This window comes from Zea mays, chromosome 1 (assembly GCF_902167145.1).
Source record: "Zea mays cultivar B73 chromosome 1, Zm-B73-REFERENCE-NAM-5.0, whole genome shotgun sequence".
NCBI classification, from domain to species: Eukaryota; Viridiplantae; Streptophyta; class Magnoliopsida; order Poales; family Poaceae; genus Zea; species Zea mays.
The window spans coordinates 71,647,349-71,717,755 of NC_050096.1; the positions used below are offsets into that span (position 1 = coordinate 71,647,349).

At 50.1% G+C, this 70,407-nt stretch overlaps 3 protein-coding genes and 1 long non-coding RNA gene across 16 annotated transcripts; 1 reads left to right on the forward strand and 3 right to left on the reverse strand.

Annotated features, from left to right (window-relative positions):
* Positions 1-24,280: 24,280 nt before the first annotated feature.
* LOC109943643 (uncharacterized) lies at positions 24,281-25,758 on the reverse strand. The gene is made up of 3 exons (XR_002266690.3): positions 25,627-25,758; positions 25,465-25,519; positions 24,281-24,662 (listed from the first exon to the last, which is right to left on the reverse strand). It is a non-coding gene; the product is annotated as an uncharacterized lncRNA (long non-coding RNA).
* Positions 25,759-26,222: 464 nt separating this feature from the next.
* On the reverse strand, positions 26,223-30,586 carry LOC103636186 (uncharacterized). Of its 12 annotated transcripts, XR_002266127.2 has the most exons (5): positions 30,442-30,528; positions 28,751-28,806; positions 27,664-27,747; positions 27,041-27,248; positions 26,223-26,769 (listed from the first exon to the last, which is right to left on the reverse strand). XR_002266127.2 is itself a non-coding variant. In XM_020546404.1 (2 exons), the coding sequence occupies exons 1-2, from the start codon at positions 30,486-30,488 to the stop codon at positions 28,780-28,782; spliced, it is 441 nt and encodes a 146-aa protein (XP_020401993.1). In that variant the 5' UTR covers positions 30,489-30,586; the 3' UTR covers positions 27,942-28,779. The 12 variants fall into 12 exon arrangements, 1 of the variants encoding a protein (XP_020401993.1); XR_002266128.3 differs by lacking the exon at positions 28,751-28,806 and having other exon boundaries at positions 30,442-30,460; XR_002266129.2 differs by lacking the exons at positions 28,751-28,806; positions 30,442-30,528 and adding an exon at positions 30,075-30,101.
* A 4,142-nt stretch (positions 30,587-34,728) lies between these two features.
* LOC100276223 (uncharacterized) lies at positions 34,729-39,671 on the forward strand. Its single transcript, NM_001150063.2, is given in 6 exon segments — positions 34,729-34,832; positions 35,923-36,001; positions 37,424-37,519; positions 37,614-37,924; positions 38,264-38,862; positions 39,265-39,671. Coding segments are annotated over 3 exon segments (999 nt in total). The 5' UTR covers positions 34,729-34,832; positions 35,923-36,001; positions 37,424-37,428; the 3' UTR covers positions 38,861-38,862; positions 39,265-39,671.
* A 553-nt stretch (positions 39,672-40,224) lies between these two features.
* On the reverse strand, positions 40,225-43,747 carry LOC100384341 (MOB kinase activator-like 2A). 2 transcript variants are annotated; one of them, NM_001176892.2, is made up of 7 exons: positions 43,171-43,495; positions 42,987-43,035; positions 42,316-42,424; positions 42,103-42,196; positions 41,829-41,962; positions 41,530-41,693; positions 40,225-40,808 (listed from the first exon to the last, which is right to left on the reverse strand). In NM_001176892.2, exons 1-7 carry the CDS (start codon positions 43,194-43,196, stop codon positions 40,734-40,736), a joined length of 651 nt encoding a protein of 216 aa, NP_001170363.1. In that variant the 5' UTR covers positions 43,197-43,495; the 3' UTR covers positions 40,225-40,733. The 2 variants fall into 2 exon arrangements, with proteins under 2 accessions (NP_001170363.1, XP_020394483.1); XM_020538894.3 differs by having other exon boundaries at positions 40,230-40,808; positions 41,599-41,693; positions 43,171-43,747.
* Between the last annotated feature and the right edge of the window lie 26,660 nt (positions 43,748-70,407).

Genomic DNA, 70,407 nt, shown 5'->3' on the forward strand with positions numbered 1-70,407 from the left:
ACGTCAACAGGAGGCGCCATCATCACCCTACCCCAAGCTGACTCGGGCCACGGGGAACAAGACCGGCGTCCCATCTGGCTCGCTCCGCCAGATAGGCAATGATGGCGCCCCGCATACTCTGTGACGACGGCGGCTCTCAGCCCCCTTACGGAAGCAAGAGGACGTCAGCAAGGACTCAACAGCTCCGACAGTTGTCCCTCCGCCAGGCTCCAGCGCTCCTCCGATGGCCACGACATCACACAAACCGGGCGCCAAAACCTCTCCGGCCGCCACGATGGCGTGTACTTAGGGCGCTAGCTCTCCCCCGCTAGACACGTAGCACTCTGCTACATCCCCCATTGTACACCTGGATCCTCTCCTTACGCCTATAAAAGGAAGGACCAGGGCCCTCTTAGAGAGGGTTGGCCGCGCGGGGACGAGGACGAGACAGGCGCTCGCTTGAAGCCACTCGCTCCCTCTCCCGCGTGGACGCTTGTAACCCCCTACTGCAAGCGCACCCGACCTGGGCGCGAGACGAACACGAAGGCCACGGGATTTCCACCTCTCTCACGCCTGTCTCCGGCCACCTCACTTCCCCCCTTCGCGCTCGGCCTCGCGTCGACCCATCTGGGCTGGGGCACGCGGCGACATTCACTCGTCGGCTTAGGGACCCCCCGGTCTCGAAACGCCGACAGTTGGCGCGCCAGGTAGGGGCATGCTGCGTGTTGACGAACAGCTTCCCGTCAAGCTCCAGATGGGCAGTCTCCAGCAACCTCTCCAACCCGGGACGGTGCTTCGTTTCGGGAGTCTTGAGTTCCTGTCCCTCGACGGCAGCTACGACATGATACTCATTCCACCGCCGGGCGACAGCGATAATGGCGGCTGACAGCCCGCCCGCCGGCGGCGGAATCGACGACGTCTTCCCCGCATGGTGGAAGAACAACCTTCGAGCTCACCCCGCCCTCTTCCCCGCCGACGGAGGGGGAGGCGGGGCAACCAAGGCCAAGCAGGAGGCAGCGCCTCGTCGGCTGTCGAGCGAGTCGATAGCACCAGCACCCCAACGGGGGGCGCACCGGGCATCGACCTCGCGCTTGAGACGAAGACGAGCGCTGTCTCCCCGCAACGCGCCGATTCCGGGCAAACGGACGACGCCAGCGCGCTCGCGAAAGGCTTGCTGGACGTCACCCTCGTACCTGAGACGACGGTGCAGTCAGTCCCCGACGTGACTTCATCACCGCCCGTCGACCAAGAGGTACCGACCGATTCCCAACCCACGTCTTTCGGATTCAGCCTCGACCCGCCTAGCGGCTTCGCTTTGGCGGGCGCTCTCGTAGAGGCAAGTCCAAACCCTCTGGGGTTTTTGAGAGCACCTAGAGGGGGGGGTGAATAGGTGATCCTGTAAAACTTCAAAACTTAAGCCACAAAAACTTGTTAAGTGTTAGCACAATTATGGCCAAGTGGCTAGAGAGGAGTCAAAACACAATAACCACAAGAAATCAATCACAGAGATGACACGGTGGTTATCCCGTGGTTCGGCCAAGTACAAAACTTGCCTACTCCACGTTGTGGCGTCCCAACGGACGAGAGTTGCACTCAACTCCTCTCAAGTGATCCAATGATCAACTTGAATACCACGGTGTTCTTGCTTTTCTTTTCTCAATCCCGTTTGCGAGGAATCTCCACAACTTGGAGCCTCTCGCCCTTACAAAAGATGTTCACAGAGAATCACGGAGCAAGGGAGGGATTAGCAACTCACACACAACACAAAGATCACAGCGAATACGCACACACAAGACCCAGACTTGAGCTCAAGAGACTAGCACACTAGAACGGAGCTCAAATCACTAGAGTGTCGAACAAGTGCGCAAGATTGATGTGTGAGTGATCAAGAGTGCTCAAGGAATGCTTGGTGTACTCCTCCATGCGCCAAGGGGTCCCTTTTATAGCTCCAAGGCAGCTAGGAGCCGTTGGGAACAAATCTGGAAGGCCATCTTTGCCTTCTGTCTCGTGGCGCACCGGACAGTCCGGTGCACACCGGACAATGTCCGGTGCCCGATTTGTTTCCATAAAAAGCTCATCCGACCGTTGCTTTCTGATGCAGATCTGCGCACAGTTGGCGCACCGGACATGTCCGGTGCACACCGGACAGTCCGGTGCTTCCTTCCGACCGTTGGCTTGGCCACGTGTCGCGCGCCGATCGCGCGGCCGACCGTTGGCCCGGCCGACCGTTGGCTCACCGGACAGTCCGGTGCACACCGGACAGTCCGGTGAATTTTAGCCGAAGTCGCCGGAGAAAAACCCGAGAGCGGCTGGTTTGCGCTGCGCTGGTCTGGCGCACCGGACACTGTCCGGTGCACACCGGACAGTCCGGTGCCCCAGCCCGAAGCAGCCTTTGGCTGCACACAGCCACTCTCCACTTCTTTTCTTCTTCCTGTTTCTAACACTTAGACAAGAATATTAGTACACAAACCAATGTACTAAGGCTTAGAAACATACCTTAACTTGTGATTTGCACTTTGTTCATCCTTGGGCATATTTTCACATTTAAGCACTTGTGTTTGCACTCAATCACCAAAATACTTAGAAATGGCCCAAAGGCACATTTCCCTTTCAATCTCCCCCTTTTTGGTGATTTATGCCAACACAACATAAAGCAAGTGGAACAAGTGCAAAACTACTTCAAATAAAAACTAACTTTGAGTTTTATTCAATTTTGGCATATATGGATCATCCTTTGCCACCACTTGGTTTGTTTTTGCAAATCAAACTCAAATCTCTATCTCTAAGTCAAACACACATGTTGAAGCATAAAGAGAGTCTTTCCAAAAAGAGATTGATCAAAGATTTCAAAAACTCCCCCTATTTCCCATAATCAACATTTCTCCCCACAAGAAGCCAACTTTTGACAAAAAGAGACAATACAAGAGTTTTGACAAAACCAAAAGCTCTATTATACTTTTTCAAAATTTCTCAAGTGGTAGCTGATCCATTTATTGCTTTGGCCTTTATTTTCTCCCCCTTTGGCATCAAGCACCAAAACGGGATCAATCTTGGCCCATGAACCCCATTGCCTCACCAAAGTCTTCAATTAAGAGCAAATGGCAATAAGATTTCATGAGATGAACTTGGAATTAGTTGCCCTCTCATCGGAGTGCAGTGGAAGTCTTTCATGGTCCAAGTCCACCTTTTCCCTTTCAATCCTCCTTCGAGACTAAATTATCAAACTCAAGCACATGGTTAGTCTCAAAGGGTCAAGTTGTAACACATCTCCCCCTAAACATGTGCATCACTTTGCAACGGACTTGTGAGGTCCAGGGAGTGTTTGTACAACTTGAGCACCATAATAAGCAACAAAATGCAAAAAGGAACATGATCAAAAGCATAAATACATGTATGCTACAGTTCAATCCAGGTTCCACGAATCTAAGACATTTAGTTCACTACGCAGCCTGCAAAAGGTCTTCTCATCTAGAGGCTTGGTAAAGATATCGGCTAGCTGGTTCTCGGTGCTAACATGAAACACTTCGATATCCCCCTTTTGCTGGTGGTCTCTCAGAAAGTGATGCCGGATGTCTATGTGCTTTGTGCGGCTGTGTTCAACAGGATTTTCCGCCATGCGGATAGCACTCTCATTATCACATAGGAGTGGGACTTTGCTCAGATTGTAGCCAAAGTCCCTGAGGGTTTGCCTCATCCAAAGTAGTTGCGCGCAACACTGTCCTGCGGCAACGTACTCGGCCTCAGCGGTGGATAGGGCAACGGAAGTTTGTTTCTTAGAGTTCCATGACACCAGGGACCTTCCTAAGAATTGGCACGTCCCTGATGTACTCTTCCTATCGACCTTACATCCAGCATAGTCGGAGTCTGAGTATCCAACTAAGTCAAAGGTAGACCCCTTTGGATACCAGAGCCCGAAGCAAGGCGTAGCAACTAAATATCTAAGAATTCGCTTCACCGCCACTAAGTGACACTCCTTAGGATCGGATTGAAATCTAGCACACATGCATACGCTAAGCATAATATCCGGTCTACTAGCACATAAGTAAAGCAAAGAACCTATCATTGACCGGTATGCTTTTTGATCAACGGACTTACCTCCTTTGTTGAGGTCGGTGTGTCCGTCTGTCCCCATCGGAGTCTTTGCGGGCTTGGCGTCCTTCATCCCAAACCGCTTTAGCAGATCTTGCGTGTACTTCGTTTGGGAGATGAAGGTGCCGTCCTTGAGTTGCTTCACTTGGAACCCAAGGAAGTAGTTCAACTCGCCCATCATCGACATCTCGAATTTCTGCGTCATCACCCTGCTAAACTCTTCACAAGACTTTTGATTAGTAGAACCAAATATTATGTCATCGACATAAATTTGGCACACAAATAAATCACCATCACATGTCTTAGTGAAAAGAGTTGGATCGGCTTTCCCAACCTTGAAAGCATTAGCAATTAAAAAGTCTCTAAGGCATTCATACCATGCTCTTGGGGCTTGCTTAAGTCCATAGAGCGCCTTAGAGAGCTTACACACGTGGTCGGGGTACCGTTCATCCTCGAAGCCAGGGGGTTGCTCCACGTACACTTCCTCCTTGATTGGCCCGTTGAGGAAAGCGCTCTTCACATCCATTTGGTACAACCTGAAAGAATGGTGAGTGGCATATGCTAGCAAGATACGAATGGACTCTAGCCTAGCCACAGGAGCGAAAGTCTCCTCAAAGTCCAAACCTGCGACTTGGGCATAACCTTTTGCCACAAGTCGAGCCTTGTTCCTCGTCACCACCCCGTGCTCGTCCTGTTTGTTGCGGAACACCCACTTGGTTCCCACAACATTTTGCTTTGGACGAGGCACCAGTGTCCAAACTTCATTGCGCTTGAAGTTGTTGAGCTCCTCCTGCATGGCCAATACCCAATCCGGATCTAGCAAGGCCTCCTCTACCCTGAAAGGCTCAATAGAAGAGACAAAGGAGTAATGCTCACAAAAATTAACTAATCGAGATCGAGTAGTTACTCCCTTGCTAATGTCACCCAGAATTTGATCAACGGGATGATCCCTTTGAATCATCGCTCGAACTTGGGTTGGAGGTGCCGGTTGCGCTTCTTCCTCCAACACTTGCTCATCTTGTGCTCCCCCTTGATCACATGCCTCCTGTTGATGAACCTGTTCATCGTCTTGAGTTGGGGGTTGCACCTTAGTTGAGGAAGATGGTTGATCTCGTTCATCTTGTTCCTGTGGCCGCACTTCTCCAATCGCCATAGTTCGTATAGCGGCCGTCGGAACATCTTCTTCATCTACATCATCACAATCAATAACTTGCTCTCTTGGAGAGCCATTAGTCTCATCAAATACAACGTCGCTAGAGACTTCAACCAAACCCGATGATTTGTTGAAGACTCTATACGCCTTTGTATTTGAGTCATAACCTAACAAAAACCCTTCTACAGCTTTGGGAGCAAACTTAGAATTTCTACCCTTTTTCACTAGAATGTAGCACTTGCTCCCAAATACACGAAAGTACGGTACATTGGGTTTGTTACCGGTTAGAAGCTCATACGACGTCTTCTTGAGGAGGCGATGAAGGTAGACCCTGTTGATGGCGTGGCAAGCTGTGTTCACGGCTTCCGACCAAAAACGCTCGGGGGTCTTGAACTCTCCAAGCATAGTCCTTGCCATGTCGATTAGCGTCCTGTTCTTCCTCTCTACCACACCATTTTGCTGTGGTGTGTAGGGAGCGGAGAACTCATGCTTGATCCCTTCCTCCTCAAGGAACTCCTCCACTTGAAGGTTCTTGAACTCGGACCCGTTGTCGCTCCTTATCTTCTTCACTTTGAGCTCAAACTCATTTTGAGCCCTCCTAAGGAAGCGCTTGAGGGTCCCTTGGGTTTCAGACTTATCCTGCAAAAAGAACACCCAAGTGAAGCGGGAAAAGTCATCAACAATAACTAGACCATACTTACTTCCCCCTATGCTTAGATAGGCGACGGGTCCGAAGAGGTCCATATGCAGCAACTCCAGGGGTCTTGAAGTGGTCATCACATTCTTGCTGTGATGCGCTCCTCCCACCGGTTTCCCTGCTTGACAAGCTGCACAAGGTCTATCTTTTTCGAATTGAACATTAGTTAGACCTATCACGTGTTCTCCCTTTAGAAGCTTGTGAAGGTTCTTCATCCCCACATGTGCTAAGCGGCGATGCCACAGCCAGCCCATGCTAGTCTTAGCTATTAAGCATGCATCTAGACCGGCCTCTTCTTTTGCAAAATCTACTAAATAAAGTTTGCCGTCTAATACACCCTTAAAAGCTAGTGAACCATCACTTCTTCTAAAGACAGACACATCTACATTTGTAAACAGACAGTTATATCCCATATTGCACAATTGACTAACCGATAGTAAATTATATCCTAGTGACTCTACTAAAAATACATTAGAGATAGAGTGCTCATTAGAAATTGCAATTTTACCTAACCCTTTTACCTTGCCTTGATTCCCATCACCGAATATGATTGAATCTTGGGAATCCTTATTCTTGACGTAGGAGGTGAACATTTTCTTCTCCCCCGTCATATGGTTTGTGCATCCGCTATCAATAATCCAGCTTGAACCCCCGGATGCATAAACCTGCAAGGCAAATTTAGGCTTGGGTCTTAGGTACCCAACTCATGTTGGGTCCTACAAGGTTAGTGCAAATATCCTTAGGGACCCAAATGCAAGTTTTGTCTCCCTTGCATTTTGCCCCTAGCTTCCTAGCAACAATTTTCTTATCCTTTCTACAAATTTCAAAGGAAGCATTCAAAGCACAATAAATTGTAGAAGGTTCATTCACTACTCTCCTAACAACATTTCTCCTGGGCATTTGATGAACAACATTTCTTCTAAGCCCATTTCTACCATGCATAACATGAGAACTAGAAGCAGTCATAGCATAAGAGTCATAAGCATGTGAATCAAAAACATCATGACCTCTAAAGGCATTTCTAGAATATCTCCTATCATAGTACATGAAAGCATGATTCTTCTTAACACTATTAGCCATAGGAGCCTTCCCTTTCTCCTTGGTGGAGATGGGAGTCTTATGGCTTGTTAAGTTCTTGGCTTCCCTCTTGAAGCCAAGCCCATCCTTAATTGAGGGATGTCTTCCTATTGTATAAGCATCCCTTGCAAATTTTAACTTATCAAATTCACTTTTGCTAGTCTTAAGTTGGGCATTAAGACTAGCCACTTCATTATTTAACTTTGCAATAGAAGCTATGTGTTCACTACAAGCATCAATATCAAAGTCTTTACATCTATTGCAAATAACAACATTTTCTACACAAGAATTGGATTTATTTGCTACTTCTAATTTAGCATTTAAATCATTGTTGACACCTTTCAAAGTAGAAATGGTTTCATGACAAGTAGATAGTTCAAAAGAAAGCATTTCATTTCTTTTAACTTCTAAAGCATAGGATTTTTGTGCCTCAACAAATTTATCATGCTCTTCATACAACAAATCCTCTTGCTTTTCTAAAAGTATATTCTTTTCATTCAAGGCATCAATTAATTCATTAATTTTGTCTATCTTAGATCTATCTAAGCCCTTGAACAAACATGAATAATCTACTTCATCCTCATCACTAGATTCGTCCTCACTTGAAGAAGTACATACCTTCTTCTCCCTTGCCATAAGGCATGTGTGACGCTCGTTGGGGAAGAGGGTTGATTTGTTGAAGGCGGTGGCGGCGAGTCCTTCATTGTCGGAGTCGGACGAGGAGCAATCCGAGTCCCACTCCTTGCCTAGATGCGCCTCGCCCTTTGCCTTCTTGTAATGCTTCTTCTTTTCCCTCTTGTTTCCCTTTTCCTGGTCACTATCATTATCGAAACAGTTAGCAATAAAATGACCAAGCTTACCGCATTTGAAGCATGATCGCTTCCCCTTGGTCTTAGTCTTGCTCGGCTGTCCATTGCGACCCTTTAGCACCGTCTTGAATCTCTTGATAATGAGGGCCATTTCTTCTTCATTAAGATCGGCCGCCTCAATTTGCGCCACCTTGATGGGTAGCGCCTCCTTGTTCCCTGTGGCTTTGAGAGCAAAAGGTTGCGGCTCGTTGATCGGTCCATTCAAGGCGTCGTCCACATACCTTGCCTCCTTGATCATCATTCGCCCGCTGACGAATTTTCCTAGGACTTCTTCGGGCGACATTTTGGTGTACCTGGGATTCTCACGAATATTATTCACCAAATGAGGATCAAGAACGGTAAAGGACCTGAGCATTAGTCGGACGACGTCGTGGTCCGTCCATCGCGTGCTTCCGTAGCTCCTTATTTTGTTGATAAGGGTCTTGAGCCGGTTGTATGTCTGAGTTGGCTCCTCGCCCCTTATCATCGCGAACCGTCCAAGCTCGCCCTCCACCAACTCCATTTTGGTGAGCAAGGTAGCGTCATTTCCCTCATGAGAGATCTTGAGGGTATCCCAGATTTGCTTGGCGTTATCCAAGCCACTCACTTTATTATATTCATCCCTGCACAATGAGGCTAGTAGAACAGTAGTAGCTTGTGCATTCTTATGGATTTGCTCATTAATGAATATAGGACTATCCGAACTATTAAAGTGCATTCCACTATCTACAATCTCCCATATGCTAGGATGGAGAGAGAATAGGTGACTACGCATTTTGTGGCTCCAAAATCCGTAGTCCTCCCCATCAAAGTGTGGGGGCTTGCCGAGTGGAATGGAAATCAAATGTGAATTTGAACTTTGCGGAATACGAGAGTAGTCAAAAGAAAAGTTAGAATTAACCGGTTTCCTTTGTTTGTCGTGGTCGTCGTCCTTTTGGGAAGAAGAGGACTCATCGCTGTCGTAGTAGACGATCTCCTTGATGCGTCTTGTCTTCTTCTTCTTCCCATCTCTTCGCTTGTGGCCCGAGCCCGAGTCATTGGACTTGTCATCCCTTGGCTCGTTGACGAAGGACTCCTTCTCCTTGTCGTTGATCACAATTCCCTTCCCCTTAGGATCCATCTCTTCGGGCGGTTAGTCCCTTTCTTGAAGAGAACAACTCTGATACCAATTGAGAGCACCTAGAGGGGGGGGGTGAATAGGTGATCCTGTAAAACTTCAAAACTTAAGCCACAAAAACTTGTTAAGTGTTAGCACAATTATGGCCAAGTGGCTAGAGAGGAGTCAAAACACAATAACCACAAGAAATCAATCACAGAGATGACACGGTGGTTATCCCGTGGTTCGGCCAAGTACAAAACTTGCCTACTCCACGTTGTGGCGTCCCAACGGACGAGAGTTGCACTCAACTCCTCTCAAGTGATCCAATGATCAACTTGAATACCACGGTGTTCTTGCTTTTCTTTTCTCAATCCCGTTTGCGAGGAATCTCCACAACTTGGAGCCTCTCGCCCTTACAAAAGATGTTCACAGAGAATCACGGAGCAAGGGAGGGATTAGCAACTCACACACAACACAAAGATCACAGCGAATACGCACACACAAGACCCAGACTTGAGCTCAAGAGACTAGCACACTAGAACAGAGCTCAAATCACTAGAGTGTCGAACAAGTGCGCAAGATTGATGTGTGAGTGATCAAGAGTGCTCAAGGAATGCTTGGTGTACTCCTCCATGCGCCAAGGGGTCCCTTTTATAGCTCCAAGGCAGCTAGGAGCCGTTGGGAACAAATCTGGAAGGCCATCTTTGCCTTCTGTCTCGTGGCGCACCGGACAGTCCGGTGCACACCGGACACTGTCCGGTGCCCGATTTGTTTCCATAAAAAGCTCATCCGACCGTTGCTTTCTGATGCAGATCTGCGCACAGTTGGCGCACCGGACATGTCCGGTGCACACCGGACAGTCCGGTGCTTCCTTCCGACCGTTGGCTTGGCCACGTGTCGCGCGCCGATCGCGCGGCCGACCGTTGGCCCGGCCGACCGTTGGCTCACCGGACAGTCCGGTGCACACCGGACAGTCCGGTGAATTTTAGCCGAAGTCGCCGGAGAAAAACCCGAGAGCGGCTGGTTTGCGCTGCGCTGGTCTGGCGCACCGGACACTGTCCGGTGCACACCGGACAGTCCGGTGCCCCAGCCCGAAGCAGCCTTTGGCTGCACACAGCCACTCTCCACTTCTTTTCTTCTTCCTGTTTCTAACACTTAGACAAGAATATTAGTACACAAACCAATGTACTAAGGCTTAGAAACATACCTTAACTTGTGATTTGCACTTTGTTCATCCTTGGGCATATTTTCACATTTAAGCACTTGTGTTTGCACTCAATCACCAAAATACTTAGAAATGGCCCAAAGGCACATTTCCCTTTCAGTTTTGTATGCGGTCACCTTGGGACCGGCTGACAGACGTCTCGACCTACGGGCCCTCTGGGTCCGAGGGAGACGACGAGCCCAGTTTCTGTTGGGATTTCTCCGGACTTGGCAACCCCAGTGCCATGCGGGACTTCATGACCGCATGCGACTACTGCCTTTCTGACTATTCCGACGGTAGCCGTAGCCTCGGCGACAAGGACTGCGGCCCAAGCCGCGAATATTTCCACGTCGATCTAGGGGGTCCCTCCGAAGGCAACCATCTCGGCATGCCGGAGGACGGTGATCTCCCTAGGTCGGTGCCTCACGTTGACATCCCACGAGAGCTAGCTGTGGTCCCCGTTCTAGCGGGGGGGTCACGACCCACAGCTCGAGCAAATCCGCGGGGTGCAGGCCAGGCTTGACGAGGGAGCAGGAGCGCTTGAGCCAATCCGCCGGGACGTCGGGAAGGCATGGGCGGGCCAACCTCCGGCCGGAGAAATACGTCATCTACCCCAGGGCTTCCAGCACCGCATCACCGACGATGTCAGGGTCAGGCCACCACTCGCATCCAGTGGGGTCGGCCAGAACCTGGCTGCAGCAGCAATGCTCCTCCGCGCGATGCCGGAGCCATCAACCACCGAGGGGCGGCGAATCCAGGGAGAGCTCAAGAATCTCCTGGAAGGCGCCGCGGTCCAGCGGGCCGAGAGCTCCGCCTCCCGAAGGCAGGGGTACCCCTCGGAACATCATGCCGCGACTTCCCGATTCATGCGGGAAGCCTCGGTCTACACCGGGCGCACGCGCAACACAGCGCCTGCGGCCCCGGGTCGCCTCAGCAACGAGCACCATCACCGCGACCGTCGAGCCCACCTTGACGAGAGGGTGCGCCGAGGCTACCACCCCAGGCGTGGGGGACGCTACGACAGCGGGGAGGATCGGAGTCCCTCGCCCGAACCACCCGGTCCGCAGGCCTTCAGCCGGGCCATACGACGGGCGCCGTTCCCGACCCGGTTCCGACCCCCGACTACTATCACGAAGTACTCGGGGGAGACGAGACCGGAACTGTGGCTCGCGGACTACCGTCTGGCCCGCCAACTGGGTGGAACGGACGATGACAACCTCATCATCTGCAACCTCCCCCTGTTTCTCTCCGACACTGCTCGCGCCTGGTTGGAGCACCTGCCTCCGGGGCAGATCTCCAACTGGGACGACCTGGTCCAAGCTTTCGCCGGAAATTTCCAGGGCACGTACGTGCGCCCTGGGAATTCTTGGGACCTTCGAAGCTGCCGACAGCAGCCGGGAGAGTCTCTCCGAGACTACATCCGGCGATTCTCGAAGCAGCGCACCGAGCTGCCCAACATCACCGACTCGGATGTCATCGGCGCGTTCCTCGCCGGCACCACTTGTCGCGACCTGGTGAGCAAGCTGGGTCGCAAGACCCCCACCTGGGCGAGCGAGCTGATGGACATTGCCACCAAGTTCGCCTCCGGCCAGGAGGCGGTCGAGGCTATCTTCCGGAAGGACAAGCAGCCCTAGGGCCGCCCTTCGGAAGATGCCCCCGAGGCATCAACTCAGCGCGGCGCCAAGAAGAAGGGCAAGAAGAAGTCGCAAGCGAAACGCGACGCCGTCGACGCGGACCTTGTCGCCGCCGCCGAGTACAAGAACCCTCGAAAACCCCCAGGAGGTGCCAACCTCTTCGACAAGATTCTCAAGGAGCCGTGCCCCTATCACCAGGGGCCCGTCAAGCACACCCTTGAGGAGTGCGTCATGCTTCGGCGCCACTTCCACAGGGCCGGGCCACCCGCGGAGGGTGGCAGGGCCCAGGACGACGACAAGAAGGAAGATCACCAGGCAGGAGAGTTCCCCGAGGTCCGCGACTGCTTCATGATCTACGGTGGGCAAGCGGCGAATGCCTCGGCTCGGCACCGCAAGCAAGAGCGCTGGGAGGTCTGTTCGGTGAAGGTGGCGGCGCCAGTCTACCTAGACTGGTCCGACAAGCCCATCACCTTCGACCAAACCGACCACCCCGACCATGTGCCGGGCCCGGGGAAATACCCGCTCGTCGTCGACCCCATCATCGGCGACGTCAGGCTCACCAAGGTCCTCATGGATGGAGGCAGCAACCTCAACATCATCTACGCCGAGACCCTCGGGCTCCTGCGCGTCGATCTGTCCTCGGTCCGGGCAGGCGCTGCGCCTTTCCATGGGATCATCCCCGGGAAGCGCGTCCAGCCCCTCGGACAACTCGACCTTCCCGTCTGCTTCGGAACACCCTCCAACTTTTGAAGGGAGACCCTGACGTTCGAGGTGGTCGGGTTCCGAGGAACCTACCACGCGGTACTGGGGAGGCCATGCTACGCGAAGTTCATGGCTGTCCCCAACTACACCTACCTGAAGCTCAAGATGCCGGGCCCCAGCGGGGTCATCACCGTCGGCCCCACGTACAAACACGCGTTCGAATGCGACGTGGAGTGCGTGGAGTACGCCGAGGCCCTCGCCGAGTCTGAGGCCCTCATCGCCGACCTGGAGAGCCTCTCTAAGGAGGTGCCAGACGTGAAGCGTCATGCCAGCAACTTTGAGCCAGCCGAGACGGTTAAGTCCGCCCCCCTCGACCTCAGCGGCGACGCCTCCAAGCAGATTCGGATCGGCTCCGAGCTTGGTCCCAAATAGGAAGCAGTGCTCGTCGACTTTCTCCGCGTGAACGTCGACGTCTTCGCGAGGAGTCCCTCGGACATGCCCGGCATACCGAGGGATGTCGCCGAGCACTCGCTGGACATCCGAGCCGGAGCCCGACCCATCAAGCAGCCTCTGCGCCGATTCGACGAAGAGAAGCGCAGAGCCATAGGCGAGGAGATCCACAAGCTAATGGCGGCAGGGTTCATCAAAGAGGTATTCCATCCCGAATGGCTTGCCAACCCTGTGCTTGTGAGAAAGAAAGGGGGGAAATGGCGGATGTGTTTAGACTACACTGGTCTCAACAAAGCATGTCCGAAGGTTCCCTACCCTCTGCCTCGCATCGATCAAATCGTGGATTCCACTGCTGGGTGCGAAACCCTGTCTTTCCTCAATGCCTACTCAGGGTATCACCAAATCAGGATGAAAGAGTCCGACCAGCTCGCGACTTCTTTCATCACACCCTTCGACATGTACTGCTATGTCACCATGCCGTTCGGCTTGAGGAATGCGAGCGCGACGTACCAGCGGTGCATGAATCATGTGTTCGGCGAACACATTGGCCGGACGGTCGAGGCATACGTCGATGACATCGTAGTCAAGACGAGGAAAGCCTCCGACCTCCTTTCCGACCTTGAAGTGACATTCCGATGTCTCAAGGCGAAAGGCGTCAAGCTCAATCCCGAAAAGTGTGTCTTCGGGGTGCCCCGAGGCATGCTCTTGGGTTTCATCGTCTCCGAGCGGGGCATCGAAGCCAACCCGGAGAAGATCGCAGCCATCACTAGCATGGGGCCCATCAAGGACTTGAAAGGCGTATAGAGGGTCATGGGATGTCTCGCGGCTCTGAGCCGCTTCATCTCACGCCTCGGCGAAAGAGGTCTACCTCTGTACCGCCTCCTAAGGAAGGCCGAGTGCTTCACTTGGACCCCTGAGGCCGAGGAAGCCCTCGGGAACCTGAAGGCGCTCCTCACGAAGGCGCCTATCTTGGTGCCCCCAGCTGCCGGAGAAGCCCTCTTGATCTACGTCGCCGCGACCACTCAGGTGGTTAGCGCCGCGATTGTGGTAGAGAGGCAAGAAGAGGGGCATGCATTGCCCGTTTAGAGGCCAGTCTACTTCGTCAGCGAGGTACTGTCCGAAACCAAGATCCGCTACCCGCAAGTTTAGAAGCTGCTATACGCGGTGATCCTGACCCGACGGAAGTTGCGACACTACTTCGAGTCTCATCCGGTAACTATGGTGTCATCCTTCACCCTGGGGGAGATCATCCAGTGCCGGGAGGCCTCGGGTAGGATTGCAAAGTGGGCGGTGGAAATCATGGGCGAAACAATCTCGTTCGCCCCTCGGAAGGCCATCAAGTCCCAGGTCCTGGCGGACTTCGTGGCCGAATGGGTCGACACCCAGCTCCTAACAGCTCCGATCCAACCGGAGCTCTGAACCATGTTCTTCGACGGGTCGCTGATGAAGACAGGAGCCGGCGCAGGCCTACTCTTCGTCTCACCCTCGGGAAGCACCTACGCTACGTGCTACACCTCCATTTCCCGGCATCCAACAATGTGGCTGAGTACGAGGCTCTGGTCAACGGATTGCGGATCGCCATCGAGCTAGGGGTCCGACGCCTCGACGCTCGCTGTGACTCGCAGCTTGTCATCGACCAAGTCATGAAGAACTCCCACTGCCGTGACCCGAAGATGGAGGCCTACTGCGATGAGGTTCGGCGCCTGGAAGACAGGTTCTACGGGCTCGAGCTCAACCACACCGCTCGGCGCTACAACGAGACTGCGGACGAGCTGGATAAAATAGCCTGGGGGTGAACAACGGTTCCCCCGGACGTCTTCTCCCGAGATCTGCATCAGCCCTCCGTCAAGATCGACGGCTCGCCCGAGCCTGAGGCACCCTCGGCCCAGCCCGAGGTACCCTCGGCACAGTCCGAGGCACCCTCGGACCAGCCCGAAGTACCCTCGGCACAGTCCGAGGCACCCTCGGCTCGGCCCGAGGCACCCTCGGTTCGGCCCGAGGTACCCTCGGCCCCCGAGGGCGAGACGCTGCACGTCGGGGGGGGAGCGAAGTGGGGTCACGCCTGATCAAAACTGGCAGACCCCGTACCTGCAATATCTCCACCGAGGAGTGCTACCCTCCGACCGAGCCGAAGCTCGGTGGGTGGCGCGGCGCGCCAAGTCGTTCGACTTGCTGGGAGATGAGAAGGAGCTCTACCACCACAGCCCCTCAGGCATCCTCCAGCGATGCATCTCCATCGCCGAAGGTCAGGAACTCCTGCGAGAGATACACTCGGGGGCTTGCGGCCATCACGCAGCGCCTCGAGCCCTTGTCGGGAATGCTTTCCGACAAGGTTTCTACTGGCCGACGGCGGTGGCCGACGCCACTAGAATTGTCCGCACCTGCGAAGGGTGTCAGTTCTATGCAAGGCAGACCCACCTGCCCGCTCAGGCTCTACAGACGATACCCATCACCTGGCCTTTTGCTGTGTGGGGTCTGGACCTCGTCGGCCCCTTGCAGAAGGCACCCGGGGGCTACACGCACCTGTTGGTCGCCATCGACAAATTCTCCAAGTGGATCGAGGTCCGACCCCTAAACAACATCAGGTCCGAGCAGGCGTTGGCGTTCTTCACCAACATCATCCATCGCTTCGGGGTCCCGAACTCCATCATCACCGACAACGGCACCCAGTTACCGGCAGGAAGTTCCTGGACTTCTGCGAGGATCACCACATCCGAGTGGACTGGGCCGCCGTGGCTCACCCCATGTCAAATGGGCAAGTAGAGCGTGCCAATGGCATGATTCTGCAAGGACTCAAGCCTCGTATCTACAACGACCTCAACAAGTTCGGCAAGCGATGGATGAAGGAACTCCCCTCTTTGGTCTGGAGCCTGAGGACAACACCGAGCCGAGCCACGGGCTTCACGCCGTTCTTTCTGGTCTATGGGGCCGAGGCCATCTTGCCCACAGACTTAGAATACGGTTCCCCGAGGACGAGGGCCTACACCGACCAAAGCAACCAAGCTAGTCAAGAGGACTCGTTGGACCAGCTGGAGGAGGCTCGGGACAAGGCCTTACTACACTCGGCGCGGTACCAGCAGTCCCTGCGACGCTACCACGCCCAAGGGGTCCGGTCCCGAGACCTCCAGGTGGGCGACCTGGTGCTTCGGCTGCGACAAGACGCCCGAGGGCGGCACAAGCTCACGCCCCCTGGGAGGGGCCGTTCGTCATCGCCAAAGTTCTGAAGCCCGGAACATATAAGCTGGCCAACAGTCAAGGCGAGGTCTACGACAACGCCTGGAACATCCAACAGCTACGTCGCTTCTACCCTTAAGATGTTTTCAAGTTGTTCATATACCTCACTCCCACGCAAAGTTTAGTCATCAAGGAAGGGTCGGCCTCGCCTCGGCAAAGCCCGACCCTCCCTCGGGGGCTAAAAGGGGGGAACCCCCTCTGCGTCGAATTTTTTCCTCGAAAAAAGATCCTTTCTGCCAGAATGTCTTTCGTGCTTTTTGACTACTTCGAAAGCGGATCCTGAAAACGACGGAGTACACGTAAGCAGCCAAGGCTGACCGAGCCGAGGGACTCCTACGCCTCCGGGATACGGATACCTCACTCATCACCTTCTGCGATAAGTAACTCACGTTCGGATAAGTGATTCCGCGGACCGAACAAGTCTTCACGTTCGGAAGCTCTTCTGCCGGAGCGATTCTTCGAGCCTTCTCAACTGCGTCGGTGACAGAACCCCATGGACGGGTAAGAGTGCGCGTAAGCGGCAAGGCCGACCGAGCCGAGGGACTCCTACGCCTCCGGGATACGGATACCTCACTCATCACCTTCCGTGAGAAGCAACTCTCGCTCGCACAAACAATTCTGTTACCGACAAAAAAGTCCAGATACTTGAAACAAGAGGAAAAGAGACGCGGCTTTACAACAGGGCGGGGGTGTGTTTTGGCCTCGGCGGCCGCAGAAAACACACGCTACAAGATAATCCGATCCTGCAGGCTCGGATCCTGACGGCTAAAGGGAGCAGCAGCGCCCTCGGCGTCGACAACACCTTCGGCGAGGCCCGACCTAGCCTCGGACGGCGACGTGGTCCAAGGGTCTCTGCTCTGAAGGACAACGTCATCACCAAGCCCGGGCCATCGCCGCCAGGGTCTTCTCCGAGAATCTGGCCCGAGCAGGCGGCTCGGCCGGTCACCCCGGGGCCTCGGCCAGCTGTCCTCCAAGGACATCGGCCCGACCCGAGGCCTCGGCAGGTCAATTCCGGCGTCGGTCCCGCTAACGGACGGCCCGACCAGGCTCCGGCCGACCAGGTCTTCTTTTCGAGCCAACTCCGCCTCTGTTCGCGCTGACACCGCAACCCCTGGCCTCGGCTCATCGAAGAGCGGTCGAGGGGTTTCTCTAACTGAGCAAGAGAAGCCTCGGGCAACAAGGCTGACCAAGCCGAGGGACTCCTACGCCTCCGGGATACGAATACCTCACTCGTCACCTTTACACGAGGCGACTCACGCTTGGTGAAGCGGTTCAGACAACCAACAGGCGAGTCTTAGTGCTCAAAAATAAGGAAAAACACGGCTCCGTGCCGAAATTACATACATGTTCTGGCCTCGACAGCCACGATGAACAAAAACACTGGCATTCGAAGTGCCATTACAAACGGAACTCTGGTTCCACCTCCGCAGGTACGAACAACCCCACTCGATGGGGGGGGGCTGCGGAGCAACGGAAGACGACGAACGGCGCGCCGTCGCCCGCTCCGGCAGCGGCGACAACGACGACTTCTGCTCCGGGGGGCAGAACAGCGGCAGCGATGACCTCAGGGCGGATGCCGCTGCCAGGAGGCCGCCACCCGTGCCCAAACTCGTGAGGCAAGGACGGGCAGAAGGCCGTAGAGTTGGAGGTCGGTCCGTGGGCGGCCCTGGCTATCCCGTTGGCGGAAGAACCTCTTCCAGCTGCCGTGGCGGAAGCCAGCGCCGAGAGCGGCTCCGAAGCCACTCGGGTCCGAGAGCCAGGCACGCGGCAGCTGCCGGCGCCACGGACGACAACCGCCCTTCCCCCCGATCACTAAGGGAAGGAGCGGGCCACCGCCCACGCAGGGGCCGACCCCAACTCGGTAGACTCCCCTCCCCAGCCCTGGTGATGAAAATCCTTGAGGCTGAGCGAGGGGCAGAGGCCGCAGACCGGTTCGCTTTCCCCCGCCATCGAACTGGAGGTCACCATATTGGGTGACCGCCGGTGGAGGGGTGCAACCGGGCTGCATGATGAAAATCCTTGAAGCCGAACGATGGCTGAGAGGTACCAACTCCCGCGGAGTTGCGTTCCCCCAACGACAAGGCGAAAAGACGGCGGGTATCCCCCATCCGGGGGCTTGGAAGGTGGAAAGACACGATGCATAAGGAAGCGCGACATGGTCGCCTTCTAAGGGGGTCACCCCCCTTTTAAAGGCGACTCTCCTTACTTGCGTCCTCAGCCGTCGCGGGCTGAGTCTTCTCCAACACGCTCCAAGGCCCTCCTCCTACGACGCGGGGGCTGGGTTCCACACGTCATGCAAGTCGGCTCAAAGCAGAAGAAGCCAAACCGCCGTGCGCGATGCGTGCAACCGCGCAGCGGTTACAAGCGGCTCTCCACTTTTGCCCAGACCAGCGGGCGAAAGGGCAGGCAGCCATGCAGGCGGCATGCAACCGCGCCAAGTGGGTGCACTTCTCCGACCCCCAACACGCCCAGCATGGAGGCCCAGGCCCACGCGTCATGCAACCGGCACGCCGAGTGCTTCGTGCATGCAACTGCACCGCCACTTGCGCCACCACCGCGCCTCCTCGACTGCGGAACCAATACCGCGACTCGAGGCGACCCAGAGCACGACCCAGCAGCGCCAGCCTGGCGCGACGGTCAATGCGACCAAAAATGGGCCGGCAGTAATGGCGGTGGCAGGCGGGCAGGAGCGGCGGTCGCGTCGTCAGCCAAGCCTACGTCCCATCCAGGGGTGACGAGAGAACCCTCTCTCACGGCGTGAAGACAACGCGCCCGTGTTCCGTTCCTCGAACGGCTCGCGCACGCGCAACGGCCGCCCCGCGAACCACTCGCCCCGTCGCATTAACTCCGCGGCGGGACAGGCGGCGCCGCTGGCAGGAGAAGCGGGCGACGCTTCGCCTTCGCCATAATGACCGCGTCAGAAAAGGTACGCTGCGTCGTTCGATTTCACATCCTTTTCCTTTTTTCCTCTTTCTCTCTCTTGCAACAGGGACCGGGAAAGGGGATACCCCGAAAAGGATCCTTCCCCGTGAAGGAACCAGGCTCCGAGCCTCCCTACTGATCAGAGGTTCGAAGGCTGGCCCCTCGGATGGGTTCAACAGCCGCCTCAGAGCGCGTGGGCTCCACACCCACTACTGGTCAGAGGTTCGAAGGCCGGCCCCTCGGAAGGGTTCAACGGCCGCCTCAGGCTACTCGGGCTCCGCGCCCACTACTGATCAGGGGTTCGAAGGCTGGCCCCCGAAGGGTTCACAGCCGCCTCAGACACAGAGCGAGGGATGACCATGGGTACGTTCGATACATAACCAAGGCTCAGGCTGCGCTCCCGAGGTACCCTAGGACATTTCCGAGACCAGCGGGAACGATCTTGTAACGGAATCCCATCAGAGGGAGACATCGAGCCCTCGGACCCCGTCGCCAGGGGACCGGGTCCGGCAGATCACCCGCAGGTACTTTTGGGCGCGCCTCCGGGCCTCTAGCCGACCCCTAACGAATGGGGCACGGACGTCCACTCGGATCACCCGCCTGCAGCTCACCGGAGACACCATGTTCGGCGCCCACCGAGGGCAACATGGCGCTCTCCCCCCTCCTCCTTGCGGAAAGGCGACGCAGGGGCGTATGTAAAAAAGTCGAGTCTGTCCCTGATCGCCCTCACGCCCCGTGCAGAGGCTCGGGGGCTGCTCTCGCAAACCCGACTCCGGCCAAACCGTTGACAGCGTCAACATACCAGCCCGAGAACTTGGGACCCGACCGTACACCCGGGCTACGGCCAGCTCGCATGAGGGAACGACCAGACCAGCCGAAGCATTGCGCGAGGCATTAAGACCTCGGAGGAGTCAAACCACTCCTCCGAGGCCTCGGGGGCTATACCCGGCGGGTGCGCTCGCGCGCACCCACCGGAACAAAACGCAACCGAGAAAGGCTGGTCCCCTTGCAAAAAAGTGCGACGAAAGCCTCCAAGCGAGTGCTAACACTCCCTTCGAGGCTCGGGGGCTACTGTCGAGGACCATAACTAGGGGTACCCTCAAGGCTCCTAATTCTCAGCTGGTAACCCCCATCAGCATAAAGCTGCAAAGGCCTGATGGGTGCGATTAAGTTAGGGATCAGTCCATTCGAGGGACTCGATCACGCCTCGCCCGAGCCTAGCCTCGGACAAGGGCAGCCGACCCCGGAGGATCTCCGTCTCGCCCGAGGCCCCCCTCCAGCGGCGAACATATTTCCGGCTCGCCCGAGGCCCTGTCTTTGCCAATAAGCAACCCTGACCAAATCGCCGCACCGACCGACCAAATCGCAGGAGCATTTAATGCAAAGGTGGCCTGACACCTTTATCCTGACGCGCGCCCTTCAGCCGACAGAGCCGAAGTGACCGCCGTCACTTCGCCGCTCCACTGACCGGCCTGACAAAAAGACAGCGCCGCCTGCGCCGCTCTGACTGCGGTGCCACTTGACAGAGTGAGGCTGACAGGCAGTCAGGCCCGGCCGCAGGCACCATAGGAAGCTCCGCTCCGCCCGACCCAGGGCTCGGACTCGAGCTAAGCCCCGGAAGACGGTGAACTCCGCTCCGCCCGACCTAGGGCTCGGACTCGGGCTCGGGCTAAGCCCCGGAAGACGGCGAACTCCGCTCCGCCCGACCCAGGGCTTGGACTCGGGCTAAGTCCTAGAAGACGACGAAGTCCGCTCCGCCCGACCCAGGGCTCGAACTCGGGCTAAGTCCCAGAAGGCGACGAACTCCGCTCCGCTCGACCCAGGGCTCGGACTCGGGCTAAGTCCCGTAAGACGACGAACTCCGCTCCGCCCGTCCCAGGGCTCGGACTCGGGCTAAGTCCCGGAAGACGACGAACTCCGCTCCGCCCGACCCAGGGCTCGGACTTGGGCTCAGCCCCAGAAGACGACGAACTCTGCTCCGCCCGACCCCAGGGCTCGGACTCCACCCTGGCCTCAGCCGACGGTCTCCGCCTCGCCCGAACCGGGGGCTCGGACTCGACCTCAGCCACGGGAGACAGACTCGACCTCGGCTTCGGAGGAGCTTCCACATCGCCCAACCTAGGGCGCAGACCAGCCACGTCAACAGGAGGCGCCATCATCACCCTACCCCAAGTTGACTCGGGCCACGGGGAACAAGACCGGCGTCCCATATGGCTCGCTCCGCCAGATAGGCAATGATGGCGCCCCACATACTCTGTGACGACGGCGGCTCTCAGCCCCTTACGGAAGCAAGAGGACGTCAGCAAGGACTCAACAGCTCCGACAGCTGTCCCTCCGCCAGGCTTCAGCGCTCCTCCGACGGCCACGACATCACACAAACCGGGTGCCAAAACCTCTCCGGCCGCCATGATGGCGTGTACTTAGGGCGCTAGCTCTCCCCCGCTAGACACGTAGCACTCTGCTACATCCCCCATTGTACACCTGGATCCTCTCCTTACGCGTATAAAAGGAAGGACCAGAGCCCTCTTAGAGAGGGTTGGCCGCGCGGGGACGAGGACGAGACAGGCGCTCGCTTGAAGCCGCTCGCTCCCTCTCCCGCGTGGACGCTTGTAACCCCCTATTGCAAGCGCACCCGACCTGGGCGCGAGACGAACACGAAGGCCGTGGGATTTCCACCTCTCTCACGCCTGTCTCCGGCCACCTCACTTCCCCCTTCGCGCTCGGCCTCGCGTCGACCCATCTGGGCTGGGGCACGCGGCGACATTCACTCGTCGGCTTAGGGACCCCCGGTCTCAAAACGCCGACACTATCGCTCTTTAGGGACGCAAACAGTTCTTTGAGATCGTGACATGGATGTTTTTCCTACAACCCGTCCGTGTGTATTTTCATCCGGGGCGCTTGTCAGGCTTGAAAAACTAGATGTGACGTGACAACAACTGGATCGAGAACTACGTACCAGCGTGAAGAGCGCAAAGTGCTTGAAGCAAGTGTTGAGATGCGCCTCCTCCTTGAGCTTGACGATCATCTGGAAGTGGGAGTGGTATATGTGCGCGTACACCCTGAAGAGGCGCCTGAAGATCGTCTTGACGACGACGTCGCGGAAGTTGGTAGGGAAAGGAGCCCCTGTGTGTAGCCAAGACACACACATGCATGGTCATGCTTAATTAGCTGGTCATGGCGGTCATTGGCCAGCCAAAATTTGAAGAGAAGCAGTATTACCAAGCTGTTGAGGGAAAATGGCCTCGTCGTCCAGCTGGATCTCTATCCAGTCCATGAGGTAGTCCACGTACTTGGGCGCGGACACCTTGATGGGCACCTTGACCTTGGCTCTCCGTCGGCCCACCTGTACTCGTACCTGTGGGGAGATTTGCATTCCCGTCAGAAGTTTTGCTTAGTCTAACAGTATCAGTCGATCAGGCAGTTTGTACGTATACTCGTTTATTGGTTTGAAGAAGAAGAAGAAGAAGAAGAAGAAGAAGAAGAAGAAGAAGAAGAAGAAGAAGAAGAAGAAGAAGAAGAAGAAGAAGAAGAAGAAGAAGAAGAAGAAGAAGAAGAATAGTAGTGTACTTTGGTCCGGCTGCCATGACCGGGCAGGTATGTGGAGTGCAGAACTCCGCCAGCGTGCTGTACAGAACGTTTATGTGGTTGAAGAAGTCAACAGCTGCCATCACACAAAGCAATGCAGGTTAATTAGTAACTGCATTGAGGTGGCGGCTTGTTGTTTGAGACAAGCCCCGAGAGAAAACTGAAACTGGGGAGCAGCCATGATTTACTGTTGACAGCCAGCCACTCGTTGAGGTCCTCCCCGACGGGTAGACGGACAGCCTCTCGCAGGTTGCCGCTGCCGAGAGTGGCGTCAATGTGCCTCCTCAGTTGCGTACCCTGGATATCCAAGAAACCACAAATTAACTCCCACAGCCTGCTGCTACAAGAACCGAGCATAATTGCATAAACATCGAGATGGCGTGCATGTCATAGAGTAGTATTATTATTAGTGGAGGAGAAAACCATCAATGACATGCTTGCAACAAGCTCAATGAATGTGGTTAGATATATAATTCTATCATCCAAAATAATTAATACCTCACATTATATATATATATATATATATATATATATATATATATATATATATATGAAGGGCTTCACAATCCTGTAACGTAGATTCTCAGTCCACTAGTACAAAAAGGCTCAAAGCCTGCGGGGACGATATATTTTTACAGGTGGATTCGGTTATCCACCGACTGTGTTATTTCTAGTGGCGGTTCCTTAAGAAAACCGCCACTAGAAATCGTATTTCTACTAGCGGTTCCTTAAGAAAACCGCCAGTATAAATCTATGATTTGTAGTGGCGGTTTTCTTAAGGAACCGCCACTAGAAATACGATTTCTAGTGGCGGTTTTCTTAAGGAACCGCCACTAGAAATCATTTTTATCCTTAATTTTGCGAGTTTTTCAAACGGCCTCGTATGACAAAACCACCAAAATAAAAGTTGTAGATCTCTAAAAGTTATGAAACTTTGTAGTTGACAACTTTTTTATTTGAACTCATTTCGGTTCTCAAAAATTGAATCTAAGTATGTCAAATTTAAAATTCAAATTTTGCAAACTACCTCGGATGAAAAAAGTGTCAAAATAAAAGTTGTAGAACTTCAAAAGTTATTTATCTTTGTAGTTGACAACTTTTTTATTTGAATTCGTTTAGGGTCTCAAATAAGCAATTTACACTCAAATGGTTGTAATATGTGGAGAAAACAACTACAAATTAGACACAAGACATGTCATAGACGGAGTGGTAGGGGAGGGTACGCGCGAGGGTGAGGTCGACGGTTCGAATACTAACAACCGCGTAGCGCGCGAAAAATGCCGCGACTTGCGACTTCGACGGAGACGGGCGGGGGTGGGGTGGGCCTAATAAAAATAATTTTTTTAACTTTTTTTAAAATATGTTTTATGTTTCCTGGAAACGATTTTCACTGGCGGTTTTATTACGTCGACCGCCAGTGAAAATCGATTTTCACTGGCGGTTTTATTACGCCGACCGCCAGTGAAAATCGATTTTCACTGGCGGTCCTCAGTTACCCGCCTGTAAAAATGATGATTTCTACTGGCCCCTAGCATTGGCGGTTACGAAAAACGCCACTATAAATAGGTTTACAACCGCCACTATAGAACTTCTCTGTACTAGTGGTCTGCCAATAATATTGCCTTTATTCTCCGTTTCTGTTTTTTTTTGTGATGCATACATGGAGTTTAGAGCAGCACACCGCGGTGTGGTCCATTAGGTTAGGGAAGAAGCTAGCTAGCCCTTAGTTGGATCTTGATACAACTCTAATTTAATCCTACTATAGGCCCAGAGCAGCTGACAGCCTACAATCTGGCCGGATGCATGTATGGTCCCCAAGTAAAAAAATCCTACTATATCTCCTAGCAGCTGGCTCCAATTTAACCCCCTAGCTAGCTACTAACAGCTAGCTTTTTCTCTTGGAGTTTTGGCCGGCGTTGCAAGAACCGCAGCTAAATGCGTTCCAAGGAAACAGTCCTCTGGCTTAGAGAGCAACTCTTACGTTCCTGCCTGAAATAAAAGACCATGAATTTGGAGCAAAAGGATTATTACGAGGTGCAATCACAGGCGATTGATCCAATAAGTCACTACTACTTCTCTTACGATAGAAGAAGCTTTGTTCAACAGTAAAGTTCTGGCTAGGTAACAAACCAACACACTCATTACAATCTATAGGCCGTGTTTTAATTTGAAGACTACCTATATACATAGACGTCATTCGGATTGGCCTAGTTTGTGTACTATAATATTGACCTCAGTTCACATGTGTTGAGGTGAATTAGAATGTAACTTAAAAAGTAAGTTACATCTCAATCCACCTTAACACATATACGGATTAAGATCAATATTAGAGTACCCAAACAAAGATTTAAGCGTTTGAATCTCTCTGACAACTCCGAAATCGAACGATCAGGAAGGAAGGCTAGGCTCTTAATCAAGGTTTTAAAATATTCGGTTATAGCAGCCGATACATATATATATCCTGATATAAGCATTTTTATATAGAAGCGAAAAGTTACACTGTTTAGTCCGGTATATCCATGATATTTGCATTTTTTACAAGTGTGCGGGGATAAACCCATTATCCCGCTATTTTAAACGCTGCCCTTAATGCATGCATGCATCGAACGAACTCATGACAGACAACATCATCAAGAATTAATGGATCATCGTCGTTCAGCAAAGCAAAGCTAATCAAGTCGTCTCTCTCTCTCTATATATATATATATACGGGGGCAACCGAACCACGCCAGAGAATGTTAACACCTCACATGTCGACACGCCATGCATTAGGCACAGCTAGCTAGCTTACCTTGTTCCCGGGCGACGACAGGCTCTTCTTCGCCCTGAAGGTCCTCTGGTGGTTCCTGCAAGCGCAGTCCGCCGCCGGGGACAGGAACCATATCAGAACCGGCCGTTCAGGCCGCCGGGAGAGGAAGAGTAGTAAACTAACTAATAAGATCTGCTTGCGTACTTGCTGCCGCCGCCGGAGAAGAAGCTCATCTTGGTCCACCTAGCTAGCTCCGGAACGAACGAAGGACCGTACCTAACCTGACGATGAGCAGAAGCTGAGTAGCTAGCTAGTCGTCGGCACTGCAGTGCACACAGATCACTGCATACTGTGTGTTTACGTATATATAATAATACTATTACATACTGCTGGCTGCGCTGCTGGGCCTTGCCTGGCAAAGCTGCGTGAGCGGTGCGTCTGGATTTCAGTTTCACCGGCCGCGCCGGCGCCGCTAGCTCTTGCGTGCTGCGCTGCGTCGGGGCCAGCCAGCTGCTGCATGTCATCATCCACTACTACAAAACATGTTATATGAGACGGTTAATTTTTAGTTCTTAAGACGCTTATAAAGTGTCCAAATTTGATGGAGTCGTAAAAGATATCCCACATTTAAGATGTTTGTAAACCGTCTTAAAAGATATTATATAAGACAATTTTTAATTTATAACCGTCTGAAAAAGGTATTTGTTTAAGTCATTTTGTCCGATAAACCGTCTTGAATTAGGTTATTATTTAAGACACTACTTCTAAAGAACCGTAGAGAAAACAAACATTATAAGTCATAAAGTATTTATCAAACTGTCTCGAATATCCTACAATAATAGACGATTACAATAGGTACCATTCAATATATCATAAATAAGTATTGTCAAACAAGGCATACATAAGTGTACTCTAAATCTAAACTAAAATACAACTTTTTGCACTAATGTTAAGCCTAACTTTATATGAATTCAAGTCTCCACACTTTTGCGACCACCAAATTTGAATTCCATTCTATGTTTTCTTGTACAACAAATAGGAGAAAACTAGACATAGCATGCAAAAAGCTCCAAGCAGCACGTCGATGACCTCGAAGCTGCCCTTGTGCTTCTCCCAGTTCTTGATCACTCCTACACGCCCGGTGTTCCTCCCGCCGGTCACCATGACCACGTTGCTGACGTCAAACTTGAAGAAGTCCATGATCTTGTTGGTCTCTAGATCGATCTTGATGGTGTCGTTGGCCTTGATGAGCGGGTCGGGGTAGAGGATGGTGCAGCCGTCGTAGGTGTTCAGGTAGGGGATGCCTTTTTGGCCAAACTGAACAGACCTCATCTTGCAGAGCTTGAACTGCACACAAACCAATAGAAAAGCAGTGAGCATTTCACAGGCGTACTATGAAAGGGCATGGGAATTTCCAGCGATGTAACTGTATAGATAGATAGAGGAACATCTATTAATAGTCCTAACGATTGTAGCACATGATATTTTCAATGCAAGTCTTTCATGCACACAACATATATGGACAATATAGCAAGTATAAGGTACACAGATCTACTAATGAAAACAGCAACCTCACACAGCTACCAAGATCATCATGCTCAACTATACACATACACACCTTGAAGCAGGAGATGCGACCAGAGCATCAATAAGGGGTCCTGAATGTCGAGACCCTTTCATAAAGTTTAACCAAGGGGATTCTTGGGGCAAAGCTGTATCTTTTAAAGTCCCAGATGGTACAACATAACCAGGCCATAAATAAGCAGATGTATCGATCAACTTTCTCGAGATACAGGCTTCGATAATAAGATGGAGCATGTTCCCAGCTGAAAAATGGTTAAGTAAAAGTAAGAAAAAATAATAGAACGATGAAGAGTTAAAATGCATTTATTATGAGCAACAGTATACTGAAGCAATAAGGACAAAAAAAATGTTTCGAGAATAGCTAACAAACAATATGATAACAAGGATTGGTTATCATGGGGACTCAACTAGTGGAAGCCATGGAATGCCTTCAAAAATAAACAGATAGTGAAATCCTGCACCCCGTCAAGAGGGGGTTAAAAATGCTAAAACCAAGGACTTATGTGCTTTCTTTATAATATGACCAATCATCTACAGTATTACTCATTCATGCACAAGCTGCTTGTTCAAGTAATGCTCTTTCGTGCACAAGTTGCTTGTTCCAGTTCATGCACATTATTTGATGGACGGACGCAGGCAGCAGCAGTGCCAACTCACCAGTTTGTAATGATTTGATAGTTTGCAGTGGAAATAGCTACGCTGGAACACAAAATTCTTTTAAGAGACCACCACTGCACATCCCTGTCATTGCCCAAAATTTGTGGTTACCTGACTTGCCATAAAGCAAACTTTTGTATATCATTAATACTCTTGAATCACGTGACAACCTGAAAGACATCAAAGTTAATAGCGTTAGGAATAAGTGAAGGTATCCATAGATGCACTTGCAAAATTATGAGTGCACAATTTATATTTACCAAAGAACTCTTCTATGATTTTTTTTCTATTTTGGCTCAAGGATGTGTGCATCTGCACAAACTTGAAAAAGTTATTGGTTTAAAAAGTAACAGGAGAGGACTGTTGGTAGAGATGAAGAATTAGAAGCCCCTCCTAGTTTAGGGCTCCTTTGAAATGTAGGAATTGAAAAACATAGGAATAGGAAAAACGTAGGATTGTATGTGCAAATCAGAGGATTGTAAAACGTAGTAATATTGAGTGGAAGGTTGTTTGGTTGGGGCAAGGAAAAAACGAAGGGTTCATTTTGCATGAATGTCAAGCTTGGATAAAAACAATATCAAATGGGTGCTTTATATGTGTTTTTCTCTATTTAAATTTGGGTAGGACAAGCCATAATGGGCCATTAGTTGCTAGCATTAGCATTCCACTTCTCGTGCTTCGCGTGTAGGAATTTTTCCAAGAGCTCTGAGTGGATGTTAGAAATCCTATGGAATCAACACATAAAGAGATAAAATCCTATGGAATATAATTGGTGCATCATGCCAGCCAAACTATAGGATAGGAAACTTTCCTATTCCAGCATTATTCCTTCAAAATTCCTGTAATCCAAAGAAGCCCTTAAGGTTGTTGCAGCACAGGTCAAGTCACATTTTTTTCCAATTTGTCAATATCTCCAATTGAGGAAAATCCACCTCCAATGTCTACAGCACCCAATAAATCCAGGTCACAAACCTTGCTTTACTATTAAATATCGATGGAGACAGAATGTCAGCCATTCGGATCTGAAATCACCGAAAACAAGTCACGAAACCAACATACGTGGAATGAACATGCTCTAGACTCTGACCTGCCCCCAGTTCCAAAATCATTTATTTGCTACATGGATTTCCAATTGTCAACATCCTGCAACACATGCAAAAGCGAGAGCGCAAAAACATAGATAAGCCAGATGAAGCACCTAAAAGCATAGATAAGCCAGACGAACCATCCACAGATAGAAATCCCAAACCAAACATTATGACAGTTGAACTACCAATTACTTGAGCTAAATGATCTGCAGAACACAGAAATACCAGTCGCACAAGAATTAAAGCTTCGGTCAGAGCATAGCAAGATAAAGCAGAAACACGCTTGATTAAATGAAAGTTGTAGAGCTAGTTGTTTTATTCATAACTTACACAATATTCATCCAAAAATAGTAAACTAAGACTTTTTGGAAAGCTTATAAAGTCCTCTAAAATTTTGGTATTATCATCACCATGAGATTCGACATTTAGAAATGTCAAACAATACTAAACGCAATTTCTGTCCAGATTTGGATAGAATTCGACTACTTACTTCATTAATTCATAACTGGAGTTTTAGAAATCCAAATCAGGTGATCCTAGACTTTTTAGAAAGCTAATAGAATTGTCTACAGTTCATTTATAATCATCTCAAGGTGATTCAATGTGTATCGAAGTCAGTTAATACAAACAAGCATTGCTGTCCAGATTTTGACAGCTTCAAACATCACATTTCAAACAGCCATAACCTGACTTATAGACCACCAAAATTGGTGCTCCAAAATTTGTTGCAAAGCTTAAGAAAAGTACTACAATTCTCCTATAATTACTAAGAGCTGATTCTAAGTTTAACTTGGGCAAACAAGGTTATTTTCGAAATCAGTACAGAATCTGGGCAGATTCTGAGACTGGACTTTGAAAAATCATAACTCCTAAACTACTAAACCTATGGTCATGCAATTTTTACACAACCAAGATAAAGAAGTGAGCTACAACTTTTATATATAACATTTCTACAGAAAACAATGTTTACTTCACTCAACTACCTGGATACTAAAACTGGACACAGTCCAAACAGCCAACATTCAATTTACTCATATATACTTTCTACACTTATCATATGTTTGACACTTTCTAATCGCATATATAGATTTCTGCTATTTTATAGCCATGAATCCATTTACTTCACATAATCTAGTATTTCGAACCTACTTTGACATTATGCAAACAAAGAATCAATTTAAACACATTATGCACACACATATATTCATCCGAGCACATCGACAAAACTAACTGGCTAATTTCTTAAAACACTAACTACCATTTGCATCGCTTCAACACCACCTAATGTAAGCATAATTACCACAATAAAATAGAGGAACATACAATATATCTGGGACAAGCTGAGCGGCAACGATGGAAGATTGAGAGGGGCTGGCGTCGAGCTGCTGGAACCAGGGCAACCGCAGCTAGGGCTGATGGTGGCCATGGGAGCTGCCGAGAGGGAGACACCTTCCTGGTGGCTGGCGAGGTTGGCCGGTGAGGGAGAAGACATGGCACCAACATGACGTGGGAAGGGGAGGGCCCGGTCACCGGACTGCTGCAGGGAGGCACTGCCATGGCGGCTAGAGAACAGCATCGACAGGGGAAAGCCATCATGGGCGAGTTCGGCCATCTTAGGCGAGCGCAGGGGAGGAACAGCTCCTGCAGCAGGCGTCCACGGGAAGGGAGGGAGACGAGGTCGCTGACGTACTGTAGGAAGGAAGAGCGGCGTCCATGGCGGGGAGGGCCGACGGCCATGGGAGAGGGCGCCGTGAGGGAGAGGGGATCGGCTAGGAGGATAGGAAATGGGGCTATGGAGATAGGATAAGGAAGATAAGTTACGTAAGGAAAATGGACATTTGCTTTGATGATTTGGATATGGCTGAAGTTTAAACGTTGGAGAGGATATGTCTCCATCAGATATTTTCCCTATTTTTTCCAAACCATTAACAAAATAAACATGTAGATATTTTAGGGTTCTGAAATCTAGGTCTAAAAGAGGTATGAATAGGTCGAATCAAACAAAACCGGTGACAAAATTTGTACCAGATTTGATTTGATTTAATTTGAAACCTGATAATTCATCCGCAGTCTGAACAGGGAAATAGATTAATTATGAATACTAAGTTTGGTTCTAATTACCTTTATCTGCGTTGAACGACTTACTACTAAATACTCATGATTATCAACCCCGCGCAAGATTTCTCTCAGACAATGCACCCACCACACGTGACACGATGTCAGGCCACAGATAGACTTGTGCGACGCAAGTGTGAAAGAATTTCAAACGAATCTTTAAGGAACCACATTTGATTTCAAAGATTATAGTTTGGGCAAGACGTCGATGGCTCAACCCAAATGATATTGGATTCAATGTTTTGGAAGATTACTAAAGTCTGATTTTTTTGCAAAATAAATTTGGATAATTTAAACAGATGGAGACAGACACGATATCAAAATCGTGATAGACGAAGATGATTAAAACTTAGTGGCCTTTACATTCACCGCTATCACGTGTTAAAGCCCGCACTCGTACTCGAGCAGACAATAAACACCTGGGGTGTTACATGCTGGAGGTTGCCTGTCTGGCTAGCTGCCTGACTCTGGTGGGCCGGTAGGCCTACTGAAAGTGCCAATATTTCTCGGTCAGTTGGGCTATCGTGAATGGCCCGAGAAAATATGGTAAAACTACCAAAATATGTCGGATTTTTCTAAAATTTCAAAAATGGACGGTAAAAACGTCTCACCGTTTTCTATATATCCTGATTAATCCAAAAATGATTGGGAAAATCCGATAAGTGTTACCGGAAATGTACTGGATCGAGAAAATTTGTTAAGCGGTACAAAAAATTTACTAGATTTTACTAACCGTTTTCATCCTTACTGGTGATGCTCGTGGAGTGGAGAGAAGAGTATTTGGTGTCATCGTGTGTTCAAACAGTCCGTGAAGACGGACGCCTCGTTGGATGGACTAAAACTGTCTGCGTCTAAAGATTGTTAGGTTGGGTTGTAAGTCATGCCTAAAGCCTCTTTTGTTCTTTCGGCTAAAGAAATCTCAAGTCTATATTGGTTTTTCGGAACTTGACAATGTAAATGCATATATCCAGCATAGGATGGGTATACCTTCCTGTATCCCTTAGTACGTAATTGATAGGAAATAAAGCAAAATGGTGACTTAGGTCTGTTATGTGAAACATTAATGATCGGGTCGCATGTTGGTCTATTTTACCATCTACATGAAGTTGTAGAGATAAGTTTAAGCGGAATTCACTATTTATTATATTTTCTTATAACATATCTTATTAGAAATATCATACAAAGACGGTTTCATATCTTGAAGTGTCTAGTATATTCACTAACATCTAAGACAGTTTTTATAGTCTTGACGACTCTAATAATATTTTTATTTGAGATGGTTTCATATACATAAGTGTCTAATATACTAACTAGAATTTAAGGCATTCTTGTCATCTTAATGACTCGAAAGGTATATTTATTTGAGACGGTTTTCAATAACTATTCGTCTTAACTCAATGTAAGACAATTTTTACAATGTAACCGTCTCAAATCACTTTTTTATTAAAGACGGATCTCCAAAAAACTGTCTTATCTTACTCATCAGCATATTATAAAAGACGCTTTTATAAAATGCACTGATATCCATCTTAAAATGTGTGTCTTAAATAAGCATATCTCTAGTAGTGATCATTCATCACCATGCATATTAATTATTACGAGATCGCTCATCAGCCGCGCCCGCTGAGTGCATAGATGTGGTGTAAAGAGATGGCGGAAATAGGGCGCAGGATCATACGCCACAACAAAATAGCTCAAATAAAGAGTAGTACGCGTTTGGTTTCCTAGGCCAGACTAGCCTGGCTCGCACCACTGATCGACCTAGCAATGCTCTTCATGGCCAGACGTACGTGAGGCACGCGTGGAGGTGGAGGGGAACGATAATGTTTGCTTGCTTATGTTAACCCAGCTAGCTAGTAGCTAGGCTAGCTGTACAGTAACGGTGCTTAGTTGCTCAGTTGCATGTGACCATTTTAAATTAATTCAGATGCAAGTAGAGTTTGTTGCGTGGCGTGTGCTGCATGGAGTACGTGCTTGGTTACCTCGCGTCGTACTAGGTAGCACTGTGTTACAAGTGTATCGGTGACAATAATTGAACCTTAATTCACAGTCTGAGTAGCAGCAGATCGAGAATAGAACGAGAACAGTAGGAGAATGAACAAGGAACAGAGACTCGGGGAAGAAGATGAACATGCTAAATCAGGGGCGGACTCACCACCCAGGCACCGCAGGCGGTGGCCTGGGCTGGCTCGCCGGCTGCAATGGAGGGCAAGGCGCGAGCACATTGTACGGAAGCAAGCAGCACGTGGCACGAGCACAGGCGTGGGGATCACACCGTATTCTCGCCTAGGCTGTCATCAGTTCCTGGGTCCGCCACTGTGCTAAATAATTCTGTTACAAGATGTCGACGCTCACGCCCTCCACTCTTGGGCCTTGGACCCTGACATTTGGCTTTCGCACACGTTCACCTCTTCTCGGCCCATCCGGTGAAGACCTCTGAAGCCCAGCATTCAAATCTTCAGTCTGTTGCTCCTGTAGCCCATCGGCCCATCCGACAAAGCCTGGTCTGCTGATGAGTTGCTGACATTTCCCCTGGATAAAAACTTGCTTGACCCCAAGCAGGCGCTTGTGGAAAACGCTGTCGAAGTGGAGTAAAATCCTCCCATGTTGCAGGAAACCCCACCGCCACCGGCGCTGCAGAATCTTGGTAGGAATTTGAAGGCCATCTAAGTGGTCAGGAAGTTGACATATGTCAGTAAGCAAATTATAATTTGTTTCACCAAAACTGTTATTAAACTCTATGAGTAGAAAGTCAAAAACTGATTTTTAATAATCCTATCCATAGTGCTTGTAATTAGTTCAGTTTGACTTTTTTTGGTTTATGGCGATCAATATACTCATCTTTCATGCCCAACTTAGGAGTTGCATGCTATTCGCAAAAGGAATATATTGTCTGCGGTAAAGATTCTCGACCATCATCTTTGATTTTTTTTTTAAAAAATTGTTTTGTTAATTTTACCTCTGACATGACCTCCAATATACCATGGAGAATTTTCATATCCCACGATCAACAACATCAAGCGTAAATGAAACACAAAATCAAAATACTTGAGATAATATAGTATATAGTAGCACATAGGCTTGGCGTCTCTTCTTGTCATTTGGGCTATCCTTTTTCGCATATTCAATAACAGAAGAGAACAAGTTGTTGAGACTCTTAAGAGTCTTATAGTGAGAGAACCATCGTGTGTCTCTAGGTCTTTGAAGAGATTGACCTTGGTTCAATCATGTTTCGGTACTAATCTATCCAATACCTATTGTTTTTACTTTATTTTGTTGACTTTGTCATATCATGTCTTTTATTTTAAAGAAGCTCCAATCACATTAAGTAGAAGAGATATCATGTCAAAGCATCCCTAATATCATCATTCCTTTTGTCGTCCCTCCTTTTGTATCTTCTAATGTTTAGGGATTTTTCTCGGACCTCCTTTTATATCTTAAGGAGGAACAACGGTTATATGGAAGGTACTAAGTCGGTTACCAAGTTTGTGATGGAATCGAGTCGGTTACCAAGTCATGCATGAGTTCATCTCTATGTTACAAGCTTATCTATTATCTAACCAAGATGCTTTCCATATCTAATCTTCTAGAAGCCTCCTCTCTATAGACCTTCTTCATGGACTTGTAGTCGAGCTCATGGGTCCATCCACTTGGACTCTTCTTTAGGCTTCGTTCGGTTCTACCCATCCAGGCTGGGATGAGGCTGGATTGGGCTCCAATCCAGGTTATATTCCAAGCCCATGAAAAAATCCAGGTTCTAACATTTTTGGTGTTCGGTTAAGCCCACTGGAATTCGAGCCCATGGATCTGAATTTTTTTTTTGCGACAGTAGATTCTGGATTGGAGCCATGACTCCTAGGGTCTGGAAACAAACCACGGAGCCGTGACCGAGGGGAGCGGCGGCGGCGCAAGGTGTCTTCCTCTCCGTCGCCGGCAACGTCGACACCGCTGGCAAGCTTCTCTCCGGTTCGATCCTTTCTCATCTGCTCTCTACCCCTCTCTCTATCCTTGTCCGGTTGGAGGTCGTCGTCCTCAACGCCCTCTCTCTATCTTTCACATTTGGCGCTCGAGCGTCTTGGTCTTCCAGCGGGCGCGGCGGTTCTGGAACCAGACGACGACCTGACGCGGCTGCAGGGCGAGGTCGCACGCGATGAGGTCGCCGCGCGCCCGCCGGCCACTGCCAGGGCCAGCTTGTCCTCGTCCTCGTCCATCTCGGCCTCGTCGTCGGGCTCCATCTTCCGCGCCGGCAGGGCCTCTTCCACCGCGAACGTCAGCTTCTCCCCTGCAATAGGCGTATGCAGTTAGCTAGTACGGACGCTCGAATTCCGCAGGAAACCGTTCTTTCTGCAGCTTTGTGGCAGCAAGCTAACTGCTAACCAAATGCAAAAATGGAATGCAATCGTCCAGCTTCTTCTCTTGTGCAAACTGCAAGACAATCGTTGATTTTCTTTTCCCAATCCTACAGGGTGTGGTAGTGTAGCTGCCTGACTGCCTGAGTAGTAGGAGTACACTTCAGGTAGGAATTGTACTATATATAGTTCTTATCTCTGGGCTTCAGTAGTTCAGTACATGGAATTTCCCTCTTTTCTAAATTGTATTCTCTCAGTCTTGTGTTGCAGAAATGAGCCAGCAGCTGCATTCTCTTTTCTGCATGTAATGAGCCAGCATATTTTTTTGTACACGAACTAGATCACCTGCATGGAATTGTACTATAGTTCTTCAGCAGCTTTTTTTCGTTGCATTTCAAACAGCCCTGCTTGTTATTTTATCCTCTAGGACCATAGTTTGATTCTATAGTTTCATACGATGAAAAAGACAGATGGTTCATGTATCTCTCCACATGATGATTATCTAATATGATTAGTACCTCTCCATACGATGATTGCTTAATATGTTTCTCTCTTATTCTTTTGCAAAAAAAGAGATATTATGACTATATGGTTATATATATGGGGGTTAAATATTAGAGTATTAATGGCATCTCCTTTTTATTTTCTAGGTACAATAATCCGTTCTTACTGATGTTTATATGAACCAATAATTTATTTATTTTCAGGTTGTCCCTGCTCCAGTAAGAGTAGGCGAGGACGAGCCTCCCCCATCCTGGGTGTTGGTGCCTGACCCATTTTCTCAAGGTACTAGCCAAAACCTAAAGAATTTGAATTATATGAACAACATAACTAGCTTTAGTAATTAGTTTTCCTTATGTCTCTTGATGCTACTTTTAGTTTTGCTATGGACATGAGCAATAGAGATCACATTAGGAGGAGGGAGGAGGATGATGATGACCTCTTCCTTTTGATTCTCCCTTCCCTACATCTCTTGGGCTATCTTGGACGTAGTAAAAAGAAATTGAGGCATACATCAGCGCTGACCGGGGAGGAAAAGGTTCGAGAGCTACTTGAAGGCCATATCAAGAACTGCAGGGTATCATTTAGAATGGAACCTTTCATTTTCAAATCCTTGGCCAACTATCTTAGAATGGAAGGATTGGTTAAAGATACAAAAATCAAAGTTGAGGAAAAACTTGGGTTCTTCTTATTCATGATTAGCCACAATGCGACATTTGAAGATCTCCAAGTCTTTTTTGGTCATAGCAATGATACATTTCACCGTGTCATCAAACATTTCTTCGACATTGTTATCCCTGGCCTTAGCATGCGGTTCCTAAAGCCTCCTTCCAATCAAGTTCATCCAAAAATTCATGGAGACAACCGATTTTATCCATACTTCAAGGTGACTTCTTTTAACTCTTATGTGTCCATCTTAGAACATCCTCAATATTAGATCTTAGAAGATCGTTTCTTTTTTTCTTTTTTGCAGAATTGCATAGGTTCAATAGATGGAACCCATGTTCCAGTATCAATGTCACCTGATCAAGCCGCACCATTCAGGAATAGAAAAGGGACTCTTAGCCAAAACGTGATGGTTGTGTGTGATTTTGACCTTAACATAACTTATGTGTCAGCTGGATGGGAAGGATCAGCAACAGATTCAATGGTTCTCAGATCTGCAATGACCAATTCTATAGGAAAGTTTCAAGTACCTTCCGGGAAGTTCTACCTAGTAGATGGTGGTTATGCCAATACAACTTCCTTTCTTGCGCCTTATCGTGGGGTTAGGTACCACTTGAAAGAGTTTGGTCGTGGCCACCAAAGACCTCAAAATCATAAGGAGTTATATAATCATCGCCATGCTGTTTTAAGAAATCATGTAGAGAGGGCTTTGGGTGTCATAAAGAAGAGATTTCCAATCCTCAAAGTTGCTACCTTTCACAAAATGGAAAACCAAGCAAAAATACCTTTAGCTACTGCAGTCTTTCATAACTTGATTCGGTCACTAAATGGTGATGAGAGGTGGCTAGAGAATGATCAAGGAAATATCAATCCACAAACTTTTGTGAACCTACCTGATGGAGACCAAGGAAATGATGAGGGAAATTTGGAAGGGAATAACTTAAGAGATACAATAGCATATCATATGTGGTCTGACTACCAACAGCGCAGAAATTAGTGAATATTTCTATGTTAAATAAATGTGTTATTTCTATATTGTAGATAAGATGTTCAGAGGTTCTCCTAAGATAGTAGCTTTATCTAAAGCTGCTCAAAAGAAGGCTTCTCCTAAAGCTGCAACAACAAAGAAATGTGGCGGTAATAATGTCAAATTTATTTGATAAAAGCTTTTACATGATTTGTTCATGGTTGACATTTATATGATTATATGTGCCTCAATTTTTAATTTTAGGTGGTGTTGAGAGAGCTGCATGGAATGTTGAATTGGAGAAGAGTCTTGTTGACTTGTTGTTTGAACACAACATGCCTCCATATAGGGCTCAAAATGGGTGGAGTCCAGATGCTTGGAATAAAATAGTTTCTGAATTCCACAAGAAGCATGAATATGTTACATTCAACAAGATCCAAATTCAGGAAAAGGAGAGGGAATTGAAAAGGGAATACAAGATATTGAAGGAGGCAAGAAAACAAAGTGGAGTTTCTTGGAATGAAAAAAGATGCATGATCATTGCTGAACCAACGATATGGGACAACATTATCACTGTAAGAAGCATATGCTTTACCTTGTAGCGAAGTTGGTCATGCAAGGTTCTTAAAATAACTGATTTTAAATCATATCAGAAGTTCTTTTAATTTCAGTAAATTATCACTGTATTGAAAAAAGATGCATAATATTTTGCAGCATGCTGCTGCTGCTAAAGAGTATGCTGCTACTAGTACAGTTTGGTGCCTGAGTAAATTACCACTGTTGTTTCAATTTTCTGGTAGCCCAGAATTTAGTAGCATGTTCTTATTGTTTCAAAAGAACAATTTCAGTTTCATTGCAGACATGCTAAAGAGTATCTGCTAGTTTTATGAAATGGTCTTGTGTTCACATTGCAGACATTTCCTAGAGCTAAGAAGTTCCGCAAGAAGTCTTTTCCTCTCTTTGATGCCTTGGGTGAATTATATGATGGTCACATCGCACAAGGGACTTGGAACATTACCTCTACTCAACCAGTACAAAATTCTAATGATGGAGAGCAACTAAAAACCATAGAAGTGGAAGATGAAGATACTAATGAACCAGAAGAAGATGCAAGAATAGAACAAGATGAAGATATAATAATTGTTGAAAGGGTTGAACAGAGGTTACCTAAAAGGTCAGGTGCACCAACTGTCAATCAAGAGAAGGAGACAAAAAGAGTGAGGAAAGATGCACTAGAAGGGCTGATAGGGAGGTACCTTGATGTGAAAACGAAGCAAGTTGCAGATGAGGCTGCACAATCAGCAAAAGTAAAGGATGTTGCTCAAGATAATGATTTTTCTATCAAGAGGTGTATTTCTGTTCTTAAGACTATGGATATGACAAGAGATGAGAAGGTCAAAGCAGCTGAGGTGTTCAACATACCAAATTACAGGGAAACATTTATTTGTTTCAATGATGATGAGCCAGAAGTCGCTCTCCTTTGGCTAAGAGGGAAGATGGATAAACTCTAAAGGTAAGATTCCCAATATCTCCGATTGGCTATCTGTTTCGAGTGATGGCTGCCACTGTGGCTGCAAAATTTTCTCTATTCAGCATTGTACTCTGTTCTGGTCATGTTGATCATGCTGTTCAGTTTGGTACTCTGTTTTGATCAATTTAGCTGCAAAATCAGTTTTGGTCAGTTTTATAGTACTTTGTTAAGTTTAGTAGCTGATTATGTTGATCATGTTGTGCCCTTAAGAACACCTCAAATTATTATCATGAACAGTGTCATCAGTTTCATATCAGTTTGGTAGCTGATTATATCATCATGCTGTTTATGTCATCATGATCAAATGATTATCATGCTGTTTATTTCATGCATCCATCTATTGTTGTGTTATCAACTCACATTCTTTTGGTTTGGTACTGGCAGGCAGGTCTGGTGGAACACGGACAGGCTCTGACTTCGTTCGAGACCATCCATTTGATTCTTGCACCGGTTCTTTTCTCAGTTCAGTTGAAAGCTAGCACTAGATGCCTACACGGAATAGAAGGTCCACCACAGTCCACAGTCGTTCATCCAAGCAGCTGTGTAGATGTCGCCTCCTGTTATTTTGTCCCTTTTCTGGTTGTCATGTCCCTTTTTCTGGTTGTCACGTTGAGCTCTTGGTTTGCAGTTTCATGTTGGTGTGCATTGTCTGAATAGAAAACTGAAAGGCTGTTGTTTCAGTTTCATGTTGGTGTGCGTCCTCTGAATAGAAAACTGAAAAGTTGTTGTTTCAGTTTCATGTTGGTGTGCGTCCTCTGAATAGAAAACTGAAAGGCTGTTGTTTCAGTTTCATGTCGCTGTGCAGTTTCAGTTTCAGTGTTCTTTGTTTTCACTACTCTAGCAAGTGTGAGAGGTGGGAGGTCACGGGATGGTGGAAACTGATTGGATTTTAGGATATAAACCATATGGAATAAACGAACAAATATAGGTTGATTGGGTTTAGGGATTTAATCCCACAAGGGATTGGGTGAAAGGCTTGGATTCACCCAATCCATATGTGGAAAAAATCCAGCCCAGGAAAATTTCCCAAGGTGCCGAACAAGCCCTTAAGTGGATTGCTCCTTATACTGTTCTAGAGACGGATATAAACTTATAAGTTTCTAGATGAAAATATGGTTTTACCAATGAATTGTCTGGCCCCATAGGGCGGACTGTCTACCATACAGTGGAGCGTTGCGTAGATAAAGACTCACGATGGTCAATAGCATGATTGGTAGTGTGGTTGATAGTTAATGTGGTGATCGGTAAGGACCGACTACACTGGAACCTGCTATCTTGTGTTCATCCTGTTTCAATGGTAAGTCAACAGTGATCTCCCTCCAGTTTTGCAAAGTCACATAAATATTCGATAAAATATTAATGCATAACGATTATATTATAGCGAGCAATACAAATATTATCATCGACCTTAATATTTCACAATTTCTCTGGCAACAACTAATAAAAAAACTATATACGTCCTCAACAGTGAGGAAGAGGAGAAAGATGGTCACCAAACTCGTGCTTTTTAGAAGTAGAGAAAAGTTCAAACTCCAGCTGAAAAGGTTAAACTAAAAAATAATAAACAGAACGGAGGCGCCCATCTTAGACAAAAAAAAAAGAACAGAACAGAACAGAAACAAAGCACCCAGCTGAGTCGGATCAAACAGCACTCCATTTGACTGAAAAAGTTGAGACCAACCGCTGGCTGCTACTGCTAGGGAAGGGAACACATACATCCGGGACAGAGTAGCGAAACCACTAGCCTACGCTTCCAAAATGCAGATGGAGATATTCCACCCGAAATGATCAAAATTAAAAGGAGAGGGGGGAAAATTCTCTCGGCACAGTCGGCCTAAACAAAGCCTCTCCAGTCAATAACCAAGTATTATGGGCTCGATCAACTCGTTGAGGGGAGCCAGCTCTGCCCTGTCGATCAGCCGGAATTCCTGCACCACAGGAAAAAAAACTAGATTAATTGGCAGTAACTACGTTTTCAACTACTCCATAATTGCAGCATGGCAATATCTGCTAATCAGGGTGAGGCTGATTGTGCGCTACTGTGTGATATCCTGGTCAAATGTTTAATAGAGTATTGAGATGGGTGACTGTCCAGAAAGTCTTATCGTATAAGTAGGATAAAGTATAAATAAAAGACTCGGGGATGGTCTAATACTGTCGATCCAGGAGTGGACGTGGTGTTACAACTATTAAACACTCAGTTCATCCTAGCTAGTGTTTGACAGAACATGGTCGTTATAAGGAAGGCATGGGACAGATCGATACACACACACTTTAAAAACAAACGATTGTATGGCCCCAAGCAAGTCTTTGCGTGCTGAATGATGTATCCCATTCCCAACTGCTAAAGCAACCAGCTGAAACAACAGGGCAAAGGCGTCTGAATCATTGCACCAAAGGCAACCCGCCTCTTCTTTCGTATGGGAGATGGGAGTGGGAGGGTTCCTACTCCAACATACTGTTCCAGTGGTGCCGGCGGCAGCCATGCAGGGCTTGGTTTGCTGGCAAGCTGGAGCGCTGAAGATCTTTTAGCTAGGATGAGAGCGACATCGGCAGGTGAAAGATCACCTGTTTGTAATATAGAACCCCCCCAGGCTAGCTGTGTCTATGAAAACTGAGCTGGATGCGTGCACGCTGGATCGAGAATACCAGTGTGAAGAGCGTGAAGTGCTTGAAGCAGGTGTTGAGATGCGCCTCTTCCTTGAGCCTGACGATCACCTGGAAGTGCGAGTGGTATATGTGCGCGTACACCCTGAAGAGGCGCTTGAAGATCGTCTTGACGACGTCGCGGAAGTTGGGAGGGAACGGAGCCCCTGTCGGCGGCATCACCATCACCATCACAATAGTGTCGAACCAAACACAAACATACAAACATATGATCAGACCATGCACAAAGTCCCAAACGATCATATGCTTGGCGACTAGACAGACAAGTCCAAGTTACCGACCGAGCTTTTGGGGGAATATGGTCTCTTCGTCGAGCTGGGCCTCCACCCAGTCCATCAGGTACTCCACGTACTTGGGCGCAGACACCTCGATTGGCCTCTTGATCTTGGCTCCGTCAGCCCATCTGTACTCGTAGCTATATGATGGGGGAATGGTTTCGTTTTCATCAGACAGTTTGCAACGTGATACTTTCTTTGCATGACAGATCGATTTTCTTATATGACTGTCTGCTTGACTGAATTTTTTGGGGGAGCGTCAAGATTTTGTATACCATACCTTGGTCCGGCTGACATGGTCGGGCATGTCGCTGGCGTGCAGAACTCCATCAGGGTGCCGTAGAGAATGTTCACTTGGTTGAAGAAGTCGACGGCTGGCCAGTACACAGAAGCACAACAACAAGAACAACAACAGGGTTAATGCAACTACAACAGGCTGGAGTGCCTCTTCAACACCTTGAAACTAAAAGGCACTGGACTGAGACTAAATTACTGTTGACAGCGAGCCACTCGTTGAGGTCCTCCCCGATGGGCAGACGCACCGCCTCTCGCAGGTTACCGCTGCCGAGGGTGGCGTCGATGTGCCTTTTCAGCTGCATCCCCTGCACAGTGCACACAGATAGATGGCCAATCAAACAGTTGCCAAATTTCAGCTTCATGGGTGTGTGTGTGTGTGCTAGCCGCAAAGGGAGGAACAGTTGGATGCAACTAAGCTGCACAGGCAGAGCCAGCCTTCTTCAGTTTCCATAACTGACAGCCGAAATTTAAGTAATCCTGCTTTTTTGTTAGCTGGCTGGCTCCAGGTTAATTCAGCCCTTGTAGACAGCTTTGCAAAAGAGAGCCAGAGAGAGTTCTGGCGGTGCAAGAAAGCTAGGTATATGCGTTCCATGGAAACAAGTCTACCAAATAATAATAATAATGATAAAGGGAAAACGAAAAAGGCGCATGTTTTCGGTTGTAAAATGTGGTGGATGCGCAGGGCTGAATTAAACCCTGAGATGAGAATGCAATCGGCCGGGTGCGTGCGAATCCAAGCGGCATTGGTGACATGACAAATGATGACGACGACGATGGTGATATATGGGAAGTCCAGGAGGCTACTAGCAAAGCGAGTAGTACACCGGCGATGGTGGCGACATGCGCGCGCGGCGGCGCCGTACGTACCTTGTTCCCGGACGGCGCGCTCTTCTTCGGCCTGAAGGTTCTCTGGTTTCTGCAAGGCCACAATCCGGCGTCAGTCAGACGAAGCAATTGATCAGCCAGCGGCCGGCCGGTCGACACCACAAGATCGATTCGAAGATGACGCGCGCGGAGGAAGAGCTAGAAGAACCGTGCGTGGGCTGCTAACCTGCTGCCGCGGCCAAAGAAGCTCATCTTCTCCTGCGGCCGGCGGCCGGGCCGATCGATCTCCTCCGCGTGCGTCGATGTCGGCGACGACAGCTAGTGGCTGGTGGTGATGAGCAGAAGCCGAGTCGTCGGCGACGAGACGACGGACCTTCTGCTGGGTTAATTGACGCGCGGTCGGTTCTTCTGAGCCCCCAAACCCTGGCGGCCGGGTATATATATGTGCGTGTATGCGTATCTGGCGCCGTGCACGGATATGGTCATCAGTCATCACCATCGACAGCGAGCTGGAGAGAGAGAAGCAGGGAGAAAGAGAGAGAGAGAGAGAGAGAGAGAGAGAGAGCGGCAGGCCAAGGCCAGGCTGGCGGTGATGGAGCGCGACGGGTGCGGGGCGGGCGCCAACCCCTCGCCTGCTGGCTGCGTCTTGCCTGCCAAGCTATAGCTGCGTGCGCTTCAGTTTCGCCTCCACCACCGCGCCGCCCGCGCGCGTGCCTGGGCGTGGGCTGTTATCCGATCAGGTTCATGGACCCAGGCGCCCGCCTCATTTGGATTTTGGTGTCCGATTTATCTATTTGTTTGCGGTGTATACTACTGTGTAAAATATTATTTACAGTATTTTATATGGTAGAATACATTTATGTTTGTTTAAAATTAAATATATAATGGATAAATTACTAGAGATAGCTTTAGAATAATCATACAAATCACTATTTTACACTGTAAACTACAATACTCACGTAAAAGAAGATATAAACCGAGTAACGTTGCTCGATCCTTAAATTCTTACAAGGTGTTATGTCAATTAAAAATCACCTAGGATAAAAGAAACGAACAGTTTTCTTTTATAATAGTTAAATGCATCGAAAAAGTCGGTATTATAGACGGGAGAAAATCAAATGACCGAAAATTTTGAAAAGGTCGAAAGGATATCTTTTCCCCCCTTCGGATCGATGCCCTTCGACAGATATGGATAGGGGTGGATATCGAGCCAGCTCGGCTCGACCGAGCTCGAGCTGGCTCGTTAAGAGAACGAGCTAGCTCGACTCGACTTATTAAGCATCCGAGCCAGAGAACCAACTCGGCTCGGCTCGTTTGCAAGCTCGAGCTGGCTCGTTTAGCTCGCGAGCCACAATAAAAAATAGTATACATGTATATATACAACAATATAATTAATTGTTAGTTAATTTTATACTAATTTAACACTAGAAAAGACTAACAATACTCATAATTTTATATATCACATTATTTAAGCCCTAAACTAACATAGTTTATCACTTATTAATTCATCCAATACAAGTATAGACTTTGTTTTATAGATAAATGCTAGCTCATTCGAGCTAACGAGCTGGCTCGAGCTCGTGTCGAGCTGGCTCATTAACAAACCGAGCTAAGAAGTTAGCTCAGCTCGTGATAAAATTAAAACGAGCCGAGTCGAGCCGAGCCGAGTTGGCCACGAGTCGAGCGAGCTCACGAGTCACGAGTATTTTATCCAGCCCTAGATATGGACACACAGTTACTTCATCAGTTCTTTTTTATATTTATCACACTTTAATTTAAAAAGAAATTAGTGGACGATAAATATTCGAGAATGCAGATAATAAATAATACTAGTAATAATAATTAGTAATGATAATATACCTCGTCCACACGTCTCCTCGGCCGTGTCCAGCTTGCCGGTCGTACTCCCTTTCTACCCGTCTCATCTTGTTTTATGGTCGCCATCTACAAATGATGTTGTTCATGCGTGCTAGCTAGAGCGCCTCACTGTTTTGTTATTATTCTTTCCCAAATCATGCATACAAATGGTGTTGTTCTCTGTTTATCGAAAAACACAGACGGCTATGCTCCAATTATATAATGGAAGTGGAAACGTACATTACCAAAAAAATGCGAGATAGTATATCTGAAATGTGCATTACCAAAAAAAAAAGAATTTGAGCTCCATAACATCAAAAAATCACCATTTTGGGTGGGGGAGAGGATTTTTTCTCTTGGAATCATTGAATAAGCAGGGCTGGCGGAGCCAGGCTTGTTCGACGGTGTCAGTTGACACCGATGACTCTTTGCAAAAATCAATTAAAAATCTTTCATAAGCACTGTCCATTCATAGAGCTGATATTAGTGTATAATAGAACTGACACCCCGGTGGCTTTGTCAGCTAGCTTCACCCCTGGAATAAGGGTACCATATGAGGTTTCTATGTGCTCCACATCTTTATTCTACTCTCTTTTTTAAGTTTTAGATGGTCTAGATCTTGATCTGGAACTATATATATGGTGGATGAGAGGAAAAAACAAATACAATTCTTCATTTGCTTGTAATACTGCTATAGTTATTTCTTTGCCACTAGGTTTACAAAGTTAACTAGTATGAAAACGTTAAGATTTATGCACAATATTGAGGCTATCATCATTATTCATAGATGGGGTACAAAAGTCTGTTGAGGCTGGTCGAAAGCATACTCTACGGGCTAACGAAGAGAATTGGAGGAGCTAAAATTCTATTCTTATTCAAAATTAGCCCTAAAAATTCCCTCCGATTTTCGGGCTCCTAAACTAGCCCTAAGTGTGAATTAGCAAAAAAAGATTGTTAAGTTGTTGTAGCTATTCGGACTGCTGCAGTTGTATTTTGTAGAAACCACACTCGTAGCTGGATTAAAGACACAGCGAACAAACGCACTTCAAGAAAGGTTGTCCAAGAAGATGTCATGAACTATGGTACAACCTCACTTGATCAAGTGGGATTTGTTGTGGAATAGTGTCTGCATGTTTCACGGCGAAGCAGTTGTAAGTGGCGGTACAACAGTCAACAGAGGAAGATCATCCTCATCATCAGCCGGCAGGTACGATATTGATATAGACCACCTAAACGGAGGTTTCACGGCGCATGATATGAATATAAACGAGGTTTTGATCAATTTGTCAAATTTGTAGGGTCCTAAAATATAAGCTATTTTAGATTTTTTTACAAGTTCGATGTATATTTAATATTTTATATGAAAGACCAGCGAAACGATCAGAGGGAGTAAATGAGAGCCAATCAAATTTTTGTTGCTGAAAACTAAAATTAAACATTTCATTTCAATAGAAATGAAGTAAGCGCTTGACTTCAAAATGTTTCTAAGACTCACATGAGACGAGCAAAACGAACTGATCATAAACCGGACACCGAAGAGTCCAAATCGATACAAGACTCTGTCGCTAATTAGTGTTGATTATAGCGGCTCGAAATTCAGTTCTTAAATACGAAACTGAACCAAACAGACTCCTATTGAGATGAAATTTTACACACACCTTGATAAATGTGTTTCTAAGGTCTCTATAAATTTTAAACTCAATCGGATTTGTAAATCTATCATAAATATTATTGGCGTTTCGACCCGGAGGGTCCCTGGACCGACGAGTAAATTTGTCGCTGCACGTCCCAGCCCAGATGGGTTGGCGCGAGATGGAACACAAGGGGAAAAACGCGGCTCGTGTTATCTCGCACCAGGGGGGTGTGCTCTAGTAGGGGTTACAAGCGTTCGCGAGAGAGAGAGAGAGAGTGAGCCTATTCGTTAGCTCGTTCTCCCGCGCGACCCCCCGCATGAAGGCCCTGAACCCCCCTTTTATAGATGCAAGGAGAGGGTCCAGGTGTACAATGGGGGTGTAGCTATGCGCTAACGTGTCTGGCAGGGAAGTGCCTGAGCCCTGTGTATATGCCAACGTGGCTGTCGGAGAGGTGCTAGAGCCTTGTGTATGCGGTAACGTGGCCGTCGGAGAAGTGCCTGAGCCCTATAGAAGCACAGCTGTCGGTGCTGCTGGGATCTTGCTGACGTCTCCCTGCTTCCGTAGGGGGCTGAGAACCACCATCGTCATGGGCGCACGCGGGGAGCCATCATTACTTGTTACCGGGGCGAGCCAGATGGGACGCCGGTCTTGTTTCCCCGTAGCCTGAGCTAGCTAGGGGTAGGGTAATGATGTATCCCCCGTGGCGCGGTCGGTCCGAGCCCAAGGTTGGGCGAGGCGGAGACTTCTCCTGAGGTTGAGGCCGGGGTCGGGCGAGGATGCGATTCCTCCCGAGGCCGAGCCCTGGGGTCGGGCGAGGCATAGGCCTAAGGTCGGGCGAGGCGGAGCTTCGTGTTGCGCCCGAGGCTGAACTTGGTTGTTGTCAGCCTCACCCTGGTGGGTGGCACAACAGTCGGAGCGGGGCGAGCGGCGCTGCTTTCCTGTCAGGTCGGTCAGCGAAAGGGTGAAGTGACTGCGGTCACTTCGACCTTGCCGACTGAGGCACGTGTGTTAGGATAAGGTGTCAGGCGATCCTCGCATTGAATGCGCCTGCGATACGGTCAGTTGGAGAGGCGATTTGGCTAAGGTTGCTTCTTGACGAAGCCTGCTCGAGTTGGGCCTCGGGCGTGCCGAGGGTGCGCCCACTGCCTGAGGAGGCCCTCGGGCGAGACGTAACTTCGTCCGGGACTACAGTTCCCGCCCGAGGCTGGGCTCGGGCGAGGCGAGATCGCGTCCCTTGGGTAGACGAAGCCTTGACCTGAATCGTGCCCATCAGTCTCTGCAGCTTATGCTGATGGTGGTTGCCAGCCGTGTTTAGGAGTGTTGGGGGTACCCCTAATTACGGTACCCGACAGTAGCCCCCGAGCCCCAAAGGGAGTGTTGGTACTCGCTTGGAGGCTTTGTCGCACTTTTTTGTGAGGGGACCGGCCTTTCTCGGTTATACTTTGTTCTGGTGGGTGCGCGCGAGCGCACCCTCCGGGTGTAGCCCCCGAGGCCTCGGAGGAGTGGTTTGACTCCTCTGAGGTCTTAATGCTTTTCGTGATGCTTCGGCCGGCCTTGTCGCTCCCTCATGCGGCTTGGTCGTAGCTTGGGTGCATGGTCAGGTTTCGAGTTTTTAGGCTGGTTTGTTGACGTTGTCAACGGTTTGGCCGTAGCTGGGTTGCGAGAGCAGCCCCCCGAGCCTCTGCACGGAGCGAGAGGACGATCAAGGACTGTCTCGACTTTTTTTATACGCCCCTTCGTCGCCTTTCCGCAAGGAGGAAGGGGGGAGGGAAAGCGCCATGTTGCCCTCGGAGGGCGCCGAACATGGTGTCTCTAGTGAGTTGCTAACGGGTGATCCGAGTGGACGCCCGTGCCCCGTTCGATAAGTCGGCTAGTGGCCCAGAGGCGCACTCCAAAAGTACCTGCAGGTGATTTGCCGGACCCGGACCCGTTCGATAGGGTCCGAGGGCTCGATGTCTCCCTCTGGTGGGATTCCATTACAAAATCGCTCCTGCTGGTCTCGAAAATGTCCTAGGGTACCTCGGGAGCGTAGCCCGAGCCTCAGCCATGTAACGGACGTACCCAGAGTCATCCCTCACTCTGCGTGCTCTGGGGCGGCTGTCGAACCCTTTCGAGGGGCCAGCCTTCGAACCCCTGATCAGTAGTGGGCGCGGAGCCCGAGTGCTCTGAGGCGGCTGTCGAACCCTTCCGAGGGGCCAGCCTTCGAACCCCTGATCAGTAATGGGCTTGAAGCCCGAGTGCTCTGGGCGGCTGTCGAACCCTTCCAAGGGGCCAGCCTTCGAACCCCTGATCAGTAGGAGGGCTCGGGGCCTGCTTCCTTCGCGGAGAAGGATCCCTTTCGAAATATCCCCTTTCTCGGTCCCTATAGCAAGAGAGAGAAAGGGGAAGAGGAAAATGATATGAATTTAAACGGTGTGGCACACCTTTTTTGATGTGGTCATCATGGCAGAGGTGAAACGACGTCCGCTTCGCCTGCCAAAGGTGTCGCTTGCCCTGTCGAGGAGTTAATGTGACGAGACGGGCGATTCACGGGGCGGCCGCGTGCGCGGGTCGTTCGAGGAACGGAACATGGGCGCGTCGTCTTCACGCCGTGGGAGAGGGCTCCTCTACCGCTTCAGGAGGGGACGCGAGCCTGCAGGCGATTTGACCACTGCTTCCGCTTGTCTGCCGTCGCCATTACTGCCGGTCCACTTTTGGCCACATCAACCGTCGCGCATCCTCCCGCGGCTGACTGACCCGTGATCGTTGTGCTCGATTGGCACTGTTGGGTCATGTGCAGGGCTGCCTCGAGTCGCGGCACTAGTTCCGCAGTCGAGGAGGTGCGGCATTGGCGCAAGTGGCGGTGCGGTTTCTTGCACGTAGTAACCGGCGTGCCGGTTACATGACGTGTGGACCTAGGCCTTCACACTGACCCACCGGATGCGATGAAGCCGAAAGGGTGTACAACCGTGGTGCGGTTGCACGCCTCCTGCATGGCGGTCCGCCCTTTCGCCTGCTGGTTTCAGCGAGAATGGGGGAACGCTTATAACCGCGGGGTGGTTACCTGCTTCGCGCACAGTGGTTTGGCTTCTTCTGTTTTTGGTCAGCGTGCATGACGTGTGGGACCTAGCCCCCGTGTCGTAGGGGGAGGACCCCGGAGCACGTCGGTGAAGACTTTGCCCGTAACGCTTGAGGATGCGAGTGGGGAGAGTCGCCTTTAAAAAGGGATCGATCCCCCGGGCGGTAGCCATGCCTTCGCACTCCCTTCATGCATCACGTCCTTCCACCTTCCGAGCCCCCCAGATGGGGGGCACCCGTGTTGCCTTCGTCTTGCTGTTGTTGGAGGAGCGCGACCTCGCGGGGGTTGGCGCCCTTCAGCCATCGCTCGGCTTTAAGGATTTTCATCATGCAGCCCGGCTGCATTCCCTCACCAATGGTGATCCAGGATGATGACCACCAGTTCGGTGGTGGGGAGAAGCAAGCCGGGCTGCGGCCTCAGCCCCGCCCTCAGCTTCAAGGATCTTCATCATCCTTGCTGTGGCGGAGGGCGAGCTGAGCCGGGGTTCTACCTCCCGCATGGGCCGACAGGCTGCCTCTTCCTTCAACATTCAGGGGAGAGGGCGCTCACCGGCCTTGCGGAGGGGGCGAACTTCAACAACGCGGGACCGGTCGGCCGTAAGCGTCGTCAGCTCTAGCGTGCCTGGCTCGCTGGCTCAGCTGGCTCTGTCGCGGCCTCCGACACTGCCTCCTGCCGCTTGATCTGGGCATGGCCATCCGTCCACCGCACGGGCGACTGTTGCGCCATGTGCACCAGGGGATCGTCCAAGACATCGTACGTCGTATGGGTGGCGTTCGTGTTCTTGGATTGTCTTGTCCTCACTCCGGCACGACGCCTCCGCGCGGAGGTCGGTGCCTGCCCGTCCGTGAGGACTTGAGTGGGGATCTGCCGGTGCAGGCTAGGGCGGCCGCCATTCGTTGGCGTAGCGCCGACGCGCAGGTGACTGCTGTCGTCGGTGCTGAGGTGGTGGTCGCCAGAGGAGGTTTCTCCGCCGACGAGACCGTCGGCGCCACCTGCGGTCAGACCTCCGGCTCTTTGGCTTTGATGGCTTGTCCTCGCCCCTCGAGTGGGGACATGGGCGAGGGCCTTCTTACAGCAGCGTTTGCCCTGAGGTCATCGCTGCTGCTGTTTATCCGCCCGAGGCAGAGGTTGTTGTCGCTGCTGATGGAGCGGTCGCCGGCAAGCCACCCGGAGTTTGTTGTCCCGCAGGCCCTCTGGTGGGGAGGTTGTTCATACCCGCGGGAGTGGAACCAGAGTCCCGTTTGTAATGGTACCCTGAGTACGGGTGTTTGTTCATTATGGCTGTCGAGGCCTGAACATCTGGGTATTTGAGTGTGATACCGTGTTTCTCCCTCATTTCGAGCACTAGGACTCGCCTGTCGGCTAGCTGAACCGCTTAACCGAGTGTGAGTTGCCTTGCGCGGAAGGTGACGAGTGAGGTATTCGTATCCCGGAGGCGTAGGAGTCCCTCAGCTCGGTCGGCCTTGCCACTCAAGGCCTCTCTTGCTTAGTTTTAGAACCTTCGACCGCTCTGCGATGAGCTGGAGCCAGAGGCAGCGGCGTCGGCGTGGACAAAGGTGGAGTCGGCTCAAAAAGAGGCTTCGTCGGCCCAGGAGCGTGTGGCTTCCCTGGCCGAGGAGGTGCAGCAGCGGCGGCTGGAGCTTGGCTAGGTTGTCCGCTAGCGTGACCAACCCCAGAGTCATGCTGCCGAGGCCATGAGCCGGGCTGAGGTCCTCGAGGGACAGCTGGCTGAGGCTACGGAGCGGCTAGCCGGGGTGTCTGCTCAGGCCGGAACCCTTGCGGAGAACCTAGTCGTGAGGGCCCAAGCGCGGTGCTGGCGTCCTCCTTTGAAGTGGAGATCCTTCCGCCCGAGTCGTCGTCCGAGGCTGGGCCAGGATCTGCCGAGGGTGGAAACGTCGCCGAGGGTGCTGCTGCTCCCCCTGCTGATGTCCGAACCTGCAGGAACAGTTTGTCTGAAGTATGCGTATGTTTTTCGCGGCCGCTGGGGCCTAAACATTTTAACGCCGGATTATAAAGCTGCATTTTCTTTCCTCTTGTTTCGTGTGTTAGGACTTGTTTGGTAGCAGAGTCCCTCGTCCGAGCGTGAGTTACTTTTCGCGGAAGGTGATGAGTGAGGTATCTGTATTCCGGAGGCGTAGGAGTCCCTCGGCTCGGTCGGCCTTGCCGCTTACGTGTACTCTCGTCGTTTTTAGGGTTCTGCTATCAAAGCAGTCGAAACGGCACAAAAGCCGTTCTGGCATAAAAGTTTTCAAGCGTTAGGACTTGTTTGGTAGCAGAATCCCTCGTTCGAGCGTGAGTTACTTTTCGCGGAAGGTGATTAGTGAGGTATCCGTATCCCGGAGGCATAGGAGTCCCTCGGCTCGGTCGGCCTTGCCGCTTACGTGTACTCTCGTCGTTTTTAGGACCCCGCTATCGAAGCAGTCGAAAAGCGCGAAAGACGTTCTGGCAAAAGACTTTTCCGAGGAAAATTTTGACGCAGAGGGGGTTCCCCCCTTCTAGCCCCTGAGGGAGGGTCGGGCTTTGCCGAGGCAAGGCTGACCCTTCCTTGACGGTTAGACTTTATTTGTGTATGTAAAGAGAACAAGGAATATGAACGACTTGAAACATCTTAAGGGTAGAAGCGACGTAGCTGTTGGATGTTCCAAGCGTTGCTGTAGACCTCGCCTTGATCGTTGGCCAGCTTGTATGTTCCAGGCTTCAAAATCTTGGCGATGATGAACGGCCCTTCCCAGGGAGGAGTAAGCTTGTGGCGCCCTCGGGCGTCCTGCCGCAGCCAAAGTACCAAGTCTCCCACCTGGAAGCCTCGGGGCCGAACCCCTCGGGCGTGGTAGCGTCGTAGAGACTGCTGATACCGCGCCGAGTGTAGTAAGGCCACGTCCCGAGCCTCTTCCAGCTGGTCCAGTGAGTCTTCTCGGCTGGCCTGGTTGCTTCGGTTGTCGTACGACTTTGTCCTCGGGGAACCGTATTCTAAGTCTGTGGGTAAGATAGCCTCGGCCCCATAGACTAGAAACCCGTGGCTCGGCTCGGCGTCGTCCTCAGACTCCAGACCACCGAGGGTAGCTCCTTCATCCACCGCTTGCCAAACTTGTTGTGGTCGTTGTAGATCCTCGGTTTAAGTCCCTGTAGAATCATACCGTTGGCACGCTCCACCTGCCCATTCGTCATGGGGTGAGCTATGGCAGCCCAGTCCACACGGATGTGTTGGTCCTCGCAGAAGTCCAGGAACTTCTTCCCAGTGAACTGCGTGCCATTGTCGGTGATGATGGAGTTCGGGACCCCAAAGCGATGGATGATGTTGGTGAAGAACGCCACTGCCTGCTCGGACCTGATGCTGGTTAAGGGTCGGACCTCGATCCACTTGGAGAATTTGTCGATGGCGACCAGCAGGTGCGAGAAGCCCCCAGGTGCCTTCTGCAAGGGACCGACGAGGTCTAGACCCCACACTGCAAACGGCCAGGTGATGGGTATTGTCTGTAGGGCATGAGCGGGCAGGTGCGTATGACTTGCGTAGAATTGACACCCTTGGCAAGAGCGTACAATCCTAGTGGCGTCGGCCACCGCGGTTGGCCAGTAGAAACCTTGTCGGAAGGCGTTTCCCACGAGGGCTCGAGGTGCTGCGTGGTGACCGCAAGCCCCCGAGTGTATTTCTTGCAATAGCTCCTGTCCTTCGGTGACGGATATGCATCGTTGGAGAATGCCCGAGGGGCTGTGGTGGTAGAGCTCCTTTTCATCCCCCAGTAAGACGAACGACTTGGCGCGCCGCGCCAGTCGCCGAGCTTTGGCCTTGTCGAGGGGTAGCTCTCCTCGGAGGAGATATTCCAGGTACGGGGTCTGCCAGTTTTGGTTTGGCGCAACCCCATTCCGCTCTCCCTCGATGCGCAAGTGAAAGTCGCCTAGAGGGGGGGTGAATAGGGCGAATCTGAAATTTATAAACTTAAGCACAACTACAAGCCGGGTTAGCGTTAGAAATATAAACGAGTCCGAGAGAGAGGGTGAAAACAAATCGCAAGCGAAATAAAGAATGAGACACAAGGATTTGTTTTACCGAGGTTCGGTTCTTGCAAACCTACTCCCCGTTGAGGTGGTCACGAAGACCAGGTCTCTTTCAACCCTTTCCCTCTCTCAAACGGTCACTTAGACCGAGTGAGCTTCTCTTCTCAATCAAACGGAACACAAAGTTCCCGCAAGGACCACCACACAATTGGTGTCTCTTGCCTCGGTTACAATTGAGTTGATCACAAGAAGAATGAGAAAGAAAAGAAGCAATCCAAGCGCAAGAGCTCAAATGAACACAAATGTCGCTCTCTCTAGTCACTATTTGATTTGGAGTGATTCCGGACTTGGGAGAGGATTTGATCTCTTTGGTTGTGTCTAGAATTGAATGCTATATCTCTTGTAAGGTGTTGGAAGGTGGAAAACTTTGATGCCATTGAATGTGGGGTGGTTGGGGTATTTATAGCCCCAACCACCAAAAGTGGCCGTTGGGAGACTGTTTGTCGCATGGCGCACCGGACAGTCCGGTGCGCCACCGGACACTGTCCGGTGCGCCAGCCACGTCAGCTGGTCGTTGGGTTCTGACCATTGGAGCTTTGACAGGTGGGGCCTCTGGGCTGTCCGGTGGTGCACCAGACAGGTCCTGTAGACTGTCCGGTGCGCCTTCTACGCGTGCTCTGTCCTCTGCGCGCGCAGGCGCGCATTAAATGCGTTGCAGTCGACCATTGCGTGCGAAGTAGCCGTTGCTACGCTGGCACACCGGACAGTCCAGTGAATTATAGCGGAGCGGCCTCACATTTTCCCGAAGGTGAGGAGTTCAGCGTCGAGTTCCCTGGTGCACCGGACACTGTCCGGTGGCACACCGGACAGTCCGGTGCGCCAGACCAGGGTGCCTTTGGGTTGTCTTTTGCTCTCTTTATTTGAACCCATCTTTGATCTTTTTATTGGCTTGTTGTGAACCTTTGGCACCTGTAAAACTTATAGACTAGAGCAAACTAGTTAGTCCAACTATTTGTGTTGGGCAATTCAACCACCAAAATCAATTTAGGAAAAGGTGTAAGCCTATTTCCCTTTCAATCTCCCCCTTTTTGGTGATTGATGCCAACACAAACCAAAGCAAATATAGAAATGCATAATTGAACTAGTTTGCATAATTATAAGTGCAAAGGTTGCTTGGAATGAAACCAATATATTCTCAAAAGATATGCATGGATTGTTTCTTTATATTTTTAACATTTTGGACCATGCTTGCACCACATGTTTTGTTTTTGCAAATTCTTTTGTAAATTCTTATCAAAGTCCTTTTGCAAATAGTCAAAGGTAAATGAATAAGATTTTGAGAAGCATTTTCAAGATTTGAAATTTTCTCCTGCTGTTACAAATGCTTTTCCTTTGACTAAACAAAACTCCCCCTCAATCAAATTCTCCTCTTAGTGTTCAAGAGGGTTTTAGATGTTAGTTTTGAAGAGGGTGTTCCAATTTGAAATTCTATCAAAAATAAGATACCAATTGGAAAAACATCATTTGAAAAAATCTTAACTCAAAATTTTTGAAACTTGATGGTGGTGCGGTCCTTTTTGCTTTGGGCTAATACTTTCTCCCCCTTTGGCATGAATCGCCAAAAACGGATACTTGAGTGAAATATAAGCCCTTTTAACTAATTTCTCCCCCTTTGGCGAACAAAATATGAGTGAAGATTATACCAAAGTTGGAGAGTTGCTCAGAGCGACGGCGAAGGATGAGTGATTCAATGGAGTGGAGTGGAAGCCTTTGTCTTCGCCTAAGACTCCAATTCCCTTTCAATCTATGACTTGGTTTGAAACACACTTGAAAACACATTAGTCATAGCATATAAAAGAGATATGATCAAAGGTATATTACTGAGCTATGTGTGCAAAATATCAAAAGAAATTCCGAGAATCGAGAATATTTAGCTCATGCCTAAGTTTGTTAAATGTTTGTTCATCTAGTGGCTTGGTAAAGATATCGGCTAATTGTTCCTTGGTGTTAATATATGCAATCTCGATATCCCCCTTTTGTTGGTGATCCCTTAGAAAATGATACCGAATGGCTATGTGTTTAGTGCGGCTATGCTCAACGGGATTATCCGCCATGCGGATTGCACTCTCATTATCACATAGAAGAGGAACTTTGGTTAATTTGTAACCATAATCCCTAAGGGTTTTCCTCATCCAAAGAAATTGCGCGCAACAATGGCTTGCGGCAATATACTCGGCTTCGGTGGTAGAAAGAGCTACGTAATTTTGCTTCTTTAAAGCCCAAGACACCAGAGACATTCCCAAGAACTGGCAAGTCCCCGATGTGCTCTTTCTATTAATTTTACACCCCGCCCAATCGGCATCCGAATAACCAATTAAATCAAATGTGGATCCCCGAGGGTACCAAAGCCCAAACTTAGGAGTATAAACTAAATATCTCAAGATTCGTTTTACGGTCGTAAGGTGAGCTTCCTTAGGGTCGGCTTGGAATCTTGCGCACATGCATACGGAAAGCATAACGTCCGGTCGAGATGCACATAAATAGAGTAAAGAGCCTATCATCGACCGATATACCTTTTGATCGACGGATTTACCTCCCGTGTCGAGGTCAAGATGCCCATTGGTTCCCATGGGTGTCTTGATGGGCTTGGCATCCTTCATCCCAAACTTGCTTAGAATGTCTTGAATATACTTCGTTTGGCTAATGAAGGTGCCCTCTTGGAGTTGCTTTACTTGAAATCCTAAGAAGTATTTCAACTCCCCCATCATAGACATCTCGAATTTCTGTGTCATGATCCTACTAAATTCCTCACATGTAGATTCGTTAGTAGACCCAAATATAATATCATCAACATAAATTTGGCATACAAACAAATCATTTGCAAGAGTTTTAGTAAATAGAGTAGGATCCGCCTTTCCGACTTTGAAGCCATTAGTGATAAGGAAATCTCTTAGGCATTCATACCATGCTCTTGGGGCTTTCTTGAGCCCATAAAGCGCCTTAGAGAGTTTATATACATAGTTAGGATACTCACTATCTTCAAAGCCGGGAGGTTGCTCAACATAGACCTCTTCCTTGATTGGTCCATTGAGGAAGGCACTTTTCACGTCCATTTGGTAAAGCTTAAAGCCATGGTAAGTAGCATAGGCAAGTAAAATGCGAATTGGCTCAAGCCTAGCTACGGGTGCATAGGTTTCACCGAAATCCAAACCTTCGACTTGTGAATATCCCTTGGCCACAAGTCGGGCTTTGTTCCTTGTCACAACATCATGCTCATCTTGCTTGTTGCAGAAAACCCACTTGGTTCCTACAACATTTTGATTAGGACGTGGAACTAAATGTCATACCTCATTCCTAGTGAAATTGTTGAGCTCCTCTTGCATCGCCATCACCCAATCCAAATCTTGAAGTGCTTCCTCTATCCTGTGTGTCTCAATAGAGGAGACAAAAGAGTAATGTTCACAAAAAAGAGCAACACGAGATCGAGTAGTTACCCCCTTTTGAATATCGCCGAGAATGGTGTTCACGGGGTGATCTCGTTGGATTGCTTGGTGGACTCTTGGGTGTGGCGGTCTTGGAACTTGTTCATTTTCCTCATCTTGATCATGAGCATCTCCCCCTTGATCATTGCTTTCCTCTTGAGGTGGCTCAACATCTTGATCTTCTCCTTCATCATTTTGAGCCTCATCCTCATCTTGAGTTGGTGGAGATGCTTGTATGGAGGATGATGGTTGATCTTGTGCTTGTAGTGGCTCTTCGGATTCCTTAGGACACACATCCCCAATGGACATGTTCCTTAGCACGACGCACGGAGCCTCTTCATTATCTAGCTCATCAAGATCAACTTGCTCTACTTGAGAGCCGTTAGTTTCATCAAACACAATGTCACAAGAAACTTCAACTAGCCCAGAGGACTTGTTAAAGACTCTATATGCCCTTGTGTTTGAATCATATCCTAGTAAAAAGCCTTCTACAGCCTTAGGAGCAAATTTTGATTTTCTACCTCTTTTAGCAAGAATAAAGCATTTGCTACCAAACACTCTAAAATATGAAACATTGGGCTTTTTACCGGTTAGGAGTTCGTATGATGTCTTCTTGAGGATTCGGTGTAGATACAACCGGTTGATGGCGTAGCACGCGGTGTTGACCGCCTCCGCCCAAAACCGATCTGAGGTCTTGTACTCATCAAACATGGTCCTTGTCATGTCCAATAGAGTTCTATTCTTCCTCTCCACTACACCATTTTGTTGTGGTGTGTAGGGAGAAGAGAACTCATGCTTGATGCCCTCCTCCTCAAGGAAGCCTTCGATTTGAGAGTTCTTGAACTCCATTCCGTTGTCGCTTCTAATTTTCTTGATCCTTAAACAGAACTCGTTTTGAGCCCGTCTCAAGAATCCCTTTAAGGTATCTTGGGTGTGAGATTTTTCCTACAAAAAGAACACCCAAGTGAAGCGAGAATAATCATCCACAATAACTAGACAGTACTTACTCCCGCCGATGCTTATGTAAGCAATCGGGCCGAATAGGTCCATGTGTAGGAGCTCGAGTGGCCTGTCAGTCGTCATGATGTTCTTATGTGGATGATGAACACCAACTTGCTTCCCTGCCTGACATGCGCTACAAACCCTGTCTTTCTCAAAATGAACATTTGTTAGTCCCAAAATGTGTTCTCCCTTTAGAAGCTTGTGAAGATTCTTCATTCCAACATGTGCTAGTCGGCGATGCCAGAGCTAGCCCATGTTGGTCTTAGCAATTAAGCAAGTGTCGAGTTCAGCTCTATCAAAGTCTACCAAGTATAGCTGACCCTCTAACACTCCCTTAAATGCTATTGAATCATCACTTCTTCTAAAGACAGTAACACCTATATCCGTAAAAAGACAGTTGTAGCCCATTTTACATAATTGAGAAATTGAAAGCAAGTTATAGTCTAAAGAATCTACAAGAAAAACATTGGAAATGGAATGGTCAGGTGATATAGCAATTTTACCCAATCCTTTGACCAAACCTTGGTTTCCATCCCCGAATGTGATAGCTCGTTGGGGATCTTGGTTTTTCTCGTAGGAGGAGAACATCTTTTTCTCCCCTGTCATATGGTTTGTGCACCCGCTGTCGATGATCCAACTTGAGCCCCCGGATGCATAAACCTACAAAACAAATTTAGTTCTTGATTTTAGGTACCCAAACGGTTTTGGGTCCTTTGACATTAGATACAAGAACTTTGGGTACCCAAACACAAGTCTTTGACCCCTTGTGCTTGCCCCCAACATATTTGGCAACTACTTTGCCGGATTTGTTAGTTAAAACATAAGATGCATCAAAAGTCTTAAATGAAATACTGGATTCATTTGATGCAATAGGAGTTTTCTTCTTAGGCAATTTAGCACGGGTTGATTGCCTAGAACTATATGTCTCACCCTTATACATAAAAGCATGATTAGGGCCAGAGTGAGACTTCCTAGAGTGAATTCTCCTAATCTTGTGCTCGGGATAACCGACAGGATATAAAATGTAACCCTCGTTATCCTGAGGCATGGGAGCCTTGCCCTTAACAAAGTTTGACAATCTTTTAGGAGGGGCATTAAGTTTGACATTGTCTTCCTTTTGGAAGCCAATGCCATCCTTGATGCCAGGGCGTCTCCCACTATAGAGCATGCTTCTAGCAAATTTAAATTTTTCATTTTCTAAGTCATGCTCATTAATTTTGGCATTAAGTTGAGCTATATGATCATTTTGTTTCTTAATTAAAGCTAGGTGATCATGAATAGCATCAACATTAATGTCTCTACATCTAGTACAAATGGAAACATGCTCAACGGTAGATGTAGAGGGTTTGCAAGATTTTAACTCAACAACCTTAGCATGTAATATGTCATTTTCACTTCTAAGGTTAGAAATGGTAACATTGCAAACATCTAAGTCTTTAGCCTTAGCAATTAATTTTTCATTCTCATTTCTAAGGCTAGCAAGAGAGACATTCAATTCTTCAACCTTAGCAAGTAAACTAACATTATCATTTTTAAGATTGGGAATTGAATCATCACAAACATTTGAATCAACCTTAGCAATTAATTTGGCATTCTCATTTCTAAGGTTGGTAACAATATCATGGCACGTGCTTAGCTCACTAGATAGTTTTTCACATTTCTCTACTTCTAGAGCGTAAGCATTTTTAACCTTAACATGCTTCTTGTTTTCTTTAATTGGGAAGTCCTCTTGAGAGTCCAAGAGTTCATCCTTCTCATGAATAGAACTAATTAATTCATTTAATTTTTCCTTTTGTTGCATGTTTAGGTTGGCAAAAAGTGTGCGCAAGTTATCCTCCTCATTTTCACTAGAATTATTTTCATCACTAGAGGATGCATATTTAGTGGAGGATCTTGATTTTACCTTCTTCCTTTTGCCGTCCTTTGCCATGAGGCACTTGTGGCCGATGTTGGGGAAGAGGAGCCCTTTGGTGACGACGATGTTGGCGGCGTCCTCGTCGGAGGAGGAGTCGGTGGAGCTCTCGTCGGAGTCCCATTCACGGCACACATGGGCATCGCCGCCCCTCTTCTTGTGGTACCTCATCTTTTCTCTCCTCTTTCCCTTCTTGTCGTTATCCCTGTCACTGTCACTTGATAATGGACATTTTGCTATGAAGTGACCGGGCTTACCACACTTGTAGCACACTTTCTTGGAGCGGGATTTGTAGTCCTTCTCCCTCCTTTGCTTGAGGATTTGGTGAAAGCTTTTGATGATGAGTGCCATCTCCTCATTGTCGAGCTTGGAGGCATCGATGGGTAGTCTACTTGATGTAGACTCCTCCTTCTTCTCCTCTGTTGCCTTGAATGCGACCGGTTGTGCTTCGGGTGTGGGGGGGCCATCTTGCTCGATGATCTTCTTTGAGCCTTTGATCATTAACTCAAAACTCACAAATTTTCCTATCACTTCCTCGGGAGACATTAGTGTATATCTAGGATCACCACATATTAATTGAACTTGTGTCGGGTTAAGAAAGACGAGTGATCTAAGAATAACCTTGACCATTTCATGGTCATCCCATTTTTTACTCCCGAGGTTGCGCACTTGGTTCACAAAGGTCTTGAGCCAGTTGTACATATCTTGTGGCTCCTCCCCTTAGCGAAGCCGGAAGCGACCTAGCTCCCCCTCGATCATCTCCCGCTTGGTGATCTTGGTCACCTCGTCTCCTTCGAGCGCGGTTTTTAGCACGTCCCAAATCTCCTTGGCGCTCTTCAATCCTTGCACCTTGTTATACTCCTCTCGACTTAGAGAGGTGAGGAGTATAGTGGTGGCTTGGGAGTTGAAGTGCACGATTTGGGCCATCTCGTCCTCATCATAATCTTCATCCCCTACGGATGGTACCTGTACACCAAACTCAACAACATCCCATATACTTTTGTGGAGTGAGGTTAGGTGATATCGCATCATATCACTCCACCTAGAATAATCTTCACCGTCAAATGTTGGTGGTTTGCCTAATGGGACGGAAAGTAATGGAGTATGTTTAGAAATGCGAGGATAGCGTAGGGGATCTTACTATACTTCTTGCGCTCTTGGCGCTTAGAAGTGACTGACGCGACGTCGGATCCGGATGTAGAGGGCGATGAAGAGTCGGTCTCGTAGTAGACCACTTTCTTCATTTTCTTCTTCTTCTCGCCACTCTTGTGCGATCGAATGCATAAAGAGGATCCATCCTTCTTCTTGTTGGCGGACTCCCTTGATGGAGCCTTCCCGTGGCTTGTAGCAGACTTCTCACCGCCTATCACCATCTTCTTGGCGTGATCTCCCGACATCACTTTGAGCGGTTAGGATTTAATGAAGCACCGGCTTTGATACCAATTGAAAGTCGCCTAGAGGGAGGGGGGTGAATAGGGTGAATCTGAAATTTATAAACTTAAGTACAACTACAAGCCGGGTTAGCGTTAGAAATATAAACAAGTCCGAGAGAGAGGGTGAAAACAAATCGCAAGTGAAATAAAGAATGAGACACAAGGATTTGATTACCGAGGTTCGGTTCTTGCAAACCTACTCCCCGTTGAGGTGGTCACGAAGACCGGGTCTCTTTCAACCCTTTCCCTCTCTCAAACAGTCACTTAGACCGAGTGAGCTTCTCTTCTCAATCAAACGGAACACAAAGTTCCCGCAAGGACCACCACACCATTGGTGTCTCTTGCCTCGGTTACAATTGAGTTGATCACAAGAAGAATGAGAAAGAGAAGAAGCAATCCAAGCGCAAGAGCTCAAATGAACACAAATGTCGCTCTCTCTAGTCACTATTTGATTTGGAGTGATTGTTGGAACTTGCTCTCTGGTGCAAGGGGATCCAACGGGGGTGTGTAATGACGTAAACAGGGTTCTCGCACGAGATGGCAATAGCTATGTTAATCTCGCCTCTCAAGGGCACTGTGCGGGGGTATTTATAGGTATCTGAGTGCCCAGCGTCCTGTGTTAAGGACGCATGTGCCCTCAGACACCTAGATTATCCCCGGAATATTCCCATAAAGTGGGGTTACAGACCGTAATTACAGGGATGCCTTTACAAATTAGGCCTGTAATGCACCGCGGCCACGCAGGGCCTGTTACAATGGGCCGGATCACACGTGGGCCTCCATGCTGGACGAGGTCACAAGATGGGACGACCTCGTCACAGGTCTTCGTCCGGTGACGTATGGGACGAAGGGTAGGCCTGCCCATTGTCTTGTCTCCGTTTGTCCAGCGATTACAGCGAAGGCATCGAGCGAAGGGTGGCGTCCTCGCCTTTGCCCCAACATTTGCCCTCCGAGGGACCAGTTCGACTAAGTCATCTGGTGACGAAGACGTCGCTAGATGGCGGAGACGCTGCCCTCGCTTGAAGTGGTTCCGCGGGGGTTTTTGACATGACCGTTGATTGACACCGTACTGTTGGACTGCGGGTTTCCCGAAGCGCCGTGCCCTGTGTATAAAAGGGGGCGGGGGGCGGCGCGTTTTGAACTTTATCTTTCCGTGCTCCGTGAAAACCCTAGCCGCCTTTTCCAACTTCTTGCTGCTCGTCTGCCCTCCTTGCTCTTGTTCGCCGGAGATCTGGCCCGTGTGAAGCAGACCGCCCGCCGCCGCCGACGGTACATAGCGATGCCGACCTCTTCTTCTTCTGCTGCCGCTACGCCGCCGGCCGACGCGTCGTCTGAGGAGACGCTGAGCACTGTGGCGGTGGAGGAGTTGCGCGCCGACGATATGGTGGATTTCGGTGTGTCGCGTATGTCCTCGGTCCGCGTGCAAGATATGCAGCAGCTTGGTTACTTTGGCAGCGGAGTCGCTCGTGTCCCGGGGACGGAGGAGGTCCCCGAGCCGGAAGGCGAGTTGGTTGTGTTCGAGGCGTTCTTCGCCGTTGGTCTTCGCCTGCCTGCGCACCGATTTGTGGGAGAAGTTCTGCGTAGATTTAACGTCCAGATCCATCAGCTGACTCCGAATGCCGTGGTGGCTCTGTCGAAGTATGTCTGGGCGATGACTTCATACGGCGGACAGCCATCAGTCGAAGTCTTCGCGAAGTACTATTGCCTGCACTGGCAGAAAAGGATGATCGGAAATAAAGTTGCCCAGTTTGGGTCCTGTACATTTACGCCGGAGACCGGCAAGACCTCGATGGAGGTAGTTGAGTTGGTTCCTTGCGTCCGCAATAAGTGGGGCAACTGGCATGCGTTTTGGTTCTATGTTGCGGAGGGCACAGTCGAAGACCATCCGGGGCTCCCCGTGGCCGAGATGTGCTCGCATTATTACTCAGCATACCCGCCGTTTGAAGTGGCGGAGGGGGATGCAGACGAAGGGGCCCTTCGGTGCGCCGCCGGCCTGAGCAGCGGGCGCGATTTGGTTGAGGAGTTTGTGGCGTATGGGGTGTGGCCTTTGGCGCGTGGCTGGGCGCTGGGCGAAGTATGCCCTCGCCAGATGCCTTCCCGTGGTGAGATGGTGGTGCGAAGTCCCGCCTTCGCACTGGATCTGCGTAGCCGCGATCCGGCCGCTTTTGTGCATGAGGTGGAGGATGGGGCGGTGCGGATTGTCGGTCGGTACGTGCCGAAGACAGAGGGCCAGCATAGCTGGGATATACGCGGGTCTAATGACCGCTTGAACAGGGTTTTCGAGTTGAACTGTCTGCCGTATGGCGGTTATCCCGGCCAAGACGATGTGGATCGTCGCGGGAAGAAGCCGGTGGTAGAGACTGGAGACGACCCCGCGCCGGCGGCCGCCCCATCCTCTAAGAAGAGGAAGCTAGGTATTGCTGTGGGAGGACTGGGGGTTTCTGATGGTTTTGCTAGGGAATTGATGAGGACATGCGCTGCCCCGGGGGGAAGGATGTCTTCGCCCGAGCTCCGGGAGTCTTCGGCGCGGATGCTGAGGGTTACCGGGGGTTGGTGGCCTAAGAATGTTCCTATCCCCTGCGCGGCCGGCGAAGACTTTTTTTACATCTCGCATGGTTCGTGATTGGAGTGTTTCCTTACGGGCGGAGTATTGCTGCTGTTGTGTCGGCAGTGATGGACAAGGATCGTCAGGGAGCTGCGCAGAAGCGCCAGGCGGTCGTCAGGCTTCATGAGGCCAGGCCAAAGAGGCCGCGGGGGACTGCGAAGGCTGCTGCCCCCTGCGGTAGCCAGCCGCCGCTGGCGGCGAAGTCGGCCGCCCCTATGCCCAGCAGGGCGCCGGAGGCTGCGAAGGCGGCTGCCGCCGGCGGTACCAAGTCTGTGAAGGCCGCCTCTGGGTCCGGCAGGGCGCCGGAGGCTGCGAAGGCGGCCCGAGAGTTGCCGCCACCGGGCAGGCGCGTTGCCGACTTCGCCACCGATATTAGCGTGGAAGATTATCTTGTTGGTAAGTCGTTGGCTTGAGTTTTTTTTTATTTTTTTATTTTATTTTTTTTGAATCTGTTGATACGTCGCAGGGTCGGACGAAGGCCAACTTGTTGTCGTTCCGCCTGCCGTGGCGACCGCGGCGGCTGCCGTGGTGCCCAGGGCGAAGGGTAGTGCTCTTAGTGCCGGTGGCGAGATTCCGGCACTCACTGCCGTCAGGGACGAGGCGGGCGTTGTGTCCCGCCGGCTGAAGGAGGCATTAAGTCAGGTACGTTGAGCTAGACTTCAGTTTTTTACCGGCTTTGTTGGGGTTGTGGTCTTATGTGTGTCTTGTAGGCGGCTGACTTCGCAGACCGCGCGGCGTCGGGGGCCCTTACGGCAGTTGTGTCTGCCGAAGTCGAGAGACTTCGGGCGCAACATGCTGACGCTGTCCGGGAAAAGTCGTCCACCGACAGCAAGTGCCGCAAGCTGGCGGATAAGGTGGCCGCGCTGGAGGGTGAGAGGACAGACCTCCGGCGCCAGCTGGCGGAGGAGAGGAAGGAGGCTAATGAGGCCCTCGCCAAGGCGCAGTCTGCGCAGGCGGAGGCCAATTTGGCGCGGGCGGAGGGCAGTCTTGCCAGGCAGCGCGCCGAGGAGTTGGAGGAGCGGCTCAACGCTCTACAGACCCGTGTGGAGAGGGCCGAGGCTTCGACGCGCTCGGAGGCTGAGCGGACACGCAAATAGCTTATGGATTCATACCATGAGCTGGGCGCGCGGACCGCTAACTTCGAGGTGCCAGACCGAGAGCCCGGACTTTGCTGCCTCGAGTGGCTACAGGAGGAGCTGCTGGCGCTCCCCGCCATCGTGGAGGGGTTTATGTCCTATGCCTCCCTGGTCACCTGCGAGGGGGCGATGAACGCGCTCTCTCGCAAAGGGTGCCGGCACTATGAGGTCTTCGACCAAGCTGATGAGGATTTCGAGCGTGATATTTACAAGGTTGAGGACCCTGTGGTGAAGGAATCTGCGGGAGCCCTCTACGACCGGATGTGGGGCCCCCACGGTCGGGAGGTGGTCAGGGAGCGGACCGAGACGGCGAGGGGTCAGGTAATGTTTGGCTTTTGTTTGGTGTGTGTTGAATGTGGGTTATATGTGGGTTTGCTGAATCTGTGTGCTGTGTCTCAGGCGGCGCGTGGCGAGAAGGTGGAGGACTTCGGGGCTTTGAACAGCGCGCAGCCTGACTCGGAGTCGAACCCAGTGGTGGTTGCGACTGAGACCGCCCCGGAGCTGCCCCCGGAAACCGTCGAAGGCGTTCCCGATGCCCCCACAGTCACTGTGACTGGCGGAGGCCCGTCGCCAACTGCCGCGCCGAGGGCTGAGGATCCTGTGAAGATGGCGGCGGAGCCGGCAGCGGAGGATCCCGCGACGGCTGGGTCTTCGCAGGTGGCTTAGTGGGTGTGGGTAGTTAGGGAATTTTGGATATGTTGCTGAACCTTGGTTGCTGCGCAGGTTCAAGATTTTGGGCCTGCGCACGCAACCGCTACTGCTAATTTTTTGGCGGCTTCAACCATGGATGATGGGAATAAATCGGATGAGTCTGCATCTAAGTTTTTTGATTTTGGTGACTTTGGGAGCTCGGTTGAGTGGACCGAAGAGTCGTCGGATGAGGACTTGGACTACTTTGCGGCCTTGGATGTGGCAGCGGTGGAGGCTTCGCCGCATGCTGCGGATGCTGAAGTTGTGCCTGGTCCGAGTGCTGGGCGTAGGTGGCGAAGGGCGGTTGCGAAGCGTAGAGTGAGTGAGGCGGACGGCGGTCGGCTTCGTGTGAGTAGGGCTGGCAGGCAGGAACTGTTGTCCTTGCCGGCCGCTGTGAGTTCAGGTGAGGGGGAGCTGCGAAGTCTTTTTGCGGGTGAGGAGCTGAGAACAATGCTATTTAATTATAGGGAGATGGGAATTATTCCGAAGGTTGAGCCGATGTAAAGTGTGATGCCCTCGCTTGTACATATGTAATAGCTTGTATGATGAGGTCGTGTGCCTTCGCACATTCGGCTATGCTCATGAAGGCGTTATGTACTTGGTCTGGTGTATTTGTTATGTTGGTCTGGTGTATTTGTTATGTTGGTCTGGTGTATTTGTTATGTTGGTCTGGTGCGCATGTGTCTTTGCACGGACAGTTTGGTGTAGTCGTTTTCGCACTTGCTAAGCTTCGTCCGGCTGCACCCTTAGGCGACTGTTGCACGGGTAGTCTTCACGGAAGACTTCGATTTTTCGCGCTTGTTGTGCTAGTCCGGCTGCACCCTTAGGCGACTTCTGCACGGATAGTCTTCGCGGAAGACTTCGATTTTTCGCACTTGTTGTGCTAGTCCGGCTGCACCCTTAGGCGACTTTTGCGCGGATAGTCTTCGCGGAAGACTTCGATTTTTCGCACTTGTTGTGCTAGTCCGGCTGCACCCTTAGGCGACTTCTGCACGGATAGTCTTCGCGGAAGACTTCGATTTTTCGCACTTGTTGTGCTAGTCCGGCTGCACCCTTAGGCGACTTCTGGGCGGATAGTCTTCGCGGAAGACTTCGATTTTTCACACTTGTTGTGCTAGTCCGGCTGCACCCTTAGGCGACTTTTGCGCGGGGTTGTCGCACGCGAGGGTGGCTAGCGCTGGACCTCACGGTGACTTTGTATTGGTCGAATGTCGAAGACCGTCGGCGCGGTCTTTTTTCGACGTAGGTTTTTGCGGGGGATTTTTCACTTGTATATTACATGACTCCGCCTCGTTAAAAACCTCACCCCCCGGGAGGAAAAGAGTGCGGGCCAGAATAAAATTGTTTTTGCGAATTACAAGGGCGAACCAGCCCTGATGAGTCAAACAAAAAATTTGTGGAGATTATCGATGTTCCAGGAGTGCTCCAGGTCTTCGCCGTTTGGCGTTGCGAGCCTGTATGCGCTGGGGGAGGCCTTCGTCTTGACAATGAAAGGGCCCTCCCACTTGGGCTCCAGCTTGCCCCTGGACTCTGTCCGAGCTGTTCGGACGAGTACGAGGTCCCCTTCGCTGAATTCCCTCGGGATGACTGCGTGGTCGCGCCATGCTTTTGTCTAGGCTTGGTATTTATTTAGAGCCTGTAGAGCGAAGACACGGTCTCCATCGATGAGATCCTTCGAAGTGGGCTCGTCCATGTCGGGGATAGCTGACGAAACTGTTCGCGGGGACCCATGTTTTATTTCTTGTGGGGTCATGGCCTCCGATCCATATAGAAAGCGGAAAGGGGTGAACCCGGTCGCACTGCACTCAGTCGTGTTTAGCGCCCAGACCGCCTCGGGTAACAAATCGGCCCACCTGCCCTTTTTTCGTCGAGGAGCATCTTTTTGACAGCTGTGAAAATTTTTCCATTGGCGCGTTCCACAACTCCGTTGGACTGCGGGTGATATACTGAGGCGAAGGCAAGCTTGGTCCCAATGGAGAAGCAAAAATCCTTGAAGTCTTGGCTGTCAAACTGCTTGCCATTGTCAACTGTTAGTTCGGACGGTACTCCGAAGCGGCAAACAATGTTTTGCCAAAAGAATTTCTGTGCAGTCTTTGATGTTATTGTGGAAACAGTCCTCGCCTCGATCCATTTGGTAAAGTACTCGACCGCGACGAAGGTGAACTTGAGGTTCCCCTGAGCCGTGGGCAGGGGCCCGACGATGTCCAGGCCCTAGCGCTGGAGAGGCCATGTGTGGGCGATCAGTTTTGTGAATTGCGAGGGGCTGCCTGATCGAGGAGAAAACTTCTGGCAGGCTTCGCAGGACCTTGTGACCCGATTTGCGGCACAGATCATTGCGGGCCAGTAGAAACCTTGGCGGATCACCTTTGCGGCTAGGGCCCTTGGCCCTGCGTGAGAGCCGCAAGTACCACTGTGGACTTCGCGCAGGATTTGGACGCCTTCGGTCTCGATGACACATTTAAGCATTGGCTGACTGACCCCTTTCTTGTAGAGTTGGCCCTCAATCAGTGCGAAGTCCCGGCTTCGATGTTTGAGGCACTTGGCCTCGTTGATGTCGGTTGGGTGGTAGTACCCCTGTAGGAACAGGGTTATTGGTGCCCGCCAGTCTTCGGTCATAATAAGGTTGACTATGCGGTGGCCCTCGCTGTCATTGGTTATTTGGAGCCCTTCGGGGCTCCGGACGGCTGGCGTGCCGATAACATGGTAGAACACGTCGGAGGGCAGGGACTCGCCTCTGGCGGCAGCCTTGGCCAATGCGTCGGCCTCTTCATTCTTGGCCCGGTCCACGTGCTGCAAGGTGAATCCCTTGAATTGTCTCTCGAGACTTCGGATGGCCGCGAGGTATTGCATAAGTGTGGGGTCCTTTGCTGCATAGTCTTTCTCGACTTGGCCGGCAACTACCTTGGAGTCTGTTCTGATAATGCAGGTGGTGACACCAAGGGCCCGCAACTTGCGGAGGCCGAGGATGACTGCTTCGTATTCTGCTATGTTGTTTGTGCATCTGTCAGATTCCAGAGCGAAGGTGAGGCGTGCCGCGTATCGGTGCTTGACCCCGGCGGGTGAGGTGATGACTACAGCGGCGCCTGCCCCCGCATGGCACCATGCGTCGTCGCAGTGGATCGTCCAAACCTTCTCTGCGGACGGGTCCAGCTGTGTTATTGGCCCAGTCCAGTCTGCCAGGACTTGTGACTTGATGGCTGTCCTAGGCTCGAAATTGATGTGGTAGCCAGAGAGTTCGGCCGCCCATTTGGCAATCCTGACCGACGCCTCCGGGTTTCTAAACAATTCACCTAGTCCCCTATCTGAGATGACTCGGACCTTGAATGCTTCAAAATAATGGCGCAATTTGCGTGAAGACATAACAACTGCATAGGCAATCTTCTCCAGTTCCGTCATGTTACATTTGGATGGTGTTAGCACTTTGGAGATGTAATAAACTGGGCACTACCTGATCACGCCCTCGACTGTCTGCTCCTGCACCAGTGCCGCGTTGACCGCATGCGGCGAAGCCGCAACATAGAGCAACAGGGGTAGCGAAGAGTCGGGGCTTGTAAGGACTGTCAACTCCGACAGGTACTGCTTTAATGAGGCGAAGGCCGCTGCCTGCTCTGGTCCCCAAGCGAAGTCTTTTGCGCCACAGAGAGTTTTGAGGAAGGGGAGACTTCGCTCAGCGGATTTGGAGATGAATCTGTTGAGGGCGGCCAACCTGCCCGTAAGGCGCTGGACGTCTCTGGCGGACTGCGGAGGCGTCATGTTGATGATGGCCTGGATTTTGGTTGGGTTGGCCTCGATGCCGCGGTGTGATACCAGGTACCCAATATTTTCCCCTGGCGAACGCCGAAGATGCACTTTTCGGGGTTCAGGCGAAGTCGTGCGTCCCGCATGTTCGCGAATGTCTCGGCGAGGTCAGCAAGATGGTCCTCCTTGCTCCTGCTGGCGACGACGATGTCGTCCACATATGTGAATATATTTCTGCCGACTTGCCCCTCGAGCACTGTTTTGGTAAGCCGGGAGAAGGTGGACCCGGCGTTCTTGAGTCCCTCCGGCATTCTGATGAAGCAATATGTGCCGAAGGGTGTTATAAAGCTGGTGCTAGCCTTGTCTTCCTCCTTCATATATATTTGGTGGTAACCGGAGAAGCAGTCGAGGAGTGACATGACTTCGCATCCGGCCGCGCTATCAACTATTTTGTCGATCCGCGGCAACGGGAAGTTGTCCTTTGGGCAGGCCTTGTTGAGACTGGTGAAGTCGATGCACATTCACCACTTGCCACTCTTTTTTTGCACCATCACAACGTTGGAGAGCCACATGGGGTAAGCCACTGGCTCGATAAATTTGGCTTCAAGGAGGCGGTGTACCTCGGCCTTGGCGGCCTCTGTCTTCTCATCGGACATTTTGCGGAGCCGCTGTTTTTTCGGTCTCACCGAAGGGTCGATTCCCAAGTTGTGCTCAATTATGGATCGGCTGACCTCGACCAGGTCGAGGGCTGACCAGGCGAAGACGTCTTTGTTCTTGGACAAGCAGCAGAGGAGTTTCTCCTCTTCCTGCGAAGTGAGGTCTTCGCTGATGGTGACTGTCTGCTTGGGCGTGGCCTGGTCTAGGGGAACAGTCTTGGTTCCGTCGTTGCTCTACAGCTATGCCTTGTCGTGTTCTTTGTCGGT

Coding starts and splice junctions, on each gene's coding strand:
- LOC103636186 (XM_020546404.1), bottom strand. CDS start 30,488: ATGGCCGTCGGCCCTCCCCGCCATGGACGCCGCTCTTCCTTCCTACAG. Junction 28,807..30,074: donor CAGCTTGTCCCAGATATATT/GTATGTTCCTCT, acceptor CATGTGTTGCAG/GATGTTGACAATTGGAAATC.
- LOC100384341 (NM_001176892.2), bottom strand. CDS start 43,196: ATGAGCTTCTTTGGCCGCGGCAGCAG. Junction 43,036..43,170: donor TTCTTTGGCCGCGGCAGCAG/GTTAGCAGCCCA, acceptor GTGGCCTTGCAG/AAACCAGAGAACCTTCAGGC. Junction 41,963..42,102: donor ACCATGTCAGCCGGACCAAG/GTATGGTATACA, acceptor CCCATCATATAG/CTACGAGTACAGATGGGCTG.